This window comes from Magnolia sinica, chromosome 13 (assembly GCF_029962835.1).
Source record: "Magnolia sinica isolate HGM2019 chromosome 13, MsV1, whole genome shotgun sequence".
NCBI lineage: Eukaryota > Viridiplantae > Streptophyta > Magnoliopsida > Magnoliales > Magnoliaceae > Magnolia > Magnolia sinica.
Genome location: NC_080585.1, coordinates 15,005,746 through 15,077,834, shown reverse-complemented (window position 1 = coordinate 15,077,834; position 72,089 = coordinate 15,005,746). Strand labels below are relative to the sequence as shown.

The following is a 72,089-nucleotide window of genomic DNA, read 5'->3' as shown; positions in this document are numbered from 1 at the left end:
AATATAAAAAATAAATGAAACTTGCTTGAAGATTTTGAGATAGAAATTACATTTTTTCTGCTGTTGCAAGACAAGTTACATAAGAGTGCTGGCGGAGTGTATTGGTGCATGTCCCATTAGACAAATGATAGGAAAATATATTTTGGAGCTTTGGGGACCTCAAACTTCCTCAGCTTCCTTAGAAAGAGAGAGAGAGAGAGAGAGAGAGAGAGAGAGAGAGAGAGAGAACAACATTGACTTAATAAAATTGTTCACAAAAAAAAAAAAAAAACAACAACAACTAGATAAATCAAACCATTTTATTTGGAAAGACACACATGATTGAGGTGAATTCAGGTGTCAACTATTAAAGTCTAAGGCAGACGTTAATCTTTCAACGTAGCTATTCACTAGCTAGTGATATGGATTTTTTTTCCACAATATGCAAACCATTATTCTGTGTGAAGATGCCAAGTTAACATTTATGAATTATTAAGACTTTGAAGATGCCTATCAAAGAGATGATGAGACCATTGAAAAAGATAATGACAATAACATAAGTTGCATTAGTAATTACTACATCAAAGTTTACTCATACAACAAATAGATTTAACAATGCAAGACAAACGGATCAACAAATAGGTTCCACCAATGGACCCCACACGCTGGCCAATTAAGGCCTGTGGCAAAAATCCCATCCAATTGGACCATGGGGTCCACAATCCAATCAACAGTCCATCAAATAGCATAATTGCTTGTGGGACAAACAGAGCCAACTGGATGGATGAAACAACGGAGCAATTGGACTTAGGGGGCAACAAGTCCAATTAGCTGGGTATTTTTAGAGTTAATACAAACAATATATGCAAAAGTAGGGCTTTTGTACAACCATAGAGCCCTAAAGAGAGCCATACAGTTGTGGATAAACAGTTTTGAGAGTGTTTGGATCTTTGGATGGGATATTTAATAACATTTTAACTTTACTAATTGATTTGTAGTAGTTAAGGTATTTTAGGAATGTTTTGTTGAAGGACCAATAGGCTTTTAGCCTTGGCTTCAGTGAATTTTGATTGGGACTTGTGTCATTGGCTATATAACCAAAATCCAAGTAGTTAGCCTTGTTCTAATGTGTGGGGTTCAAACGTACCTCCTAGGGTGGAAGCTCTCTATGTTGGAATAGTTTGTTGGAATCTATGATAAAGATTAAAACAGAAATGTATCGAAAGATAATAGTTTGTTCAAATTATTTTAATGTACTAAAAAGGGATGTTGGCATAGTTCACATAATAGAAATACAAACCTGTGAAAAAATTCCATCAACAATCCTATATGTGAGAGCATGGTTACCATATCTAATAAGATTCTCTTTATCAATCAAGAAATCATGATCCATATCCAGCTCCCAAAATTTGCAGTATATCGCATAGAAATGTTCATAGGAGAAGTACCTATAAAAAAAATTATAAAAAAAAAGAGGGAAAAATAAAACAGGAATTTGACAGATGAAGTTAACTCTTTTGCCATGAATCTTACAGCAGGAAGCGTTTCAATGGACAGATGCATTAGGTAGTGTCACCTTTAATCCAGAGTTGCTGCATTAATATATAAGAATCAATTCTCTTGTGCTTAACCATGATAAGAAATCATTCCTTAAGCCATTTTCCACATCTTCTGAATATATTAAACATACAAAACCATGATAAGAAACCACATTTTAGAAGCACAATTTGGGCCAGTTGCAATTCCACTCAGTGCAAAAATAGGTAACTTCCACGCTGTTTGTAACCAAATAATAGGTCGATCCAGTGATGAAGATTAAAGCTTACATATTCACTTTCTAAGGCTTCTCGGTTTCTGTGTATGAATTCTTCAGGGGAGCCCTGTGTCATTGATTTCAAATTCGGTTGACTTTTTGAAGGGCACTAGCTATCAGAAAAGTTTCAGTCAGGTCTCTCAAAAGAAACAATTCACTGATTAGAAGGTTATGTTCAATTTGATATAAGATGATGTTTCAAGCAAGAAAATATTACTGATGCATTGAAATGGGAACTGCTCACATCATCTCAACTCAGTAGCTGAAAGCTTGATACATATAGGAACCTAACAACTAGTTAGATGGTTTCTGAAATGTCTTTGACTGACTTATATATAGTTTGAATCTATGAGTTTTGGTCATATCTCTTTTTTTTGGACAAATTGTGGGCCCCACAATCAGATTACCTGTAATATCCCGTTACAACTTAAGAATTTAATAGGCATCTGAGTGACTTCTTGAGGTTTTTCATGGTCATGGCCTAAATATCAAAGAACTCTAACAGCTCAGGCTACATGCAAACCAAACTCAAACTACTTCAGGAGTGACGAAGCCCATTTACTATCAACCGGTGAAGAAAAAGGGACACCAACTAGACAATCTTAACTGTTGGAACCACCTAACCATACCATCGTGTCCTATAGATCCAATGGCTCACATTGTTTAGGTCCATTTATGTGTTGGAGAGCCATCTTAGACCTATGCATGATACAAAAGAAAGAATCAAAGTTACATTACCTCCTTCAATAGCCATGACAGATTAGAGCAAGAACACAGAACAAATGCAAGTTGTGCGATTGAGGGACGGATTTCGTGAAAATAAAAAAGTTTGTTCACTGGCAAGGTTTTCCCCTCTTCTTTTTTTTTATTTTTTCTTTTTTTTTTTTTTTTTTTTTTTGCATCAACTAAGGTGATGGCAGCAACCCTTTTTTTTTTTCAAGAGGGCCATGCCCATAATCTTTGATAAAAGAAACGAAGATGTACAAGCTACACTTTCGGGTGGGCTCCACAAAAAACATCGGGCCTCACCTATCATATCGGAAAATAGAAGACTGGAAAGGGGAATGAAAAAAATCAGAGCATGCCAAGCAGCCACTCAAAATGCAGAAAACTTCAGCTTCTACACCTCCTTGCCAACCAATAGCAAGGAGACAATTCCTACTCACCCTCCGCCAGCTACTACCCGTCACCCTGCATTATCCAGATACTCTAAACAAACAAACAAAAAATCTGCAGCCTAAGTCTCTGCAACAGATAGACTGGATCTGCCCCACCCTCCCATACAAAGTCTTTGAACGTAGCCCAATCTGCTACTGAGAAAATCATTTCCTTTGGCGATTGCATCTAATAACTGAGCAACAATGCAAACAACTAGCAAAATTTGGAGTATTTTACCATAACTCGCAAAAACATATCATGGTAATTCTTATGCAGACAACTAATATAGCTGAAAGACATTGAAAATGCTTCAGATTTAAAGAAACGATTTCCTCACATTTGAAGCACTTGAAGCGAGAAAAAAAAAACATTAAAATTAACAACTTGCTTGGGAGCAGGAAATAGCAATACCTGTAATATTACAATGATGACTTCCCAAAGTTTTAGTTATCGTCTATAAGCCTTGTAGTCACATGAGAACAAGTTTGACAAAACATAAGATAAACTTAGCTTGAGCTCTTTTTGGAATTGATGTAATTGTGGATACCATCAAACATTATTCATACTACTGACCTCTACCCTGAAAGAAACAAGTCTAATGAAAGATGGATTCTTCATCATCATCTACATGGGCAGGGGATACAGAGTTGTTGAACCTGAACAGAACATAATAAAGTATAAATGAAAATCAGTAAAAGAACAAATGCATGCAATGCCAAGCATCTACACTGTAAGCAACTATGGCACTCCTTATCCAGTAAATAAAATAACAACATGAAACATTCCTTGTTGAGCCATTTCATCAAACAGTTAGCATGCATGAAATATAGGAGGAATTTTTTATTTTTATTTTTTTCCTTACAAGAAGAAAAAGAAAAGGAAAGAGGAACAATCCACCACAACCCAATCTACCCATACCCTACTCATCTTCGAGCCTGCTGAGATTCAATAGCAAATCACCATCACCACATCTTCAACTAGCTGCCACAACTCTGCGGCACACTGACGAGCCCATCAAAACCTCTGCTTCCACCCTCTCCATTTGGCATCACCATCACCATCACCACAACTCCACCGGCTGCCATTATAGATCCATTAAAAAACCCATCAAATCCTATAAAACAAAAAAGGAGAAGAAGAAAAAGCATACTGTCTATGTAGGATTAGGGCATCGAACTAGGTGCTCACTTGGCAACCATCCACGTTGAAATCCTCGTATTTGATCCACTCATTGAACTCAGAGGGTTAGAGCTACTCACTGATGCTGTTTAGGACATGCAGAAAAATAGAGAGAGAGAGAGAGGTTGGGAAACAGAGAGGGGAATGGGGCCAAGAGACAGAGATCGAGAGAGGGCGAGGGAAAGGGATAGGCTGAGTGCAAGAGAGAGAGGGTGAGGGAGCGTGGGAGATGAAGAGAGGGCGGGGGAAAGGGAGAGGCTGAGTGCGAGAAAGAGAGAGGGTTTGGGTTTTGGGAGATGGGCGCGTGGGATTTCTTTAGGAGAAAGGGCGCGCGCGGGAGGATTAGCGCGGACGGTTTGGGTTTTGGGGGTGACGGACGACACCTTCAGTGCTTACTTTTAGCACTCGTGAGGCCCACCGTAATGTATGTTAGTTATCCACTCTGTCCATTCATTTTAACAGATCATTTTAACAATTGATTCAAAAAAGGATGCATGTCGAAGCTATAAACGTACCACATAACATATTAATGATAAATATTTATTTTTAATTATTTCTTATGGTGTGGTCCACTTAGACCTTCAATCTACCTAGTTTTTAGGCTCATCCACTGAAATTATATATAAGAATTGATGGGTAGCTTAGATAAAACACATACATTCCAACGGGCCTCATGGAGCGCCTTAAGCACCATCCATCTCTAATAAGATCCTGGTGGGGATGTGGTTTTAGCTACAGATTAAGCAGGCTTTAGTTACGGATTAAATCTGTAGCATATTAGCTACGGTTTATATCCGTAGCCAAAAGCTTTCAAAGTCCGCAGCCTTTACTCGATTTTTTGGTAGTGGATTTTCCCAAAATAACTTACGAGATCCAGGATTACCGACTCGATCCAGGCCTGAGCGGGGATTCCGAACAGCCTAATCCAGACTCCATCCCCACCCAACACCTCCTCCGGCGTCCACTTCTCAACCGATTGGAGACCCATTTTCATATGCAGATCAGTATTCCGTCTAAAAGCCTCCAGATCCCCTTGCGATTTGAACGTTAGGAGAAACTTTATTGTAGAGATTTGGACAATCTCCACTGCCGTTGAACTCAAAGACGAAGCCCTCAATGTGTCTGCAAGCCTTACAATCCAGACAATTCTATCTACTGCAGTACCCACCCTGGCAAGAGACAACAAACGCATCCGGTTCTTCACAGCCTTAGGGTCTGCCATAGTTGATTCCATAGGCCAGCCTTCTCTTGAGCAATCGTTGCGCTGCGTCGTCCCTGCTAACACCTCCACAGATCTGGTCGAAGCCGCTGCCACTCCCACAGATCTGGGACCTAGGGCATCCTTATTCCCCTGTTTATTCATTTGATGTGTCGTCCGTACATCTTCCTTCATACCTGACTGTCGTTTTGCCCAGGCTATGTGAACCACCTGACCATCTATCCTTCTTTCATTCAAACATTGGATGGCGTTAAATGAGTCCTGTTCATAACAGAAACGAATGAAAGCAAAACCATGGGATTGATTCAAGTTTTGATCCCAGGGAACGAAAACATCTGATAGTTTTCCATACCGACCGAAAATTCGATGCAAATCTTCAACTGAGGTGTCGAACGTTCGATTCGCTGCAAAAAGAGCAAACTTCGACGGGGGGTTTTTAGGTCGACGAGGAGGAACCCTCTCCCAGGGTCCATCCCGCTCCCGTTCCTCCATCACCTCTGTGTGGTGTTGGGGTAATTCCACCTGTTTCCTTTTTATAAAAATTAAAGAGAGAGAGAGAGAGAGAGAGAGAGAGAGAGAGAGAGAGAGAGAGAGAGATATGAGGGAAAATTGGTCAAGGAAATGCCTACCATTGAAACCTCCCTTGGGTGCACTATAAAGTTTATATGCCATTTGCACCTTTCGTGGGGCATTCCTACTGGGATGAATTGAAAACACAAAAATATTTGCCTAATCCAAAAGTTACGTAGTCTGTGAATGATTCAATGGTGGACGTTCAACTCTCACTGTTTTCTATCGTGCGGCCCACTTGACTTTTGAATGTGCACAGATGGAAAGGGTGGATTTATCACAAACGGTTAATATAGCTAAATGGCGGCCGGTGCTTGCTAGCGTGACTGCCAGTGGATATTCTAGCAGAAGGTGCAAACCATTGCGCAGTGTAGCATAGAACCGACATGGTATCGTCTTATGCTGGAAAACCTCTGTAAATCCTACGATGATGTATCTATTTTATCTACCCTGACCATATATTTTGGATCATTATTTTAGTATATGGGCCCTAAAGTAAGGCTGATCCAATTCTTAAGTGGACCGCGTCACAAGAAAAGAATGGTGATTGAACGAGAAAACACAAATATCAGCTTGATACAAAACTTTTGTGGCTCCTACAAAGTTTTAAATGGTGAGTGTTTAATCACTATCGTTTCCTATGGTGTGGACTACTTGAGATTTTATTCTGCCTCATTTTTTTAGCCCATGTCTTAAAATAAGCTGAAAAAATGGATGGGTGTGGATAAAACACGTGTGGAATGGCGGGACCAACAAAGGTTTTTCAGTGGCATCAGTTAGAGATGTCAGTGTTACGTGCCACACTTTCAAATGCTAGGGCTGAAAGTTGAGCGGGTTCAACCGGACCGACCCGTGACCAACCCAACATTGGGTTGGGCTCGGGCAGGATATATCGGGTCTGATCTCAAGCTTGGGCTATACAAACACTAACCCAATAAAACTTGGGTTGGGCTCGGGTTACATGACCCACCTCAAACCCGATCAATATATAAGTTACTTATAAATTATAATTGAGTGTAGATCATTTGTGTCGAAGGCACACTAGTGATGTTGGGTCTCATTTGTCCACGTCATTTCCAAGGACTCAAGCTAACAAGATATGCCGGATTTCTCTCTTCCAAATAGATTGCGTACTATGCTACATGACTTTTAAATGAGCAGTTGTCCTATATTTTAACTTTTTTAAAAAAATAAAAAAATGAAGTTCTTTATGATGAATAATCACATATATAATTAATCAAATCATAGATACAAAAAATAAGTCTTATATTGAAATATAATAAACTAATGAGATAACAAAAATATTTAGCACGTATACACCCAACCAACCGATCAACCCGACTGAGCCCGCTTGAGTTGGGCTTGGGTTGAGAATTCCCAACCCGAGATTGGGTTGGGTTGGATTAGGGTTGAGGTATGAGAACCTTGGGTTGGGTTAGGGTTGAGCACCAACCTGACCCAACCGGCCCAACTTTCAGCCCTATCCAATGCGAGTTCCGCGTAAAAAGACTGGAAAAGCATTTTGAACGCGTCAAGAGGTTTAGTAAAGTCCACGGATTCAGTCAGGTTACTACCGTGGGACCCACCTGGACAAATTTGTTATGTATCCATGCCGTCTATCTATTTTTCCATCTCATTTCAGAACGTAGCCCTAAACTAAGCAGATCCAAATCTCAGGCAGACTTCACCGTAGAAAACAGTGGTGATTGAACGCCTGCCATTAAAAGTTTCCTTGGGCTTGACTTAATGTTTATTTTTATCCAACATATTTATAATGTAAACCATACCTAAATGAAGGGAAAATACAAATATCAGCTTTTAATGATCAATTACCACTATTTCTCGTGGCCTGGTCAACTTAAGATTTGAATCTTTTTAGTTTTGAGCACGTATCCTTAAATGAGCTGGTAAAATGGTGTGGATATACAAATCATACAGCAACGTAGGCCCCACCGTCATGACGTGACAAATCGGCCTTCCAGAATTTAAGATTTCCAGTCGTTGATTTGATGAGATTATCTCGATTAGTCTTGAGGCAATAACTTAATCTTTACGAAGGAATGCAGTTGAAGTTTTCAGAGTTCGGAAAGGACAGTACGTCCTTTTCTAGCCGTTAGTATTAACGATTTTAGTCAGTTTACAAAGCTGGCTGCATGCTAAGTCTTCATGGGTTGGTAAGTTTACGAAGATCGCTGCATGCTGGGTCTTCATGGGTTGGTAGAAACTGGACACGGATTTCCTGCAAAAGCCTTTCCAGAAGTTCCTGCGTGTAAACTAGGGTGGGCCTTACCGTGATTTTTTGAGAAATCCACCCCGTCCATCTGTTTTGCGAGCTCATTTTAGGACTGGAGACGAAAATGAAGCACGATCCAAGACTCAAGTGGGCCACCCTAAAGGAAAAGGTGGGTTGGAAAATTCCTACCATTGAAACCTCCCTGGGGTCGATGGTGATGTTTTCATGCCATCCATACCGTTCATAACGTCATTCCTACTGGGATGAACTGAAAACACAAATATTAGCCTGATTCAAAACTTTTTTGGCCCCACGAATATTTCAACTGTGGACGTTCAGTACTAACATTTTCGGCCTACTTGAGTATTGAATTCGGCTCATTTTTTGCCACATGTCCTAAAATAAGCTTTAAAAAAGGATGGACGGGGTAGATTTCTCACAAACATTGCTGTGGGCCTCAACTAAGTTCCAGCACAGTGACTTCCTGCCAAAGGCTCTGGCGGAAAATCGGCGTCCGTAGAAACTCTGGAAGCGGACACCAGCTGTATAGCTGCTTTATAGACGTCAGCAAGATCTGTGGGTCTGATCATGAAGTGTGTGTTATATCCAAACCGTCCATCCATTTGGCGAGCTCGTCTTAAGGCTTGAGACAAAAACTAAGACAGATCTAACTATTAAGTGGACCACACTGTAAAAAAATTGTGGAGGATTGAACGTCTACCATTGAAACCCTTTTAGGGGTCACGGAAGTTTTGGATAAATATAACAAAAGAAATTTCTTCTTCATTCAAGTCTTTGTGACCTAGTGAACAGATTGGATGGAAAATAAACATTATGGTGGGCCCTACGAAGTTTTCAACGGTGAAAATCATTATCTCCGCTGATAAATATAAAATTTGTTTTTCCTCTTCATTCAGGTCCAGATGATCTTTGGATATGATTATTTTTGGGATAATGCTCTAAAAATAAATGAACGCTGTAGATATAATAAATACATCACTGTGGGCCCATATAATTTTGATCTCCTTTGAACCGTTCGTACAACTCGAGCTCGAGAAGCGTCAGTGCTCGTCTCCGCACGACAAGTACCTACAGCAGCTATATAGCTGTGTGGTACACCAGCCAATCCGCTTCCAGAAACTCTGCAAAAGTCGGCTAATCATCCCATTGGGGAAGCGGATTGCGTACTGAGTAAAACCTGTAAGGCCCACCGTGATTTATGTATTTTATCCAATCCTTCCCTTCATTTTAACAGATAATTTTATTCATGAGCTTAAAAATAAAGTATATAAAAAGTTAAAGTGGATTTGACCTTTGCAGGAAGTTTTGGCGCTGGGATCTTAGGTGGGGCTCACTAAGATGTTTGTGAGAAATCTATCTGTCCATCAGTTTTGTGAGCACATTTTAAGGTATGCTATCAAAAATGACGCGGATCGAAAGCTCTAGGGTGCCACAATGGAGGAAACAGTAGAGATTCATTGACCACCGCCCAAATATTCATATGGCTACAAATGTTTTATATTAGGCTAAAATTTTTGTGTTTTCACTTCATCCCAACGGAAATGACTTTATAAACTGTTTGGATGGAATATAAACATCAAGGTGGAGCCCAGTAAGGTTTCTACGGTAGACATATCTTTCCCTAATTTTCCCTCTTGTGTGGCCTACTTTAGGCTGGGATCCACCTCATTTTAGGTTGCATACCCTAAAATGAGTTCATAAAACGAATGTATAGGGTAGATTTCTCACGGTGGCCCCACCTAGCATCCCAGCGCTGGAACTTCTCAGGAAAAGGCTTCCACATGAAATCAGCGTACCCAACGGTAGGGTTGTACATTGAGCCAAGTCAAGTCAAGGTGGGCCAAGCTCGGCTTGACTCATCTCATCCATGCTGTACTCGATTTTGACCTCGAGCTCAACATTGAAGCTTGTCTTGTTTGCCAAAGCTTTCGAGCCGCACTAGTAGTTCGAGTCGAGTTGAGTTTACCTCGGGCACGGATCAGGGAGAGAGAGAGAGAGAGAGAGAGAGAGAGAGAGAGAGAGAGAGATTGGTGTGTGTGTGTGTGTGGGGGGGGGGGGTGCAGTTTATATATATATATATACTTGAGCCGAGTGTGTGTGTGTGTGGGGGGGGTTCAAGTATGGGAGTTTATATATATATATATATACTTGAGCCGAGTCGAGCTCAAGGTCGAGCTTCGAGTCAAGTTGATCTGCACCATGCTTGAACTCGGCTCGATTTCAACTTGAGTTTTAAAAAGTGAGCTTGACTCACCCCGAGTTGGCCCTTCAAGCCGAGTCAATCCGAGCTGAAACGAGCTGAGTCGAGTGAGCTTTTCGAGCTAACTCAACTCGTGTATAGCCGTACCCATTAGTTGGGTGGTTCATTGGTTGATTTGTTGTAATAGTGTGATTGGTTGGGTGGAAGTTCCTTAATTCCCTTAATTTCTTTTATCACATAAGCTATTTTTAAAAAATAAATAAATAAATTCCTGTGCAAGGTAATTTAGTCAGCAGCTTGGTTGGCTTAGTGGGTCAGGGCTAGCATATGGTTAGATGGGTTGGCTTTTGTCTTTTGTTTTTGGTTGGTTTGATGTCTTATTCCTTTGTATGGTTCACCAGTTTTGCTTTTTTTTTTATTTTTAAACTGAAGTTTCATTTCACATAGGAAAAAGGCTATACAAGGCTCTCGACATTCAGTACAGACCCCACAGAACAAAAAAAGATGAAAGATCCGAACGAAATAGGGAAGGCGACCACATATCTACAAGAAGTGCCAAAGGAAACAAAACAGAGCGATGGAGCTAATCATTCGATCTAAGCGCACCTAAGCCGACCCTATCCAAAAAGATCATACCACGGACAATAGGAGGAAGGCACCTAGAATGAAGATAGATCGAAGACTGTTGAAGAAGACTCCCTTCCCGAGTCAAGCCATCCGCCAGCCCATTGCCTTCTCTGAGAATGTGAGTGAAAATAAAGTTACCCAGACGGCGTAAGCGGTTGATACGAGACAACCAACAATTCCACTTCTAAGAGGTCTTGATTTGATTTGTGAGACTATGGATAGCCAATTTTGAATCAGACTCAACCATAACTCTGTCCAAGCCTTTATCCAAGCAGAGCATCATCCCGTCGTGAATAGCGCGGAGTTCCGCCATATTATTAGAACTAACCCCGTAACCCATGGAGAAACCGAACACAAACATCCCATTTTCATTCCTGCATATGCCACCCCCACCCGAACAACCCGGATTACCTATCGTCGATCCATCAACATTTAATTTGACCCCTCCTGGGGATGGCTACCTCCATTTCACCAGAGTAAAATCATTTCGATTATGGCCAGTAGTCGATTTCATAGATCTGAAGTCGTGATTCCAGGTAACAGCTTCCATTAATTCTGCACCTAGGAGTAATTTTTCCCACCATCTGACACGGGCTACTGATGTACAGAAGGACATAGGGGTATTGTCGTAGACTGCATCGTTTCTGGCTCGCCAGATTTTCCAAAGAATAAGAATGGGCAGCAGAAATCTGATCGATTGATGCGCTGCTCCAGGAGCCGAGGCATTCCTCCAATGGCACAATTTACCTGCAATCGAGCTGTGGAGCAATGGAGGGATACCACACATCGAGCCAAATAACATCCAAAGGGCCTGCGCATGATGACCCACCCGAATGGCACAATTTCTGGTTCACCAGTTTTGCTTGAGACTATTTGATAAGTGTAGCCTAGTTCTTTTTTGTTGGACCCACCCGAATGGATATAAAGCCTCTTCTATATATAAAATTACATTTCAGATCGATGGTGTATGTGCTCCCACCTTTAAAAAAAATGGGTAAAAAAAAAACACGCTGATGCGCCGTGTATTTTGTACACACCTGTTTTAATTGCCTGCTACAGAGAATGATGTTGGTGGGCCACCCATCAAATTAGTGTGTTATTAGAGACGTTTGATCTCCAGACTGAGTCAGCTGTGAGGATGCATGAACAGCTGTTACGTACCTGTGGATTAGACCTAATGCCAAACTTAGTATATACCATCTAATCTACCCATCTACCCATCTGGTGCGCCCCAGCTAGATGAGGGGACGCACAACTATTTCAAAACTCATGTGGGCCAAACCTCGTGCATATAAATATCTTAAGCATCTGGTGTCTCGCCTGAGTTTTGAATGTTTTATAATAGCTAGGATGCATGGAGAACACAAGGAACATAAAAGAATCATGTTTTGGATTCCACATACAAATCATAGGTGGATCCCATAGCTCAGACACGCACGGTACGTAATTACAAAAGAGATTTGGCTCGGGCTCGGATAGGTCCATCCCGGCTGGAGACTATCAGGTGCAAGACCTGAGCGTGGACCGAGCCCAGGATGCGTCTATTAGTATAGGCTCACCTGAGAATAATTGGTTGGACCAACCCAGCCTGAAAATTCTTCCAACCCTGTTTCTGAAGATAAATGTTCCTAATCCATCTCTTGATCAGGTGGCCCAAACAATTGCTAATTTTTCTAAAAATTAAGTTAATTTAGCTTTAATATTTCAACCCACTAATGAGGAGAAACTGACCTGTCTGCCTTTTTTTTTTCTCAATGAAGAGGGAATCGTAATTACAACATCACTGCACACAATCACACGTGCTAATATGCCATGTGAGAGATGATCCTAGCCATGGATTAGCACAAATTCATTATTTACCTGACTCGTGTGAAAAGATCAGGCCCTTCCAATCACTAGTGCCACAAAACCCCATGTAATATAAATCTGGAATGTGATCGAGGGTGGGACCTACTTATCTTGGAAGGCCCCACTAACTACAATGTCAACTGGTACATCAAAGTAGTTAACTCCTTGTGATCTTCTTTGAAAATAGGGTGTTCAAAACGAGTTTTAAATAGGGATTTTGACTATACTTACCTTGAAGTTTGGCCAAATTACCTAACGAGATTCAACCTTCAAATATCCCAAAAGTGGCCTTCAGACAAGCTTTGGATATTGTTTCGGACGAAAATGCCCCTATCCTTGGTTCAGAAGTCGTACAGTCCTGTAGTGATTGATTAGTTACTCTCCCGAGAAAGTAACGGATTGGCTACTCCCCTCTGCCACCAGCCAATGGCTGGTGCTCGGTGCTCTGTGAGCCCCACCATGATGTATGTGTTTCATTCATGCCGTCCATAATCCATACCGCCCATCCTTTTTGCTATATCATTTTAGGGGTAAGGCATTCATGCCATCCATAATTCATGTTGTGTCATTTTAGGGGTAAGGCATATATGCCGTCCATAATCCATACTACCCATCTGTGTCATTTTAGGGGTAAGGCTCAAATATCAGCCAACAAGGTGGATAGAAGTGGATATTGCCCAAGTCAGGACTTTTTGGGCCCATAGCGAGCTACCTGACAAGGTGGATGAATCGGATCACCCCATTGTGGGCCTTAAGTTATGGTACCAATGGTTTAGTAGAAAAGGAAGTGAACACGTTGAAAACTACAACCACGATCTAGGCAACATGACAACCACGACCCATATAACATGGCAACTACTACTCATGCAAACCACGACTTATATGGGACCCATATGGCAACTACGACACATATAACATGACAACCATGACCCATATAACATGACAACCACGACTCATATAACATGACAACTACGACCCTTACCTCAGGGCAACCACGACCCATATAGCCTGTATTTCCTTCTCCGACAGTCTATCAATAGTCATCTCATATTCAAAAAACATTAGGCTAGCTTTGGTACGGATAGGCACGTTACTTTTCTAACTTTAATGGATGATAAGGATCTTATGTGCAAATCACACCATAGTCGTACGCATGTATGGGTACGTCACCAAGTTAGTGCAATGCGGTAAGGATCGTGGTTATAATGTGATAAGAGTCGTGGTTGTCATGAAGTGAGGGTCGTAGTTATCATGCAATATGGGTCGTAGTCTTCATTTTATAAGCCTTGGCCCTAAAATGAGAACCACGACCCATATAACATGACAACCACGACCCATATAACATGATAACTACGATCCATGACAATTACGACCCATTACAACCGTGACCCATATAACGTGACAACCATGACCCATATAACATGATAACTGCGATCCATGATAACCACGACCCATATAACATGACAACCACGACCCTTACCTCATGACAACCATAACCCTTACTACATTACAACCACCTGATATGACCTATGCTATTATACAGATATCGTTTGCACAGCTAAGGCGTAACTTGCACTAACTTGGTGACTACATGAGATAAACATACATAAGATCATTACCGTCCATCAGATAAAACTCCATGGGCTGTGGTTGTCACGTTACTTTTCTAACTTTGACGGACGATAAGGATCTTATGTGCAAGTCATGCCATCGTCATGCGTATGTATGGGCACATCACCAAATTAGTGCAAGTCACGCCATAGTCATGCAAACGATATCTGTATAATAGCATAGGTCGCATCAGGTGGTTGTAATCCGATAAGGGTCGTGGTTGTAATGTGGTAAGGGTCGTAGTTGTAATGTGGTAAGGGTCGTAGTTATCACGGGTCATAATTGTCATGGGTCGTGGTTGTCATGTTATATGAGTCATGGTTTTCATGGGTCATAGTTATCATGTTATATGGATCATGGTTGTCCTGTTATATGGGTCGTAGTTTTCCATGGAGTACCCATATAGGTCGTAATTGCCACATGGGACCCAGATGGGACGTGGTTTGCACAGGTCGCGGTTGTCATGTTACATGGGTTATAGTTGTCATGGATCATAGTTATCATGTTATATGGGTCGTGGTTGTCCATGAAGTAGCCATATGGGTCGTAGTTGACATATGAGTCCCATATAGGTTGTGGTCGTGGTTTGCATGTTATATGGGTTGTAGTTGTCATGGATCGTAGTTACCATGTTATATGGGTCATGGTCGTCATGTTATATGGGTCGCAGTTGTTACATATTCACTTCCTTTACTACCAAATGAAAGGATAGTCATTAGTACAATAGCCGAAGGCCCACAATGGGGTGATTCGTTCCATCCACCTTGTCTTTCAGCTCGCCATGGGCCCAAAAAGGATAGGTGGCATGGATTATACACATACATCAATGTGGCCCCACCATTATTTTCTATTTTCTGGCCCACACAAGCGCTGGATCAAGCTAATATTTGGGCTTTACCCCTAAAATGACACAACCTAAGGCCAACAATGGGTGATCCGTTCTGTCCACCTTGTCGGCCTGCTCATTGTGGGCCCAAAAAGTCCTGACTTGGGCAGTGTTCACTTCTAATAAGCATCACAGTGAGCATGGAAAGTTTCAATAGTGGGTTCCATTATCACCATTATATTCTATTATGTGGCCCCACACGAGCTCTGGCTAAGGCTAATATTTGGGCCCTAGCCTTAAAATGACATGACAAAAAGGATGGGCAGCATGGATTATACACAAACATCAATGTGGGCCCCACTAGTTTGGTCCTTACCACGCGTAAAAAAAGAGTTCCGTACACATCACTTTCTTGGCATTAAATACGACGTAACTTCTTATTCCCTAAAAAATCATATAACTATTGAAACAAGGACAATGGCATTTTAGTCCAAGTAATTTACAGAAGCTTGCCAGAGGGCCACTCTTGGGATATTTAAAAGAATATCGTTAGGTCATTTGACCAAACTTAAAAGTCAATACGGTCAAAATCCCTTTTAAATATACTGAAATTTGTTAAATGGCTTGAGTCGTGGATTGATCGTTTGCGTATTATAGTGAGAAACAACTTCTAGATCATTTTGATAGGTCAAACCTTAGAAATCAGAGGAGAGTAAAACCCAAAAAATACAAACCCTAAAATTGCGTTAACGATCGTCATGACCTACATATGCATGCGTCAGTAAATACAATAGAAATGTCAAGAGCCTGGGGCAGGTAGGGATTGAAGGGGTGTATATCAGCACTCGTGCCAACTTTGCACACGTGTATGAGGTCAGGGACATGTACCATGTGGACCTCAACGTGACCATGCCCAACCCTAAAAACGAGGCTGTTCCACTCATCCTGCGACACACATGCATACGTTGAAGTCATGTGGCCTAGAACTGGACGAGCAGATTGGCCTGATCTATAGGCTGGGCCACGTTGGTGGTCGCTCGTACACGTGTTTCACTTTGGCACGTGTGCCAACTTCATTTCTTCAATCTTTCCAGATAAATTATGGCTAGCCGTGCAAGGAAGTACTTGACCGAATCAAAAGAACTTAAAATGTGATCCAAAGTCCGAATTTTAATTTTAGTGAGATTTTAATTTAATTACTTTTAGGCTGTATTAAGATGTCTTATTAAAATGATTTTGTGATTTTATTTTATTTTATTATTAATTTTTATTTTTATTTTTTGTAGCTTTCTATTGCAGCACATGTCATTTTATTGTTTCTATTGTTAAAGGAAGGGGCCAGGACTGTCAATCTCTTTACAATCATTTTGATCGAACCATCCTGATCATCTGATCAATGTTCAATGAAATAGATGGACCAAATTGGTTATCGATGTCAATTAACGGGATGGATCAAGTCTACTTATAGAGGAATCATGGAATCCACTATCCCAAAGTGGGACCCACAGTTCACTGATCCAGACTGTTGATATGATGATACCATTTGGAGAGGAAACGGACTGGCTACAGCCCTGGCTGGTGGTCGGTGCTGCGTGGTCCCCGTCATGATATATGTGTTTCATCCATTCTTTTCATCCATTTTTACAGATTATTTTAGGGTTAACGCCAAAAATTAGAGGGATATAAAGCTCAGGTGGACCACAGCACGGGAAAACAATAGTGATTGGATATCCACCACTAAAATCCTCCTAATGCCCACTGTACTGTTTATTTGATATCCAATCTGTTGATTAGGTCATACAGACACAGATGAAGGGAAAAAACAAAGATTAGCTTGATCCAAAACTTTTATGGCCCCCAAAAAGTTTTTAATGGTCGACGTCCATTCAACATTGTTTCATATAATGTGGTCCACTTGAGATTGGGATATATCTCATTTTTGGTCTCATATCCTATAATGATCTATAAAGATAGATGGACGGAATGGATGAAACACATACATCATGGTGGGGCACATAGAGCACCGACCATCAGCCATTGGCTGCTGGCAGGGGTTGTAGCCAATCCGTTTCCATTTGGAGATGGGAAACTCTGCTGGTTTAGAAGATCCTACCATCCAAACCTTTGGCATTTACGTTGACAGTTTATTCTTCTCTAGAAAAGCTTTACGAACTGTAACCTTGGAATCTTTTGTGCGTTTCCCTGTCCAAGGTAAGGCCCACCAGATCAAAAGTCTGGATGACCAAGTCATAGTGCTCATTTGTATAGACTGGTGTCCCGGGACACTGTCCACGCTTTGAGGCATCTGGACCGTATAATTACTCCAATGTAAAGATAGAAATGCAGTCATGTGTATGTCGGACAAAAGATAAGAATTTCTTTTTTCTTTTTTCTTTTTTTTAAGCAAGCAAAAGATAAAAGGATAAGAAGATTAAGATTGTTCTTGCCATTAGTTTCTTGGAAAAGTAGTGGATTGATACTGTCAAAATTAATATAATAAGTAGATTGATACTGTCAAAGGACAACCTTTTTAGGAATGACCTACTTCTATAAATACATGGATAGCCTTTTCATGTTGGAAACAAAAAAGAACAATCTTCTTCTTTGGATCTCTCTCTCTCTCTCTCTCTCTCTCTCTCTCTCTCTCTCTCTCTCTCTCTCTCCCTCCTTTAGCATTGCATGACCTCTTTCACATTCCTCTTCTTACATGGAAAGCCAAACAACCCTACTCTTCCTTCTCTTACTAGGCTCCCTGCTATCGTACGCCCATGGTGAAGACCTTTTCTCATGCCTATCAGATGGGGGTGTAACTAACATCACCACCTCTTACACCCCAGACTACTTGCATCTCCTTGTTGCCTCTAACCAAAACCTCAGATTCACAAAGCCAAATGTCAATAAACCCATTGCTGTTGTATTACCTGAAAATAAAAATCAGGTGGGGACGGCAATCCAATGCTCGAGGAAGTGGTCGTGTGAGATCAGGTTAAGAAGTGGGGGCCACAGCTATGAGGGCTTATCGTCCATCGCTGATGGCCCATTTGTGATCATAGACCTTATGAACCTGAACCAGGTATCGGTGCACTTGGAGTCCGAGACCGCTTGGGTCGAAGGTGGTGCAACATTAGGGGAAGTGTACCATGCAATTGCAATGTCAAGCAAGCATCATGGCTTCTCAGCTGGCTTGTGTTCTACTGTTGGTAGTGGGGGCCACTTCAGCGGAGGTGGCTATGGTGCATTAGTTCGCAAGTATGGGCTAGCAGCTGACAATGTGGTTGATGTGATCTTGGTCGACTCGAACGGGGATTTGTTGGATCGTGAGTCGATGGGTGAGGAAGTTTTCTGGGCCATCAGAGGCGGCGGAGGCGGTAATTGGGGTGCAGTTGTCGGATGGAAAATCAGACTACTTCGTGTACCCGGAACTGTCACGGTGTTCTTAATCAGAAAATCCGTTACAACCAGTCAAGGTGCCCGATTGTGGCACAAATGGCAGCTGGTTGCACCTGAATTAGACGACGATTTCTTCTTACAAGTAGTCATCAACCCACAAACATCCAACAGGACCAACACAATATCATTCACTTTCATGGGCTCCTACCTTGGGCCCACAGCTTCAGCTCTTGCTACCATAAATAAGGCATTTCCTGAGCTGGGTGTGACCATGCAAGACTGCAAAGAAATGTCCTGGGTGGAAGGCATCATTTACGTAAGGGCTGACCCTAACGTGAACACGGTGGCAGACTTAAAGAGAAGGTTTTCGTACCAAAAGGCATTCTCTAAGTCAAAAGCTGACTATGTGAGGTCCCCAATACCAGTGGCTGGATTGGAAGGAGCTTTGGATATGTTGGCAAAACAGTCCAAGGCATCTCTGATTTTAGACCCATATGGTGGAATCAATAATAGGATAAGGAGTGATGCAATAGCTTTCCCACATAGGGTAGGAAACCTCTATGCTATTGAGTATTTCGTGGATTGGGAAGAGGAGGATGGGAGGAGTAGTGAGTATTTGGATGGGATCAGAAAGCTTTACGAGTACATGGGCCCGTTTGTTTCCGTTGGTCCCAGGGCTTTGTACGTTAACAACGTTGATCTTGATCTTGGTGTGATCGACTGGTCGGATTGCAACATGCATGGGTTTAAAGCTGTGGAGGTTGCAAGGGCTTGGGGTGAGAAATATTTCTTGGGAAACTATGATCGGCTGGTGCGAGCAAAGACGTCGATTGATCCAAACAACGTTTTCAGGCATCCACAGAGTATTCCTCCCTTGGCTTATAGAGAAGGACGTGTGTATTGTCCGTAGATGAGATGCATGTGTGTGATTTTTTTATTTTTTATTTTCTTATGCTTTGTTATTTGAATTTGTTTGTGTAGCCATTGTTGCTTGATTTGTTGTTTGAATTTGTTTGTAATAGTTGGTAATTTTATTTTGGGGAGTTATTTGATACTCTGGCTGGGTGTGAAGGTTGATATGCAGATATTTAGAAATTGTACACATGGAATATATTAACCCATATTTAACCTCCAAATTGTGGGAATCACTGAAAATAAACATCATCACAAAATTAAATTAATTGAACAATCCTAGTCTTTGTTCATGAAATTAGTTTGATGAGGGGCATGTGGGCCCTAGTTATCTCAAGGGCGAAGATCTGGCCAAGGTCCATGTAATGGCCTACCGTAACTTACGGTAGACATCCAATCAAAGAGAAGCATGTAGGTTTAATTAAAAACAATTTTAAAAAATTACCAAATGTTTTCTTAAGCGTTCCACTTTGGACTTGAGCTGCCATCTTCCTATGTGACCCTGCTACAGTAATTTATTTCATTTCACGGTTAAAATGAAAAAGAAAAAGAAAAAAGAAAGAAAATCCAATGGCCATATTTCAGTAAATATGTGTCCTCAAATCAAAAGTTAGGAGTGCTCAACCAATCTGATTTTGGGACATGACATGCATAAAGCGTGTTCCACAATTCAGGCAGTTTAATTTAGAAATTTTTACAAATCATTATCTAATTATTACAAAATTATTTATCAGCACCATTTTTTTTAAAAGCAAATTTTATTAACCTACCTCATTAATGTGGTTAATTATCACTAAGATACTTTTCCTTAGGTTTCTCTAATGGAAGTTAGAATAGATTCGACGGGTTATTTTTTTATAAATTGCAAAACAACTCTTTTGTTGAGAACGCCCCTTTAATGAATAAGTGTTCACAAATCAGATGATAGGTTTGTTCATTTGATTTCATTTTGGGACCGTGACATGGGGACATTAGATTCCACAACTTAGTCGGTTTTAATTTGAGTTAACACATGCCACATGTGCTTGCATCTGCATCAATCATCATACTCTACCACAGTATTAAATTGGACTTGGAAAAAGCTTAAGATCGGGTTAATTGGAAATTCCTCTCTCAAGTTCTGTCAAAATTTGGTTTCAATGATTCATCTATCCGACTGATGGAAGCTTGTTGGAAAAATTGTTGGTTCTCTGTTCTTATTAACAGCGAGGCGTCGAGTTTCTTCCAATCTTCCAGAGGCATCCGCTAAGGAGATCCGTTGTTCCCCGCCTGTTTCTTATTGCGTCTGAGGCTTTCTCTCGGAGCTTCAACATCTTTGTGGCCAGAGCCTAGGTCCCTCCATTTAAGCTCCACCGTGGTAGCTCACTGTTAACTCATTTGCTATTCGCGAATGACACCTTGCTTTTCATCAACGGCAGCCATGCATCCCTCACTTCAATCAAGCGTTTCCTACACGTCTTCCAGTCTGCTTCGGGGCAAAAAATTAACCTGAGCAAGAGTTGTTTCCTTTGCAATGATAAGCTGTCGATAGGGAGGGTTAGAGCTATCCAACGTCACCTGGGTATCTCAAAGGCCTCCTCTGGGACTTCATACCTAGGAGTTCCGCTGTCTAAAGGCAGGTTGAAGCAGGCGGATTTAAGACCGCTCCTTAATAAGGTAGAAGGCCGCATCAGCGGGTGGAGGGGCAAAATCTTATCGCAAGCAGGTAGGTTGACTTTGATCAAAAATGTCCTCCGTAGCATTCCAATGCATACGTTAGCAGTTGTGCATGTTCCAGCCCGGGTTATCGCAGACTTAGAACAAAAGTTCGTCAGATTCTTCTGGGGTTGGGCTGAGGGGAAAAAGAAATTATCGTGGATTGCATGGAAGAAAATTACATCCCCAATAGAAGAAGGAGGGTTGGGAGTCAGGAAATTGAAGGAAGTTATGACTGCTCTGCACCTCAAGTTGGCCTGGGCAGCAAAACACGGCCACTTGATCGGGCCCTGGGTCCAATTTACGCGCAGCAGGTATGCCAATGACCTTCTCCCATCTGATGCAAGTGGATGCTGCAAAAATGTCTCTCCTCTTTGGAAGAAGATCAGAACCCATTTCCCATTCATCGACGAGAACTCGCAGTGGGAAGTTGGGGATGGTGAGTAGAATCTTTGGGAGGTTAATTGGACAGGTATAGGGCCTCTCCACCGACTAGCCTCCGATCCCATTCCAACTAATCTACGCATGCTAAAAATCAGAGATTTCTTAGGCCCGGCTGGCCCTCTTCCACCGTCTGCTGTTTGTTTGTTTCTGTCATAACAGATTTTTGAGCAGATAGTCCATAGAGGCTTTGCCACTTCTTCAGGTACTGCTTTAAGGTTTTCGCCTCACAACCCCTCTGGGTCCTCTGTCTAGTCAGCCTGGTCTATTTCCAGGTTCCGGGGTCCTACAGCTTGCTGGTTATCTTGGATGTGGCACAAGTTAATGCCTCCCAGGATGTCCTTATTCGTTTGGAGGCTGTTACAGGGTGCTCTCCCAATGAACGCAAGAATCCAAAGCAAAGGGATTCAGCTGGCTTCCTGCTACAACTGTTGTGCCCCGAGATCCTTCGAGCATCTGGCTTAAGAATCAATCTGCCACCTATTACTTGAGGGGCGGCAGGCTACGATGGCATGGCATTTCTTCAGCTCTTACTGCGGTATCCCCTTCCTCAACTAACAGTCCTTAGAGGGAAGGCTTCTCCAATGGCATAGGGCCCACGCTTCGGGTTCTGCCCCGGCTCTCATCCGTAACCTCCTCCCCATCACCATCCTCTGGGTAGTTTGGAAAGCGAGAAATGCGGCCTGATTTGACAACATCCCGATGAAGGAACTCTTCATCCGGTACTGTATAAAAATTTTATTGGAAAAGCTTATTGGGTTCCCCTGGAGGGCACACTGCTGAGTTTCCCTCCTCATCGTGTTTTGGAGATCCCTCATTATCCCGCCCACTCTGGTATTATCAGATGGTCCAGGCCTCCAATGGGGTGGATCAAGGTGAATGTGGATGGGTCTTCGAGAGGAAATCCGAGCCCCTCGGGTGGTGGAGGAGTGGGGAGAGACTCCGCTGGTAACCTCATCTTCGCCTTCTATCATGGATTTGGGGTGGGTTCCAACATCGGAGCTGAACTCCGTGCGATTCACGACAACATCCATCTTTGTCTGAAGATGGGGCTAACCAAGGCCATTGTAGAATCAGATTCTAAGGTGGTCATTGACGGTATATCTGCTAACACTCTTTTATCGAGGAGATGGAAAACTTAGATCAATCGGATTGCTAACTTGACAAGACAGGGCGTCTTTTCCTATTCGTACATTGCAAGGGAAGGGAATGGCCCGGCTGATGGTCTGGCTAGAGAAGGTAGTAACCACCAAGTTGAAAAGGATTTTCACCATGTCCGGGATCTCCCCCCCAGGTCCGAGGGCTTCTATTTCTTGATAAGGTGGGTTTGGGTTATCTCGGGCCTATCCGTGACCTCCCTCGCTAAGCTCTTCTGGATGGTTCTGGGGGGTGGTAACTCTGCCGTTCTTGTTCGCACGCACGCACGCACCACTTGTTCTTCGCCTGTTTTGCAGCTCCCCTTCGTTTCGGGTCTTAGGGGATTATTTATTCTTGTATAGACACGATAGGCGGGTTGTTTAGCTTTTTGGTGCCTTTCTACCACCCGAATCCCTTCTAGGTTGTATCTTTCTCTTTTTTCAATGATATGGCGAACCCGTGGATCTCGGGTTTCTCCTTTTTGGAAAAAAAAAAACTTCAAAATAAACTACCCTTTTCTTTCTCACGTGCACTAAGAAATCAGACGCTAATTTATAACAAATTCGTTACATGGAGTTTGGGTAATGATGATAATGATGTCTATGTCACATCCATTTCCTCCATTCATTGCACCAGCTCATTCTAGGACCTAAGCCCAAAATCCAGGTGGACTCTGGGCTCAATAACATAGGAAACAGTGGGGATGAGTATGTCCACCGTTGAACCTTGTTTGTGTCGATTGATGTTTGATATTTGTGTTTCTAATGTATCCTCTCCTTATGTATGCATTGGATTAGTGGGTTTCAGTAGAACTACCCGTATATAATCATATCATATTTTTAAAACCAATCTAAGCAAGGAATAGTTTAAATCGTACTTATTGTGAAAGGTTGTAATTAATGTAAATGATTTTGATTTGATGTTGCTCCTCCAACCTAAGAGGTCACTCAATTTATCCCAATACCAAGAGTTGAGAAAGCCCTCGTCAGATCTTATGATAGATGCCAAGGTCAATGCACACCGTCCACAAATGTACAAGGAGAAGGAAGGAGGTGAGACAAGAATGATCTCACAGTACCTCTCTCTCTCTCTCTCTCTCTCTCTCTCTCTCTCTCTCTCTCTCATTCCACTGAAGCTCATGAAGGATGTCTAAAGCTTTCTATAATATGTGCTCTCTTTTGATGCTAAAGGATGTGAAGCATGTTAGAGACATTGACTAATATAGCATGTTCTCGTGATTGAATTGAATTCTATTGTCAAACATTAATTAGTCATTTCAAGGATGAGATATTGATTTGATAGGAAAGTTTTATTTTCCATCATCTAAGGGGCACAGTTTTATTATTGTGATGATAGATTACTTCACCAAATAGGTAAAAGCAAAGTCCATGTTAAGAACAAAACATTAAGAAATTATTAATTTCATTGAGACTCATATAATTCATCGATTTGAAATTTTTGAATCCTCGATTTAAAACATATTTTCTTATACATCTTTGATAAACAATTCTATATGGAAAGTTGGAGCAGAAGAAGAAAGCAATGCAGCCATGATAATTGAGAGGAAAAAGTTGGAAAAAAAAAAAGATTTTCGATGCAAGAGAAAGAAGCAAAGGTAAAGGAAGAGAAGCACACCAACTTAGAGTCATGCTTATGTATTTATCGTGATATGGGCGCATTAATGAAGAATAATCATAACTCCTCATACGATACAATTTTGTGTAACATGTCATATGGACAGCTTAAAAGGGTGAGGTAAAGGATATCTTTTGGTACAATGTCGGTTAAGTAGAATCAATGATGAGACAGTGTTTGGAATAATGGCCTATTGCATTTATTGCATTAGGCAACAAATCAATATTGCTTTCACCTTTTTCCCTAAAAGCGAAGCGATGTGAGGGGCAATTTCGTACCCTATTTCTGGCCATTCTAGAAAAATCCAATAGGATGGAGACATGTGGCATTGTATGAGAAATATGAGGTAGATGAAAAGATCTTCAATATATTTGGAGCACTTTTTATGGAATCATAGCTGGTGTAAATTCAATTTTATATGTCAATGGATGGTCGACAGAGTAATGTAGTCGATTTACTAAAATGTCTAATGAGCGAAGAAAGAAATGTGGTTGAGCAATTCTAAATACAAAAGACAATCGAGAGAAATAAAGCTTGGGTGACAGAAGATGAACAATCAAAAAAGAAAACGTAAGAAAAAGAATTATTTAGATAAAAGCTTTTCAGCTATGTAACTGTTACAATAATGGAAGAAGTATCTAGAAGAACAAGCTACAATAAAACTCTATAAATAGTAGAGGAATCTAATGAAGCAAAAACAATCTAAACAACCAATTAATTTACCAATCAAACCAAAGAAATCTATCAATCTATCTTTTATTTTAGCTTATCGTAAGTGTAGCAATAATTAAGTAGCATTAATTATTAACTATAATATTTATTTGTAATCCAAATCTATGCTCATACGCTAGATTTGTTTTCTAACCAATATCATACAGTTCTTTCAAGAGATGCATTCTTTTAGTTGCGCCTAGTGATTAATTGTAAGTTTTTCCTCTTGTTTAATTACACTAGTATTCTGAAAGTCATTTTTTGTGAAAGGCATAAGGCAACCCATCCTTGGAGGAAGAATCATACCATCTGATTATCATCCGATCATTAGAAAATTTTACAAGTGACTGAATAAGCGACCGATCTTCTCAGAATCTAGTCATATACATTCAAATTGGACGTATCCACTTCTTTTAGCGCTTGGAGTCAAAGTTGATTAGTTTGGATTGAGCCACTTTATCACTTCTGGCACACCCACGCATACTACACGTGACCGAAAACAAATGAAGTGCCAACACGGTGTACCATAGAGAAAAGTTGAGGTTGGTTGGAACGTCGATAATTAGTTATGTAGGGCAGGGCCATCTAACCCATTCATTGATGTGTTTCGGTTGGATGAAAGTACTACACTCAAAAATAATAGTGCTCCATAACTCATATGAGTCATACCATATGAATTTAGAGGTTCTTGGTATAATGTTTTTGGTGCCCCACCTAGGTGTTGAATTAGCCTTATCTTAACGTTCCATGAAAAAAAAAAAAAAAAAACTGGTGGTGTACCTCATGATAGATGTGGCTTTCATGCATGTTAAGTCGTTTCCCCCAACTAAGAGAAAGTAACCCTGAGAACCCCTAGCCCGAGTTATGCAATCATATTTTACCAATATTAGGAGGCAGTCAATTTTGAGTACTTACTAATGAAATTAGACCTTGCGATGAGCTATTAGCTCTTATTATAGATTAATCTGAATCATCAACCTGATGGAGTAATTAATCCACATTGTTTCTTGTGGGGTGTGCTACTTGAGTTTAGAATTTGTATCATTTTCGCATGTCCTAATATGAGCTTCTGAAACTAATGGATGGATTGGATTTCTCTTAGACATTACAATGGACCTCACAGAGCTTCCACACTTTTGTTGGTGGGGGCACAAGCAATTCACATCCATTTAGGAGATCACAACTTCCACATATCTTTTTTAAAATATCATAAGAAGAATATAGTGGGATTTTAAAATTTATGGATTTCATAAAACCCTGCCCTAAATTTGTCACCCCACTATTGGAGTTATGACATGAAAACCCAATGTACGTCGTGATCCATTAGCATTGGTGTTGCCTTAAATTTAATTAAATGATATATATGGATTGTGTGAGGAGTTATTGATTGTGTGAGGAGTTATCCTTCTAGTTCTTAAGAACTTGAAATTAGACATAGTAGTCATTGATTGAGGAAAGTTTTGTTTCTTGGATCTTAGTACCTTGATCGGCCATAGCAACACAAATTATTGAAACACATCTATGGACATTATGCTTAAGACTTACTATCATTCTATGTGAATGGACTAACTTGGGTAAGGATGGGATGTCTCCACCATTAGGAGCCAACTTAATATTGGTTGTGCCTTTCTCCCTATCCCACATGGAATCCTGATATTAGATCTTTAGACATTTGTACGAATTCAGTTGAACTCAATAGTTTCATGGCCCATTAGCTTGAACTATGATCATATGATCAAGGACTTGATGGTAAGCGAAAGATTATCAATCTTTAGACTTAAGCACATGTATAGATTTGGATCTTGGATCTTGATTGGATGGTTTTGGCTCGCTTTATGAGTTTTTCTAGAAGTCATTGAAAGTGAGTGATGCTAGATATGTCCATCAAAGTTCATTTATTTTTACATTCTTACACAAGCCAACATAAAATCTATTAGATTTACCTTAGAGCTTATTTAGAGACAGATTTAATTAAATTAGGAACGTGTCAAGTGATTTTACTGCTAGGCCTAGCACTTAAAAAGATTCTAATTGGCTTCACAAAAGTTTTAACTGTTAAAGTTTTGTTTTAATTATTAACACTTATTTTATTGCACTTGATAATCATCTAACTGTCTAATGCTTGATTAGCACAAGGTTTTTGAATTTATAAAAAATTGGCCTAGAAAGTAAAAGGAGTAGATGATGAGTGTTGCATACATGAGACTAATTAATGAACTTTCTTCACAATGAAGTACAACTATATTTGTAGGATGGTGAAGCACCATACTTGAGTATTCTCTTAAAATCTGAACTGCTCCTTATTAACATCAGAAGGAGAGTACTATAGCATCTTATTGTAGAGAGGGAGAGTAACCTCAGGAGAGAGAGGCTAGACGTCTCCTTTAAGTGTCTCTCCATTTAGGAGACCCGTATGCTAGACCGCACGTGTCCAGGTAAGTACGTGGTGGAACGGCATCGGGTGCAAGCAACCCATGTAGTCTAACTACTGTCGCCCGCACGCACTCACCCAAATCCATGGGTTTAGCCTCAAGGCGGTCCTACCCACGAGGCCACCTTTGCTCTTCTCATGTTCCTGACCAACCCAAGGATGTGATGGTGATCCATATCAAGCCAACTATCTAGGTTATCAACTAGCATAGCAATATCATGTTTTCATACATCTCAATCATACGAATCAAACCCTCCTATCAAGCAAGCTATCATTGACATGTAACAAAGTGCATGTGAGTTGTGTGGGTTTGTGAGGAAGTTAAGCACTTCCTACATCTCAAGGAATCGAATACACAAGAGTAATAAATCATACACACTGTGAAACCACATATGAGGGAAAAGAATCAAACAAACATGAGCATACAATCATCCATACACTAGATCATGTGAGAGGCAAGTTCAACACTAATTTGAGAACTAAACATGCAAATCTATGTAATTTCAACAAGCATACAATTCCTAGGTTCTCTCTAGATTCTCCAATACAACATCGCAAACAAACAAAATCATTAAACTCTTACTATAATTGGTGCTAGACCACCTAAGGATAATAGTCTGCACCTTAAGAGGAGATTTCCATTCTTTGAGACCTTAGGGGGATTTGGGTAAAACCACTATTTCCTAAATCAAAATTAAGAAAGACAACATTAATGTCTAGAAATCTACACTAAGTTGCTCTATTAAAGGAAAATATATCATTCTTACCTTCGCTTCTTGGCATGGCTAGGTTTGGTGGAGGTTTCCTCGGAGAATAGGTAGAGAGTTGTAAGGTTGAGCTTCCATGGGCCCCACTTCCTACCACATACTCCTTTCCTTTCTTCTTCCTCTCTCTTTCTCTTCCTTTCTCCTCTTTCTCTTCTCCCTTTTTTTCTCTTCTCTCCTCTCTACTCTAGGGCAAATTCGTATGAGGAGAGGGGTGCCCCAAATGAGACCCTTTTATAATGCCAGATTTGGTGCAAATAGCTCCAAGTGTTAGGTTTTTACTATACTAACCATATGGGAGGGTTTTTCTAGCCTTTAGGGCCCACTATAGGGTGTAGGAGTCGACACCCACCGTTGGATGGTTAGCCCTAGTGATGATCTACGCACAGATACAATCGGCCCGCCATTTAGACGTGTCGATCGACGGATATGATTAGAAGTCTGTTCAATGGTCACCGATGGTCGATCGGGGCCGCTGCTATACGGATATGAGTAAGAAAATATCCTTAATCCATTTGTGAAGTTTGGTCGCAAACAAACGGTCCCAAATCCTCAACTTTGCATAAGAGTAGACGACTCAATTCACTTAAGTTTCAGCTCCTTTCTTTAGGGTATTTGTGCTTCTCATGCACTCATCCTTTGGCTCAAGTTGAGCGGTTCTGGACAGTACCTAGGTTCGATTCCCACGATGGACGTCAAGCCCAGTGAGACGGGCATTATTCTATAGTTTTGGAACTAGTGGCCCACCAATGAGCGGTAGATCTCATTTGAAAAATCGAGGCATTTTTGGTGGTCCTCTGACCATGAAACTTATAAGATAGGTGCTCCATGGCTCGTTGAAGGGCCATGTAAAATTTGGGGACGATCAGATATGAGGTTTGGTCGCACAGTTCTGATTTGCGATCAACAGTCACTATGGCACGATCGGGGCCCAGACTTTGTGGGCGGGCCCAGGCAATCACATTAGACCTCTACCGTAAATTTAGAAGGAATCCGACGGCTGATACACCCGGAATCCCCACTCCATTGACAAGTGCCAGATTTCCATAATGGCCTTGGGTGAGTTGCATTTGGCAAGTGCCGCGAGAACAGCTTGGATAATTCAACTCTGGGTGTCCACTAGGTTCGTGGCCCGCGTTAGACCACAAGCCCAGCGAGATGTATGCTTTCTTAAATTTTTAGATTTTTCTAACCTTCCTCAGCTGCTACACGGCCTACACAAGTTGTCGCCAAGTACAAACCGATCATCTAACTTGATGGCCTGCACCCGGTCTGATCGTGACCAGACTGAACCACTCATGTATAAGCTAACGTTGAGTACTAACGGTTAGTAAGTGATAATATAAGTTAATTTTTTAAAAAAAAATTTAAGGATTTTTGAAAATCCAAAATAGTGAAAATCCAGGATGTTACAATTTGCGTGCGCAGTGAAGTGCATGTATGATTTAGATTGTTCTTATGATTTAATGCTTTATAGAAATTATAAAAATAAAAAAAAATCATCGTGCGCACATGAGGATTCTCAAAGAGTCATCGGATTAGGTCTTCGAAAAGTTTACTTTTTGCTAAGTATATATATCGCTCTAAAATTTGCCAAACACAAGTTACAGTGACTTTCATAGACACATATTGGGCGTGACATGCATTATGATGAAGGAAACAAATTCATATGTATCAATCCACTATCCATCAAGTGCACAACTCTATGTTTGGGTTGGCGAGGTCTACTTTGGTGTAAATAAACAAAGACATTCCATTCCAATCATGTAGTCCACTTGACTTTTATATCTCCCTGATTTTTGGGATCCATTGTCAAAATAAAAGCCACCTGTTAGACATTATATGTGCATTAAATCCACAGGGCATTCAGGTGGCGCAAGCCACACTCAAAATGTGTGACTCCCAATTATGAAGGGCCTGAAACTGCCTCCAGCTGAATTTTCGAAACAGAGTTGTTTTCAACGTATGAATCGAGGCATGCAATAGCAACATCCATTTGGCCACCATGATGTGTGTGACATCTACTCTATCTGCTAGTTATGGGACGTTAACCAAAAAATACAAAAACAAGGCCCATTAAACTAATGAAAGGCTAAATATTTTGTAGCTAGGTGTTGCGCAACACGCCAACAATGCAGTGAACCGAGATCCAATCTCCAATCTCACCCACAAACGATAAACAAGAAAAAATATAAACTAGAAACAGATCAAAGCAATCCAACAAACCACAAGACAAGATATACATGGAAAAACTCCAAACTAGGGTAAAAAAACCATGGATGCAAACTTTCACTATGAAGAAAAATGAAGATTAGAAGGCAAAATACTAACCTCTCCCTTTCAAGTACATAGAAAACCCTTTGCCAACACCTTAGAATTATTTTCCAATAGTTTTCAATACACTAGAAAAGCCCTAAGGACACCTATATACAGTTTAGACAACTTCCCTTTCGCACCCTTACAAAAGGGGACACAAAAATCTGCAATCTGCATCAAATTCGAAAATGAATCTGCATAATTACGACCGATCGAGCAGACACCATGACTGGTCGAGTATAGGCCATGACCAGTCGAGCACCTTGGAACCAAAAAAATTGATGCTCGTTGGACTTTGAGTCGAGCCAGTCTACGACCAGTCGAGCAAGGCCCACGACTGGTCGTGTGGCCTCCAAATGTGGCTCCACATCTCAACAATCTTTCACTTGGAGACATATTCTCATAAACCTTCGTCTTCTACATACAAAATACAACACATCCCTGTCTTCAAGCCTGAAGACCAATCAAAGCTGAACAGAGCTTCAGCATCTCTCGTGTGACCGCCTTGGTCAACATATCCACAGGATTTTTACTTGTATGAATCTTCTCCAGAGTAATCGATCCATCTTCCAGTAACGAACGTATGAAGTAATATCTGATGGCAATATGCTTGGTCCTTGAATGAAAGGTTGAATTCTTATCCAAGTGTATTGCACTCTGACTATTACTGTACAGCTTGCAATCTGCTTACTTTTTACCCAACTATTCCATGAAACCTTGCATCCATACCATCTCCTTACATGCTTCTGTAGCCGCAACATATTTTATTTCCATCGTACTAATAGATATTATCTTCTGTAACTAAGAGACCCAACTGACTGCAGCACTACCCAGAATAAAGACATAATTAACCTGTAGTGCTTCTTCTGTTGTCGATATCTCCTGTCAAATCTGAATCTATGTAGCCTTGTAGCTTAATTTTCGATCCTCCAAAACATAACCCCACAATACCTACCATGTATCTGAGGATCATAGCTTCCTGATGTTCCTTTCAGGGGTTGTTCATGAACCTGCAACAACTCCCGCTGCTTGAGCAATGTCTGGCCTCGTACTCACCATAGCATACATGAGACTCCCAATAGCTGACGCATATGGGACTTTAGCCATGTAGTCCCGTTCCTCCTACGTTTCTATACTTTGCTCCTTAGATGGCTTGAAGTGGTTGGTTAATGGAGTATTAACCGGCTTAGCACCTCCCATATTAAATCGATCAAGTACCTTAACTATGTACTCTGCATGTGATAAAATTAGTTTCTTATTTTTCCTATCACACTTTATCCTTATGCCTAGGATTTATTTTGGAGCTTCTAAATCCTTCATGGCAAATTCTCTAAACAGTTGTCTTTTGAGATCTAAGATGTCCTTCATGCTTGAACCAGCCACAAACATGTCATTAACATACAGAAGAAGAATGATGTATGACGTATTAAACCTCTTCAAATAGCAACAGTGGTCAGTATGGCATCTCTTGTAACCGTTTCCCGACATAAAACTGTCGAACTTCTTGTACCACTGCCTCGAGGCCTGCTTCAGGCCATATAGACTCTTCTTCAATCTACACACATTGTTCTCCTTTTCTGGTGCCACGTATCCTGTCGGTTGATACATATATATCTCTTCTTCAAGGTCCCTATGAAGAAAGGCTATCTTAACATCTAACTGCTCTAAATGTAAGTCCTCTGTAGCCACTATACTCAAAACCATACGAATCGTAGACATTTTCACCACAGGTGAAAATATTTCAGTGAAATCAATACCTGCCTTTTGTTAAAACCCTTTCACAACCAATCTGGCCTTGTACCATTTTGAACCATCGTGCTCCTTCTTTAGTCTGTAAACTCACTTGTTATGAAGAGTTTTCTTACCCTTGGGTAGAGTGATTAGCTCCCATGTACGATTAGACTCAAGAGAGTCCATCTCATCATCCATGTCCTGCTCCCACTTAACCCGTGTATCTGACTGAATGCCTCTTCAAAACACTCTAGTTCACCATTATCTGTCAGTAGTAGATAATGTAAGAAGGGTGAGTATTGGATCGTGGGTCTCCTCTCCTGAGTAGACCTCCTCACAACCGGTGTCTGTGGCTCTGCCTCATTATGCTACTGTGCATGATCATCCTATAGCGTTGTAACACCCGTGTCCGGTAACTCTTCTTGCTCTACGAATTCTTTCTCATCGGCCTTATTTTCTTGCATACTGTCCTTATACATCACTTTTTCATTGAAGACTACGTCCTTGCTTCTGATAATTTTTCTATTTTCTGTATCCCAAAACCTGTAGCCAAAATCATGCTGCCTGTAGCCTATAAACGTGCACCTCCTGAACTTCGCATCCAGCTTTTTTCTATGCTCTGCATCAATGTGAACATATGAAGTGCAACTAAACACTCTGAGATGTGAAAGGTTCACTTCTTTCTCAGTTCATGTTTCTTCTAGTAGCCCACCATCCAATAGTGTTGAGGGACTTCTATTGATGAGATATGCGGCCGTATTCACAGCATCTGCCCAAAAGGTCTTGGGCAATCCTACATGTAACCTCGTGCTCCTGGCGCTCTTAAGGATGGTCTTGTTAATGCACTCAGTTATACCATTCTACTGTCGTGTCCCTTGAATCTTTTTTTATGTTTGATTCCATTTGCTGCATAATAATCCTCAAATTTCTTATCACAGTACTCTCCCCCATTATCAGATCTGAGACATTTTACTGTTTTACCTGTCTCGTTTTCTACCATAACTTTCCACTTCTTAAATACATCAAATACATCAGATTTATGTTTTAAGAAATATACCCACAGTTTTCTACTAGCATCATCAATAAAAGAAACAAAATAACGTGAGCCACCAAGAGATGATACCTGTGCCAGTCCCTACACATTAGTGTGTACAAGCTCCAACAGATGCATCTTTAGAGCGCGTCCTATCTTCTTGAAGCTTACCCTCTTCTGCTTTCCATACACGAAGTCCTCGCAGAATTCTAAGTCAATAGACTTCAGCCCTGGTAGCTTCCCTTTTGACAATAGCACTTTCATTCCTTTCTCACTCATATCTCCCAACCTCTGATGCCATAACTGCCCATTCACTCCAGTTGATGCGACTGCGAGTGAACTATACAATCCTAAAGTCACGTACAAAGTATCTTCCTTCTTGCCTCAAGATATCACCAAGGCACCTTTTGTGATCTTTCAGGAATTACTGGTGAATGTCGTCACATAACCGGTATCGGCCAACTGCCCTACTGAGATCAGATTCCTTCTCAAACTCGGTACATGTTTGACATCCTTCAGTTTCAAAGTCGTTCCATCTTTCTGACTTATATGAACGTCTCCCTTTCCAACGATACTGCATGGCTCATCATCACCTAGGTAGACTCTCTCGAAGTCACCTGATACATAATTACACAGAACTTCCTTACATGAAGTGGTATGAAACGAAGCACCCGAGTCTATAACCAAAGACTCATTCCTCGCATCAAAAGACAAGAGCAACGCCTCTGTATCACTCTTCTCAGATAGATTCACTAAATCCTTCCCGCCTTAAGAGCTTCCATCTTGTTTCTTGAGTGCCCTGCAATCATGTTTCATGTGCCCCTTCTTGCCGCAATGTCAGCACCCGTCTTTGTCTTTCGGTCCCTTGAACTTCTTCCTCGACTTAAACTGCCCGTGTTTATTACCTCCTTTGTTCAGCGATCTTCCTCTTCCTTCAACGTTTAGAGCATTCACTGAATCCCCTAAAACTCCTAATGCCTTTCTTCTATATTCTTCGCTGAGAATTAAACTGGCCACATCATCAAATTTCAGCTTTGTTGACCTTGAGGAATTGCTCACAGCAATCACCAAACCATCTTAACTGTCTGGCAAACTGGACAAAATCAATAATGCCCTGACCTCATCCTCAAAAATAATGTCAACGGATTCCAACTAGCTCATGACTGTATTAAACTCGTTTAGATGTTCAGCCACGCTCCTACCATCTGACATCTTCATGCTGAATAGTTGTTTCATAAGATGAACCTTGTTAGACGCTGAGGATTTTTCATACATGGTGGCTAGGGCTTCTATTAATTCTTTTGTGGTTTTCATCTTGGACATATTGAAGACGATGCTCTTGGACAAAGAGAGTCGGATGGTTCCTAAAGCCTTTCGATCCAATGAAAATCATTCATCATCTGTCATCTTTTCTGGTTTCTTCTCTTTTCCTCCTAGAGGAATATAGAGGTCCTTCTGATACAAATAATCTTCCACGTGCATCTTCTAGAAGGCAAAGTTTGAACCATCAAACTTCTCAATTCTAGTCTTCCCTTTTTCTGTCATCACACCCAATAAAACTAAACAAATAGCTCTGATACCAGTTGTTGCGCAACACGCCAACAACGCAGTAATCCGAGATTCAATCTCCAGTTTTACCCACAAATGATAAACAAAAAGAAATATAAACTAGAAACAGATCAAAGCAATCCAAACAAACCACAATATAAGATATACATGGAAAAACTCCAAACTAGGGTAAAAAACTACGGATGCAAACTTCCATTATGAAGAAAAACGAAGATTACAATGCAAAATACTAACCTCTCCCTTTCAAGTATATAGAAAACCCTTTGTCAACACATTAGAATTATTTTTCAATAATTTTCAATACACTAGAAAAGCCCTAGGGACACCTATATATAGTTTAGGCAACTTCCCTTTCGCACCCTTGCGAAAGGCAACACAAAAATCCGTAATCCGCATCAAATTCAAAAACGAATCTGCGTAACCACGACCGGTCGAGCAGACTGCACGACCGGTCGAGCGGACCCCACGACCGCCACGACCGGTCAAGCACCTTAGAACCAAAAAAAAACTGATACTCACAGGACTTTGAGTCGAGCCAGTCTACGACTGGTCGAGCAGGGCCCACGACCGGTCGTGCGACCCCCAGATGTGGCTCCAAATCTCAACACTAGGATCATCCTTGGTGAATGGCCCATTCATGATGGGTCCCATCATATAAACATTTGGATCATTGTATCATTTTCCCCCACTTGTACAAACTTAAATTCAACTTCTCCACCAACCATTAAACTGTATGGTACCTCATTTTTGTAAAAATTTAACACCATCTTTACAATTTTTTATTTGCTTCTTTTTTTCCTTTTTTTCCTTTTTGAAAAATGATTTTCTTCATTTGATTTCCATAAGATGGTCACTAATTGGACAGTTATGATCAGTCATGTATTTTCCAGGCTGTGCTCATCCACGCTCCACATGCTTCCCCCATTTTAAGAACCCACGTGAGGATTGGGAGCTCACGTGATTTGATACGTGGGATGGCCTTGCATCACGTGGGAGGATTTTAAGAGGACTCACCCCCCGTTTTAGTTAAATATAAAGCCATCAATGTTGACTGTGCACGAGAATGATATGGTGTTATGCCCATGACCACCCCCATTGTACTGTACATATGGCATGTACCTCAAACATTAACCGGACAAATAGTGGGACCCACCGTAGATAGATTGTAATCTAAAAGTTAAAATGAAAATGTAATTTTAACTGGCTGATTGGAGGACATGTAATGAACTGGGGCTAGGACCTCTGGAGTGGCCCTACAGTACCAAAATCTCGGTACTGGTCAGTTCCGTAGGCCACACCATGATTTATCTGTTTTATCCATACCATCCATCCATTTTTTTCAGATCATTTTAGTGAATGAAGAAAAAAATGAGACAAATCCAAATCTCAAGTGAACCACACCACAGGAAACAGTGTTGATTGAATTCCCACCATTAAAAATTTCTTAACCATCGTAATGTTTATCTTCCATCTAACCTGTTGATTAGGTCAGACAGACTTGGATGAAGGGGAAACAAAAATATCAGCTTGATCCAAAACTTTTGTGGCCCCTAATTGTAGGCGTTCAATCAACACTGTTTCCTATGGTGTGGTCCAAATGAGATTTATATCTGCCACATTTATTGGTATGGTGTCCTAAAATGAGTTTCAAAATGGATGAACGGTATGGATAAAACACATACATATGGGAGTCCGAATATGCTACAACCCTTCCTGCAGCGAGACCGTGCAACAAAAAACTCTGTGCGGCCCACCGAGATGTCCGTAGATCCAACGCCCTTCTCTGGCCCGAAGAAGTTTTGGATCAGGTTTAGTTTCGTACTGTCCCTTCATCCTGATAGGACTCACCTTATGAACCACTTGGATGGCATATAAACATCACGTGGGCCCAGGAAGGTTCGGCCATCTCATCCGGTCAACTCACTGTTTCCCCTCGTGTAGCTAATTTGAGTACTGGATATGCCTAATTTTTGGGCTCACGAACTAGAATCACCTGCGGCAACTGTTGGACGGACTGGATGTGACACAGGTACGATGGTGGGCCACACGGAGCTTTTTGTTGCACGGGCTCCCAACAACGGGTTATAGGGAATTCACGCACCCTGCGCGCGGATATCTTGACTTATGGGGACGCACATAGATATGGCACTCGTGTTAAGAAATCCTGGCCACTCATCAATTGGGGCCTGCTTCAAACATGCTGTAGACTGGAAATATCAGATGGGCAAACGTGAACCGTTGATCATCTTCTCCGACCGTTGAACTTTTGGGGCCTCCATGCTGACTGGACAGGAAACTTTAATTAGTGCACGTGTGAGTGTGTACATGCACTGCAAATTCTCTCGTCGCGTCAAAAGAAACGCTTGGGAATGTCACGCGGACATTTTCATAATGACTAAAATATACCTGTAATTGACCATATTACCCCAACTCGTTTAAAGAAAAAATTCAAAACCAGCGCATTTTATAAACGAGGCCTGGGCGTTTTAGTCATCCTACGAGGGCATTTTGGACACTTTAAAAGAAAATGAAACAGTTATTTAAGCGCGGTTGTCGCCGCCGCCAACGCCCTAGCGTTCTCTCTCCTAGAAAATATTCAGTACTCTAGCAGACCGTGATGGTGTATGCTCAGGCACTTAGAATTGTAAAAAGGTAAAACACGTATAACGCAATCAAAACCGTCCAAATAGTGGGGGCAATGTTATTTTGGCCATAAACAATAAATTGTATAGAGATAATATACTAATGACGGGTAATCACGCATCTTCTAATGTATGGTCCATATTCAACAAAACAATGTCCATGAATCGATGATCAAGATGGCCGAATCAATCTAATATCAGGCTTATATCTTAACTAAAACGGATCCCCCAATTTCAGATAGTATTTTTATTTACATATGTTACACGTGGACAATTTACGAGTGCAAGTGTGGCCAGTGTATCAAGCCACTACGCTTCTTCTTACTCGGACACTACTCGGGCATCTATATAAGTATGGACTCAATCTCATGAAAACGTGCAGTAGGCCAGAACAAAATGAGTTCCCAAAATACCCTTGCAGTCTTGATTTTCTGTTTCCTGCTTTTATCAAAAGAAGGAATCCTTTGCAGTGCTCTCAACAGAAATTCATTCCCAAATGAATTCCAATTTGGTTTCAGTACATCTGCATTTCAGGTATACTTCACATTCCAAAAAAAAAAAAAACTCAGCCGTTGTTGTTGTTTCCTTTTATAAAATGTTAATTTTTTCTTTTTTATTTAAATTTCAGGTGGAAGGAGCAGCTCTTGAAGATGGGAGGGGTGTAAGCATCTGGGATACTTTCTGTTCCCTTCCTGGTAAATACCCAAAATGCCTTTTTCTTTCTCTCTTTTTTATGGCTATTTTACTGTTTCTTCCCTTGGGCGTTTCTGTAATTATTGCAATGACTGGTGTTGGATTTTTTAAATGTTTGTAGGGAAGATATTGGGTGGAGGAAATGGAGACGTAGCAGCTGATGTGTATCATCGATACAAGGTATTTGCATTTTATTTGAATTTGAGGGGACGCGAATTTCCTATTTGGTGCCCACTGTGACGTCTATGTGGCATCCACTCCGTCCATCAGTTGCGCGAGCTCGTGTTAGATCATGGACCCAAAAATCAGGCATATCCGAAATTCATGTGCGCCACACCATAGGAAATAGTGAGAATGGGACACCACCATCGAAACCTTCTCGGACCCACTAAAGCTTTTTGGATAAGGCTGGTAGTTGGGTCTTTCATGCTGATGGGACTCACATTATGAATGGGTGGGATGGCATGTAAACATCACGGGCAGACCCAGGAAGGCTTCGGTGTTAGGTGTGTCCATTCCCACTATTTCCTATGGCCCCGGTCTAGGCAGCGTCGGGCCTAATTTTTGCATTACGGGCTGGGCTTAGACAGACGTCGGCCCATTTCAAGCCTAGCCAGCTGACAGCCCTAATTCCAACTAGTTGTATGGGAGTTTACAATACAGCTAGTTTCATCAGATATAGGGAAGAGTTCCCTCATTGATATGGTGTGTCCATTCATTCAACCCTACTCTTAGCAGGTCATGAAGCAAAACTCACACAGATCAAATGATCTTAACCATCCAATCAATAGCACTCAAAATGTGACGGTCAAGATCGTTTGAAAAAAAGATAGGTCCAGTGATCAAATTCAATCAGATTCCGGTGTGCCCCACCCTGGATATCTTACAATCCAAGAGAATCACTTTGGTCAGATGATGCTAACCATCACAACTATGGTTTGAAAAACAAACCGCTATGAAAGATGACCAACAATCAAATGGTGACAATCATGTGGGTCAGTCTGATTTTTGCATGGTGATCTGGTTCAAGTGGGATGCAAGGAATGCACGGTCCTGATCAGCCGATTATGCAAATGTAACTAGTTATATTCTTTTATTTTTGGGATTTTAATGTGAATGAAGCTTATTTCCAGGAAGATGTTCAAATTCTCAAGAACTTGGGGACAGATCTATACAGGTTTTCAATATCTTGGCCAAGGATATTTCCAGGTATGCTGTACATTTGTGTTTGCACGTGCATGTTTGTGTGGTTTTGATCTCACACGTGGGATCCACTTGCAGGAGGATCTACGAGGCATGGAGCTGTGAACCTGAAAGGCGTACAATACTACAATAATCTCATAAATGAGTTGATAAAAAATGGTAATTATTTATTTAACAAGGATGATAGATAGTGCATTCAATCTCAATTTCCATACATGCGGTCCATATGTGTTAGATCCGTACCTTTCATCTATTGGGTCCTACCATGGATGGAGGTGAACTGTTCGGATTATCCTAGCCAATGATTGAAGGAGTCTTGAGGATTAGGTGGCTAGGAAAAGGTCCAATCAACGATGAACATTCAACGGGTGGAAAATCCGACAATCAAATCGCTAAAATCACACCAATGAATTGATTTTATGCATGCAATGGTCAATCCATGGTGGGGAACAATACATGAACGGTCTAGATCTCAATTCAGATGATCTTCACGGGTTGTCTTAAAACTACGGATTATTCTATGAATGTCTTGTTGTTGTGTGTGTAGGGATTGAACCATGTGCAACTATTTTCCACTGGGATGTACCACAAGTTCTTGAAGATGAATATGGAGGATTCAGAAGCAAGAGAATTCTGTACGGACAATAACATACTCAGATGATTTTATTTTTATTTTTTAAATGAGGTTTGAAAGTAAAAAATCTCTAATTAAAATTTTCAAAATTATAGAAATTAAAAAGAAAACTCTCATGGATGACTCGTCCGAGTCAACTAGGATTCAGTTGATTTGGTCGAGTCCAATCCAGTTTGGCACCATGAGTCATAACTGAAAATATTCAGAACTGGATGAGTCACCCAACTCGGGACCAATCGTGTCGTTAAAGTCACTGAGTCTTCTATCCATGCATCTCAAAGGGATTTAGCTTAAGAGCATCAACCATTCCATGAAGAATGTGATAATTGTAGACATTTTAGTTTTTCTTCTTCTTCTTCTTTCCTCACAATATACGCTTAGTTGCAATAATGGCCCAGTTGGGCTGTTGCCCAGCTTGTGTGGATTGGACTTGGATTTAACTTTTAGGCCTGTGGGCTCGTCTTGGGCATGATTCTCCAGCCTGAAAAATAAACAGGCTGGACCAGGGCCTAGACTTATCGACATTTCTACGAAGCCTGGCCGAGCCCGAATCTAAGGCCATTATGGCCTAAAACATGAATGTGCTGGTTAGACCTGGCCAATGGTTATTGCTGTTTATTGCGGGCTAAATCAGACACTTAGGCTCCTCCGATAGGGAGGATCGTGGGGTTATCTCTATCTCCATCCACCATGGGGGCCCTTTGTGTAAATAATTTGCATCACCCAAAAGGCGGCCCCCACTCGTGTAGTTTGTTGAGCTGCTAAGAGCTTGATCGAACACTTTCGATCCTTCATTCCTGACATATTGAGAATTGTTGGTTCCAGGGACGACTACAGTGAATTTGCCGAGTTCTGTTTTAAGGCGTTTGGTGACAGGGTGAAAATGTGGGTGACTATAAATGAACCTTCAATCTTCTCTACTCATGGCTATGAAAATGGGATCAATGCGCCGGGCAGATGCTCGCCTCCATCCTGTCCCGCTGGTGACTCTTCCAGGGAGCCATACATTGTCGCTCACAATCTCCTACTTGCGCACTCCCGTGCGGTCAAGATTTACCGATCCAAATATCAAGTAAAGCATTTTTACCTTCTCATTTTTTACTCATTATATGATTCTTGATTTAGAGAAACACCACACTTTGGATCCACCCTTAAACAACATAGGTAGTGGATCTGGTGGTCCCTATTATATGATGAGCCAAATAGACAATTAAAACAATAAGACCCGCCTCTGAACAGTTTGGATCACCATATGGTGTGGACCCAACATTACAGTTTGTTGGTCTGAACAAAAGCCCAGTGTGGCCAGAACAGATAAGAACTTGATGGACAAATGCATGATATTTATAAATAAATCTAATTAAAAGGGGGAAAAAAAAAAAAAAAAAAACTAATCTTATTTAGTTGAATTTTCATTTACAGAAAAACCAAAAGGGGAGAATTGGCATCTCAGTACACTCAGATTGGTATATGCCACTTTCTTCTTCAAAAGCAGACGTCGACGCAACTCAACGGGTTTTGGACAATACATTAGGCCTGTGCGTAAATCATGCTTTCATATTCTTTCATTTTATATAATTAATTAAAGGGGTTATCTATTCTAAGCACGTTCTGTCAGGCTGCTTAGCATGTCCCCCAAAAAATTTAAACAAATGGAACAGTCTTCAGGCAATCCAGACCATCTGTGAATGGGCCACAATCCAAAATAACACAAGTCTTGCATTGCACACAAGCATAGGAATAAGCACACATTAAATGCCTGTCATTGTAGCCATTTGAAGGAACTTGTTTGGATGTTGTAGATATTTAGACCCAGTCGTCTTCGGTGACTACCCATCGTCGGTGAAAAAATTGGTCGGAAATCGGTTACCTATTTTTACAGAACAAGAATCCAATGATATTAAGGGCTCTTCCGACTTCATTGGAATGAATCATTACATAACAATGTATGTGATGGATAATTCCACTGCGGTTCCTGCCCCGCCAATGGACGGTCCCACCCAAGATGAGCCCGACAGCCCAGAAGTTCAAGATACCTTTGCTATTACCACAAGTAATTTTCTTTCACATTTTCCATCATGTTTATGTTAACTAATCTAATCCGCTGTGTTCATTAATGACAATGTTCATCTTCATGTGCAGGTGAGAAAGATGGTGTTGCCATTGGACCCAGTGTATGTTTGAGTTTTCAGAATTAAAATCAGATAACTCATTCTTAAATGGTATTAACCTTTAATGCTTGTGCAGGAAGGAGGAGTAAGCTACTGGAGATCTTATCCATTTGGAATTAAGCTTCTATTGGATTATATCAAAGTTAAATACGAAAATCCGCCCGTTTATATTACTGAGATAGGTAAATAAGATTTACCAATTATGATTTATTTTTTAGTGTTACTGCCATTCATTTTATGTATTAGGATTTGTTACATAAGAGTTCTCCATACGATAGTTCATATATCTATCTTTCCATGTGATGCCTCAAACAGGAGAAGATAGACATGCAAGGGATTGTTTGGCTCCTTGGAATCTTAAAAGATGGAGTGAATCTGTTTCTGTGGAAACAGATTTCTTGAGAAGGAGATGGTCTATGCTGCTTGGGTACTGGGAAAGCCATCCTCATGAAGTTAAAAATAGTGGTTGAGTACTGGAAAACGGATTATTAGAGAGGAATCAAATCCCCGGTGATTGGATCCTTACTTTTGCTCAGGTGGTGGACTCTATCAAAATGGATCTCCTCAAGAATCCATTTCAACCGTTTTGCAGCACTGAAATGAAAGTGAAGGTCCTTACTAATGGATTCTGTTTCCATCAGGGCTACTTTGTTAGGAGCCAAACCCAGTTATAGGAGACATGTCTGCCAAATAGCCAAATTCGACGCATGATTTGAGGTGATTTTGGTTGATCTATGGGGAATTTTTCAAAATTATACAGAGTGGTCCCAATTAGCCTAAGACCCAATTCCCAGCTGCACAATTTCTGTATGACATCCAAACAGGCCAGACCTAAAATTATCTCATTTACGTATTGAAATACCTTGCTTATGATAGAGAAATGTAAACAAATTCAACACCATAGAGAAAGAAAATGTGGATCTTCGATCCATTGAATTACTGTATTAGATCACAAAGTCCCATTTTATGAGAGCACGAATATTAGATGACCCATTTTAAGCTTACATCGACACTTGGCATATGTTGGTCCCACATGATGTATTTTCACCATCAAAGTCCCATTTTATGCTAGCATGAATATTAGAGGACCCATTTTAAGCTTACGTTGATACTTGGCAGATGTGTGGCAGATGTGGGTCCGACATGATGTACTTTCACCATCAATATGTTCCCTGTTCTGGGCCATCTGAATTTTCAATCAGTCTGATTTTTAAGATCTAGAGGTTTTCTGAGGTTACCCATCTTACGGATGGATTGGATTCTATGAACACATCACTGGACCCCACATCTACCTGGTACCACCGTAAGCTTCTGGTGGCAAGATAACAACTGGAGCATGCCCCTTTTATAATAAGAAGCAATATCTTGCATTGGATAGCAAAAAAAGAACACTATATAACTGAGAAAGGATTTTCCTCTTGATTGTGGAAACCTTAGTTTCTATTACATTATAGTTAAAGCTGATTTAAGCTTCTTTAAGTTCGAAGAAATCTGAAGATAGTAATTGGGATATTTCCAGGTTATGTAAATCTAGATGACGGCCAGCCATTGGAAGAAATCCTTCAAGACACCGACAGGATCCAATTCATCAAAGATACACTAAATTACACACTGCAAGCAATGAGGTAATTATCATTAAATAAAACCATTCCCATGGAAATTACAAAACTACATCCGAAATGGCTAAATGCTGTTCAATGGACCATTTATCGACCTCATCAACATCCATCTATCTGTTTATCAGTCTCTCATGTACCATCAATGCCCCATACAGAACAAAAGATTGTTACTAACAATTTTTTTTTTTTAATTGTGATTCAGCGAGGGAGCGGACATTAGAGGCTATCTTTTGTGGTCTTACATTGACAATTTCGAGTGGGACAATGGCTATTCGTTTCGCCTTGGCCTTTACTATGTCAATTACACTAATAATGATCAGCGACGGATCCCAAAAGCATCTGCAACTTGGTTTAGAGAAGCAATGAATACAGATTTGATGAGTGGGGCCCGCCGATTTGGGAAATCAGCGTATTGAAGTAGGTCTTCTTCAACAACATTCATCTGATGGGCCATTTTTGATACAGAAGCACTTGTATGTATGCTCTGATACAACTTTTGTGTAATGGTGATTGATTATGATGATATAATGATAATGTCTCCGTAGAAAGCATGGATATAAAATCACTTGAATAGGCAATGACAATGACATGCAAGCATTGCTAGATAGCCCATATCTAGCACCTTCAATGTACACATGGCAATCATCTCAGCTGATCAGAACCGTTGATCTGGTAGCCAATGTGTATAGGCCAAAACCCAAATGGCAGTTCATCAATTACTGTAGTCCTTGTATCGATTGTGAGTGATGGAATGCTTATGGAAATCTGGAGGAGAAAAATGAGCAATGTAATTGATGGGTGAGCGTCTTAACAATCAGACATTAGGATTTTATCCAATCCTTGCAATCTTTGGGCGATGGCCTTCCATTGGGTGGCCCACCAGATCACTTCTTCCAATAACCTTACATGAGTACAATGGTGATGCTAGAGATGGACAAGGCCGGGCTGATCTAGCGACCTTTTCAGGATTTCAAGGGCAATTTTCTCATAGATCATGCATGATGGGCAGGACTCGGGCCCAGCTTGACAGAGAGAGAGGCCTGGACCACTGAACCATGGGCCCCACTTCAAGAAACCTAAAGCCGGAGTATATTGTGCATATTCTCGGGTCCAGGGTCCTGTAAATACTCTAAAATGAGAAAGGCATGCTTTGTGTGTATCACCTACCTGCTCATCTCCCAGGCAACCAAGCATGTGTGCCTCAATATCTTACCAACCTCCCAAAATTAAACAGTACTCGTGCAAGTGAGGTGGGGGAAGAGTCCTCTTTTCCCGCGTGCCATTACGGCACATGCGTGGAGGATCTGGACCATTCGTCAGGTGGGGAGCACTGTGAAATGATGTCCTGGCTCAAAAAGCAGACAGGTGGTGGCGTACGCTTGTAGGAGGAAAAGGGACAGCTAGCAAAAACAATGACCCACCCGAAGAGTGCACAAACATAGTCTTGTATCAGCTCATGTTCTTGGTGGGTCCCACCTGACGAGTGACCAGGAACTCTCACGCGATGCAACTTGGGCCTGTGTGCAGCAAGGCCGCCTCCCCGTTGGATGGCATATAAACATCACGGTGGGCCCCATGAAGGTTTCAATGGTGGGTGCTTCATTCCCAGTGTTTCTTGTGGTGTGGCCCAATTGAGTTTCAGATCTCCCTCATGTTTGGCCTCATGTCTTAAAATGAGCTGGAGAAGTCGATGGACGGAGTAGATATAATACAAACACCACGGTCGGCCCCAGGAAGGTTTCATCACTGGGCGTTTCCATTCCCACCCTTTCCTGTGGTGTGGCCAATTGAGCTTTGGATCTTCCCATGTTTGGGCTCATGTTCTAAAATGAATTGGCGAAACGGATGAACGGAGTGGATATAACACAAACATCACGGTGAGCCCCACAGAGGTAAGTCGCGTTTTTCACTCCACCCGAAAATCGACAGTGCCCTACAGCTCGAGAGAAATTACATATTTACATGTCCTGTTGGCCTGCAAGATTCCTTAGCTGCGGGGCCCATGGTTAGGTGATTCAGACTGTCGTTTTAGTGGTTCTCACCGCCGTTTGTAACTCAAAAGGACATGTTTGTCGAATGGGCAGTTGCATCATGCGCTATTTTCAAGGCAACGGGTGAGATGTCTGGCGTCCGCTGTATGAACGCTGTAAGGCCATCAGACTAAAATGATATCATGAAGCGGGGCTCACATGCGTGTTATTCTACACCTCTTTGGGTGAACCGCGAGTGCCGCGAGTCACCTTAGCAGGACTCAGGTTCGCTGCAATACATTCCGGAATTGCTATTTAGGTTCATGTTGCACTGATCTAGACCGTCTGTATGGTGGACCTCACGTCGATTGGGATACCCAAAAAATCATGAAATTTCTTGATTAACAAATATAATTCGGTGCAATTTTTTGTGATATTTCATGATATATGGTACAACCAAACGCACCCTTTGAATAGAAACAAGGATAAAATACAACTCTTTGTTATACCATGGATGTTTTGGGTTGATGATGCAATTGTCTTTGTGGACCCAATCCAAACGAACGGGTCCGTCCTTTCACTTATCTAGATTCTTGAACTGATGGAACCCACCATATAAGTAAAACTCTGTGGACCCGATGTCATGTATGCATCTTATCCATGCTTTTCATCCATTTTACCAAATCATTTTATAACATGGCCCAAAATCGAAGCATATGCAAAACTCAAGGGACCACAGTCCAAAAAACCGTGTGAATTGAACGCCTACAATTGAAAACTTCTTGAGGGCCATGGAAGTTTTGTATCAAATTGATATTTGTGTTTTCCCTTCATCTAATTTTGAGTAACCCTGTGAACAGGTTCGACGACAAACAAACATCACTATGGGCCCTAGGAAGTTTTCAATGGTGGACATCATTATCCAGCTGTTTCTTGTGGTGTGGTCCACTTAGATCTATGGATATGATTTAATTTTGGGTTCAAATGAGCTGGTAAAGCGGACAGACGGCATGAATAAGACACGCATTACAGTGGGCCCTACAGAGTTTACTGTATTCAATCCGCTTCCTGTTAAGGGGGAGCTCAAAATATCTTTGTGATTAGAAGATCCGAGACGTCCAAACTTTGGCCTTTTCTTTGGACCATGGTTTTATCTTATATTTGGTCATTTCTTTTAGGCCGCCACTAGGCTCATGTCCACATATGGCCTGCAATGTCAAAATTATTAGGGACGCCATGCAACAAAGGGCCTATGTGGCATCCACTTCATGTATTTGTTGTGATGACTCATGTTCGGAGAATCAAGTAAGCCATGGGACAAGAAATAGCTAGTGGGCTGCCCGCCTGCCATTCACACCATTTAGCAATGTTCTCTCTTTCATTCTTAGCATGTAGGCCACAGTTTTTCCTTCGGATCTCTTTTAAGTTTTTTGTATGACAACTATTCAATGTTCCAAATTCATCTTCACGTGCAATTGTCCATTCAACAAATGAATTTTAAGATGCTTTTTTTTTTCTTCTTCTTTACACACACTTGCACACCCACACACACCAAAATGGATGCTAGAACCCATGACGTAAGTGTTGAAACTCTTATGAGTCGAGCCATGAGTAGGGACCCGATTGTTAGGATGACTTCTGTAATATAAAATCCAGTATATGAGTGGTTCAAAAAACCCACTCCCATCCCCCTCTCTGCAGCATTTTCACATGATGTTGTCAAATAGCCTCATCCTTCGTTCCATGAATGTGCAACCACCCTTACCAAATCTCCTACATCTTTAATTAACATACCATCAAAATGAGATCTTGGATCAGAATCTATGGTCACAGGAGCTTATGTTTTTCATAGTGTGTACAATGGATGATACACGGTCACTTCGGCATTGCTTGAAATTGCATATGTGACATACATGTAATCCAAATTAAATTGTACAATTTATGAAACTTTCTTTAAATGTACCATGAACCAAAAAGTATAATTATTTGATTATTTAACCATCCCATCCGTAGACATTTATTGGAGGTTATAAATGAAGAAAATTTGATACTCCTGCTACAACAAATTAATTAGTGTCCATGAATCACAATTTAGTCGGTTTACTTTGAGTTAACATATGCTATTCATCAAGTTTCTGAGTTCGTGCATATCAAGTGTTGTATGGTGCCAGAGTATCAAATTACTCCCCAATCTGCATAGCAAGCAATCACAGCTAGTGACAGGTAGGAGTGTCCACACACCGTTATCATTCATAATTTCATACTTGCATAAGTGGGCCATTGATCAGTTAATTAATAAGACCAGTAGACTTTTGGGATAAGGACTCCACCTAATAAATGAACCAGCCTAACTTCTATCGCAGAGCGTTCACTGGGGCCCCCTACTTGATGAATGGCCCAAAACACACGCCACGCTGCAGAAATAAACTCTTTGATCTGCCCCATGCATGCAATAATTGCTCGAAGCCTCAAAGGCCTCTCCTTTGGGTAATTAACCAAGCACCGACAATATTGAGTGGTGTTGCATTAGAAGAGAGAAGCCGGATATCTTTGGCAAAGCAACTCGCATCTAATGGAAGGATCTGATGACCTGAACGGTCAATCAAGTGGGTCCTACTATGACAGCACCAAACAAATGATTACTTAATGCAGCATGCTTTTGGATCTTGTTGAAAACAAAATAAAACAATTAAAATGCGTTTTTCATGCCTCATGCTTGTCCATTCCAGGGTCCGTTGAGTGAAGCAAAAGCGCTTCCCATTATCGTATGTATACGATTGCTTCGCAATGATGATCAGGTTGAGTGAATCATATTGAATTCTTGATGGCACAGGTAACTAAGGACTTAGCTGAATTGGTGCAGACCTGGGCTGGACTCTTTTCTTCCTCTCTCACTTCTCCTTGGTGAAGGGGTGGAAGAGGCCAAGGAAAATCTTAAGGGTTTTTTGGGTTTCTAGGCTTGTTGGGTGTCAAGGGATTATTGAAAATGAGAAAAGGAAGGTGTAGAGAATTCCAATAAATCAGTTCTTGATTTACGGAATCCTCCTTGATTATAGGAGACATAATTTAGATTATACGGTTTCCATTTGTTTATTATACGGTTTCCATTTGTAGTTATCTTTCCTATTTTATCTCTGTATTCAAACTCTACTCTGCTCTGTATACGTCTATATAAATGGAAAACTCAACCCCATAAAGGTATGGTTGTTTTACAAACATTGTTATGGTATCAGAGCCTTCTTTGGATTAACCTCCTCGATCCCCTCATGGCCGATTCTTCTTTCTCCTTCAACATCATGATCCACATGGTTACTATTAAACTCTCCTCCACAAATTATCTTCTCTGGCGAAATCAACGGCAGTGGCAAAAGGTAAACGAGAAGGTGGTCTGTATGTGCTGGAGCGTGGCAACTCTGCATTTGTTTCTGTCCTTAGAAATAAGAATTTACATGCTTCCTTTGAATTATGGCATACTCGCCTTGGTCATGTAAATCACTCTATTTTATCTCTTTTGAATAAAAAAGGACAATTATTTCTTACTTCTCTGTTGCCTAATCCATCTCTTTGCTCTACTTGTCAACTCGCTAAGAGCCATCGCTTGCCTTATTCTCTGAATACTACTCGATCTAATGTTATTTTAGGTCTCATCCATTGCGATATTTGGGATCCCGCTCCCGTCAAATCTAATTTGGGATTTAGCTATTATGTGTTATTTATCGATGATTACTCTCGATTTACTTGGCTCTATCCAATGAAATTAAAATCCGATTTCTTTGATATTTTTCTCCAATTTCAAAAATTGGTTGAAAACCAATACTCCACCAAATCAAGCTTTTTCAAAGCGATGATGGCGCCGAATTTACAAGCAATCGTTTTCAATCTCATCTTCGACAAGTTGGCATCCACCACCAAATGTCTTGCCCATATACTCCTTCCCAAAATGGTAGAGTTGAGCGCAAACATCGTCATGTGACAGAAACTAGCCTTGCTCTCCTGTTTCACTCCCACGTTCCTCCTTGGCATTGGGTTGACGCTTTCAGCACAGCAACCTACATTATCAACCGACTGCCTATGCCTGTTCTTGATGGTCTTTCACCTTTTGAAGTTTTATTTGGTAAGCCTCCTAATTATGAGAATTTTTATCCCTTTGGCTATAGAGTTTACCCATGCTTACGTGATTATGCACCTCACAAATTTTCTCCCCGTAGCTTACTGTGTATTTTTCTTGGTTATAGTTCCTCACTTGGGCGAGACTAATTTCTTCCTACTCTCACTTTTCATTGGTAGAGACGGGTGGAAGAGGCCAAGGAAAATCTTAAGGGATTTTTGGGTTTCTAGGCTTGTTGAGTTTTAAGGGATAACTGAAATTAGAAAGGGAGAGGTCTATTTATAGCTCACAAACTTGATTTTTTTTGTAACTCTTGGCAAGTTGAGGGTTAAAAGGGTTTGGATAGCCTAAATTTGAGATTGTCAATTGACAAGATCTTTATGATTGGATTATATGTCATGGATCATAATTTTGGTCCAAAGGAAGGGCACTAGAGTCTTTTTAGTTCTCCACATGATTATCCATTCGAAAATAGAGACTCTATATGCGTTGCACCTCCCCCTGCCAAGGCATGGGACCTTACATATGGCAAGCGACACCTAAGGAGCCGCCCTAGCCACAAGGTGTTACGCCCCAAAATTCGGGTACAGGGTGTACACCCTCAAACCCAAGTTTCAATTCGTAACTCATACACAAAGTGTATTAACTTAATTCTTTGATCAGTTTAATCAAAGGTGATAATTAGATTTAGTCTAAGTTTCACCCTAATTCTAATCACACATACATAATACTTAGCATCAATTAATCAGGCATATATAAATCTTGACGACTATTAAAATAATATAAATCTTAAAAATTATTTGTTTATTATATTATCATATTATAAAAATGTTTATTTCAAACTAATATTATTTCAATGAGATAAATCTAAACAATTTCTTAAGATCTCATAATGAATACCAATATGCATTATACGCTAATCAAATTATTCTAACAAATAAATCACATAATCAAAAATGTTCTAATGCCATCACTTCATCTTCAGACAAGTATGGCCACGTTTCATATGGGTCATGTTCAGGTGCGATAGATCCTTCCGGTTCATGCACCATATCATCAGCTAATGGCTCATCTGTATGGTTTTTTATCTATAAAATATTAAGCTAGTCAGGCTTAGTGAAATAACTCAGCATGATTCATAATCATAGCACTTGAAATTATAAAAAGTATTAAATGTAAAAATGTATGCACAATGATATGGATGCAAATGGTGTATGAATACATCAGATGGGATGATCGTCCATCTGTTTGGGTTAGAAGTTATCAACCCACATCCACTCATTAGGTAAGCTTGGACATAACCCTCATCTGGTAACGCTCTACCAGAATCGACATTTCTTCGAAGGAGGGCCCCTATGATCGACAATGCAAATGCAATGAATGATAGATAATGTATGAATATATCATTTTCATAACTGCCATAGATATTTGTCTTGATAAGAACATTGACATGTGAATTTAATGTACAATTATCATGGTCATGTAATTTGGCATAAATTAACAAGTGATTTACCGTAACATACAATATTGCAATAAAACACTCAAATCAGTATATCAATCAATCAAACAATCGTAAATAATTTATTTTAATTTCAATGAATCATGAGACACGTTGGGTTACTCACCTGAGTTTGGAAGTATAGACGCCACACTCTTGCACAGGTGGTAGACTCTTAGGAATTCCAACACCCGGTCAAGGGTTCGAGTATCCATAGGTGGTGAAATACCACTATGGCATGAGTGTGTGGAAATCGGATTGCATACTGAGTTACTCAGTACGCTCTTATCGTACTGAGTAAACTCAGTTGAGCCCACCGTGAATGAATGTAGTCTTTCCACACCGTCCATTTATTTTTCCAAATAATTTAAGGGGTTGAACCCAAAATTGAAGCATATCCAAAGATCAAGCCGATCATACCACAGGAAACAGTGGGAATAATGATTTCCACCCTTGAAATCTAGCTAGGTCCCACAGTGATGTTTATCTGTCATCCAACCTGTTCATAAGATCATACAGACATGGATGAATGGAAAACATAAAAATAAGCTTGATTCAAAACTTACTTAGTCCTCGAGAATTTTTCAACGGTAGATGTTCAATTTACATTGTTTCTTGTTGTATGGTTCATTTTAGCGTTGGATATGCTTCATTTTTGGGCTCTAGCCCTGAAATTATCCAATAAAATGAATGGACGGAATAATTAAAATTTCTATTTAGATTTTTTTCTTTTATTTTCTTTTTAAGATTATAAAATTGAATGGAAATTGCTTGATCGGAGTGGTCCGTTGGATTATTAGATCATTCAAATTCTTGAGGTCTTGTCATGCTTTGCCTCTACACATTAAATGAATGGTGTGGATCTAACCACACATATACCGATGGCCCATCTTAACCTTCTACCCCAAGTGATAACAACACTTGCACAGAAATCCAAGTTTTTCTTATTAACCATTTCTAGATCTGACTAATGTGACCCATCTGATGGTCAAATTGATCTGGAAATTAGGGCCATTATATATTTTGGCCTTAGGAATCGTATGATCCGTATAGATCTAATCTGATATGATTAAGTACATACCAATCACAATTAGAAATTTCACATAAAATTTTAGACTTTCATTGCATTTACATCGTATCTACCCATAATCAAATACGATAAATGTGTGGCTGATCCACACCGTTCATTGCATAGATTGAGTTAAATTAAATGCATAAAAATACTAAAAGAAAGACGATAGACATACCTGATCTAAGCTATCTAAAATATCATGTCTTCCTTTCTCAGTTGTCGCAGGGTGCCTTTTTTAAGGATACAAGGAAGTTTATGGATATTTATAAGGGAGAGATAAGATAGAAATAAGATAGGGATAAGATTTTAAAATAATAATGATAATAATAATCTTTTATTCATGTATTATTAATATTATTATCATTAAATTTTTAAGGGCGTTACAAAAGGGGCTCCTTGCTTTGACAGGTGAGCACCCACACGTGTTACCTTTGTTTTTTTTTTTTTTTTTTGTTAGGTTGTTTAAACTCTAGAAATTGATGGCCTTTAGGTATGGGTTGGTTTTGAGTTGGTTTTGGGTTTGACTTGACAAGGTGAGTCGACTGGGTATGTTGACCGAGTGAGTTGACTTCGTAGGTTAACTTGGTGAGTCGACTCGGTGAGTTGATTGGGTTTAACTAGGTTTAACCATGTTTGGTCGACTGGGTTTTATTGGGTTTGATTAGGTTGAGTTAGGTTAGGTTGATTGGATTAAGACTGGGTGAGTTTAGCTAGATTTAGGTTTGATTGGGTTTTAAGATTAGGCCAGTTAAGAGTTTGGATTTATGTTTAGGATTTGGCATTGTTGACTCGGTCCATCTTGAATAGCTTGTCTACCTGGGGTGGGGTGCCTACAACAAATCTAATCTATCAGGCATTTATTTTGGCCCCACATATGATGCCCTTGCACTCAAGCGAGTGTAACTAACCTCTCATATTGGGCAATAATGAACAATTTAAAAATGTGGTTGCTCATTCCCTATGGACACGACTTCCTTGCAGGACCCCCCCATCCCCCCCCCCCCCCCCCCCAAATACTAAGGTCTATGAGACGCTAACACAAGAAAGAGTGATGAGGAAGACTACCATCTAAAGTCTGCAAAACCTTAAATTCACAAGGAAAAAAGAAGAAGGAAAATTCAAGAATTTTATTTATCAATAATCATCATCAACCTTCTAATTACATCACTTATAAAGAAAAACAAACACTAATTAGGAGTCCTAATACAACTAAATTGAAACTTACTCGAAATAATAAAATTTACTAAAAATAGAAAGTCCTAATTTAATTTTGTCGGATGATTCCTGGCACGACAAGAAGCGAATCTTAAGAAGACTGTATATACTAAAATTCTAAGACGAATGACATACATCCAAACCTAAAACTTATTAAAAATAGTAAGTTTTTTCCTTTAAAACTATGATTTTGAATTAAAAGGAAGCATTTTCTCATGAAATAGAACAACAAGACTCACTTAGAGGGGTCGATTGGTCCTAAGTAGCCTATTCCAATCAAAATTCATAAGTTGTGTGTCCCGTGATGATATTTGGATCAAAAGTTATGCCCATTTTATGGTTTGCACTTCGAACGTCCATTTCTCCCTATCTGAAATGAATTTCTTTGATGTCAATGTCCCTGGGGCGTCAATTATGACATACCCTATATAGAATTGAGCCCAAATATGACAAAACTAAGTTTGATTATGTTAAAACTTCTTCCGGTCCATTTTTGCGATGAACGAGCCTGCAGTCCTCTTTACATCAAACACTTCGTGATGTATGTGCTATATCCACTCAATCCATCTATCGGTCCTCTCCTTTTAAATATAAGATAAACAATGAGGCAGATCTAGAACTCAAGTGTGTGTGTGTGTGTGGACAAAAATGCCCTTGAAATCTTCTTGTGGCCCGTTGTGATGTTTATTTGCCATCCAACTCATTCATAAGATGAATCCTGCCAGAACGAAGCGAAAATACAGATATAAGTCTGATCCAAAACTTATGTAGCCTAGGAAGGTCTAAACGGTGGGTGCCCAATCCCCACTGTTTCTTATATGTGGTCCACTTAAATCTTAAATCTGTCTTATTTTTTAGATCACATTAAACCTAATGTACGATGGTGTAACAGATGGATTGAGTCGGCCCCAAAGACCTTAGGGTCAGAGGGCATCCCAGTAATGTTGGAAGCAGGGGCTGTGTGTGGCCCACCATGATGTATCCATACGGTTTATACATTTTCACATATCATTTTAAGATATGATCCCAGGTATGAGACAGATCCCAGGCTCAAGTGGACTATACAATGGGGATTGAACGCCCACCATTAAAACTTTCTTGGGACCACGGAACTTTTGGATCTAAGTTATTTTCCCTTCATCGTGATTTGTACAACCTTATGATCAGATTAGATGGCAAATAAATATCACAATGAGCCATAAAAATGTTTTAACAGTGGGTATCATTATCGTTTCTTGTTCTATGGTTCACTTAAGTTTTGGATAATTTAGAAAAATGGATAAACAATACGGATAAAACTTATATATTACTGTGGGCCCTATGAATCCCCTGTCTAGACCGATTTCCGTCCCGGCGGGGGCAGGACGCAATCCGCTTCCGGTGACGTTGCAGGCGTATGTAGAACGGCGTCAATTTACACATAGATAACGACGTGGCAAAAGTGATCACGTGAGCATTGAAAACGCGGCGTGTTGCCCACGATGCGTTCTTAGACGGAAAAGATATTCTAGAACGATGACCAAGCGGGTCAATGGTCTGGATCTCCAAACCACTTAACCAAATTTAGATTTTGTACGTTGCAAGCTTTTGCATTGCTTTAAAATATCCTGACCTTTGATTCCTTGACGCTAATTTATATGAAACTCATCATAAGTAATTTTTAAGTGAGTACGTATCATATTACATCCTCTCGCAGAGTAAAAGTTTTCCACTTTAAATTATTAAGTGACACGTGTATCCATCTCTTAGACTTGTGCCTTGTCGACCCGATCAAATTTGACCTTTGGTACTTACCTAATTCTAAAATTGGACCACGGCACACAGACAGGTGGTCAAGATTTTTACAACCGCCCATTCCTACCATGCAACTTTTCCACGCCTTCTACGGGAATAAATGGTGGTAAGTAGAGGGAATTCGGAGTAAGTGGAAGTAAATGATTTATTTATTTATTTTTTTCAAACCCACACGCACGCACGCCCATACACTCTTGCCCTAGTAGAATTTCACCACCTATGGGTACTCAAACCCATGACCGGGTGTTGAAACTCTGAGAGTCTACCACCTGAGCAGGAGTAGGACCCGAAGTAATTGATTTTTGATGTGTGTTTGGACGGGAGTAAGTGCATGTAAATAATCAGTAAGTAAAATATAAATGAAATCTTCTTGTGCGAGATGATTTGGAACTATACGAAATGAAATGCCCTTTAAACTCCCTTGAAAAGCTGCTTAAGCAAAGAAAACTGCCACTATATACATGTCCACCATCCATGTAGCATGCTGATGATTCTCTATAACAATCCAATCAATGATTACATTACTAAAATCACACTAGTAGAATGATCCAAACCATTCACAAATTAGTTATTTAAATTGACTGTTAAAAATGACTGGAAAGTTATTTATTTGTAATTCTTCTGTTTGTAGCCTACCTAAGATTTGAAATTTCCTCACTTTTAACTAAAGTATATATTTCAATAAATTTATTACCATCATTCAATGAAATATTACACATGTATACTAATTTAAGATATTAAAGCTGTTTTGAAATATTATATATATTTCTATGAATATATTAAAAAATTCGAGCGTATTCTAATTCATCTGCTCTACTCTCTTCCAAATATAATATTTAGATATAAAATGCATTTCATTTACTTCAACTCAAATATAATTAAGCAAGTCATTTACGCCCAATTCATCTACTCTTGACTAATTCTATTTCTCATGTGCCTTCATTTACAAGCTCCCAAACGCAAGCCATCACCGCATCTAGGAAAAATCTTGTCTATCAACTTCACCCGCTCACTTTTAAACAATGAGGTAAAAAATAAAGTAGATCTAAAACTCAAGTTTATATAATTGTATAAACATTGCGGCAGCCCAATAAGGTTTGAACGTGGGTGTTTTGGACGAATGGACCGTTGTAAAAAACTTGACCACGTCCAATTTCAGAATTAGGTAAGTTCCATGGTTCAACTTCCCCGGATAGCTCCCACATACAGGGTTTTTGTGTGTTTCCGTAGCCAGGGCCACAGGCAAGGGACCTGTTGCCATTGGCTACTGATTGGTGTTGTGTGGGCCCAACATGATGTATGTATTTCATCCACGCCGGCTATCCATTTTTGCATAAAAATTTATCACATGAGCCCAAAAATGAGATACATTCAAATCTCAAGTAGGCCACATCACAAGAATAGTATTGATTGAATGCCCGCCATTAAAAATCTCTTGGTGCCGCCAAAGATTTTGATCAGGCTGATATTTGTGTTTTCCCTTCTTCCAGGTTTGTATGATGCAATCTAACAGGTTGAATGTCAAATAAATATTACAGTGGGCGCTAAGAGAATTTTAATGGTGGACATTCAATCAATACTCTTTTTTGGTTTTATGGTCCATCTGAGAATTAGACCTGCCTCAGTTTTTGGAATCAAGCCCTGAAATGATCTGAAAAATGAAATACATACATCATGATGGGGCTCACAGAGCACCGATCAGTAGCAAGTGGCTACTGGCAGCGTCAGTAGCCAATCCACATCCACCGGCAAGACTGAGTCCCTTTTCTCCCAAATCCATCGGCTTTTCTGACTGGTTTGATTTTTAGACCAGGTTGCATCTTTGGTGGGAGCCACCTGATGAACTGGTTTGATTTTTGGACCAGATCGCATCTTTGGTGAGAGCCACCTGGTGAACTGCTTGGATCTAGTTCATGTGCGCACTTCACACGTGCGCTGAGCACGTAAGAATACCATCCCTGCTAAACTAGTATTTACGAGAGGTCTCAAGTCCAACATGCCGGACAATAAGTTACTGTCCACCTAGCAAACAAATTCCCATGTGTGTGAGGCATCCAATCCGTCCAATAGGTCAGCCTTATCATGATAATCATCTTAGACTAAAATAAACCATATCCACTTATCAAGTAGAACACAATTGGATTTTTCTATTTATCAATGGCTAGATTTTTTTCTCTGGTGTGTCCCACCTGATGAGTAGAGAGGGCTGATTCGTGCATCAGATGATCTAAGGGTGGAGCCAACGTACTGGGTTGGATGTAAGATAGCCACTGGGTGGGGTCCAACCGATTTGACTCGAGACATTTTCTATTTAGGACCGGTCCTAGTCACCTAGCCACACGCAAGTAGTCTCTGTGTTTGTGATGGTGAAACCCTATATATGATTTGAGCCCCAGATCATGACCGTTGCAAATTCCATCTATTTCTGACGCACTAAAAATGTCCAAAGAGACCCTTTCTCACCAACCCTTCATGGGCTAGACTCTCACGTTAGCTTGCACCGTTTTAAAATGGTGGTGACTCTTCCAATGTTCCCGTGGCATGGTTTTACAGCAATCCAGACCCTTCAATTCATCCATTTTTAAAGCTCATTTTAAGGTATGGTTCAATAAATGAAGAAAATATACCATACCCAAGGAAACAACAGTGCTTGACCATTAAAAACCTCATTATGGGCTGCAAAGATTTTCGATCAAAAGCTAATATTACGTGGTGTCTTCATGCAGGGCTTCGTGACCTAATCAACAGGTTGGATGGCTAATAAACATTCTGGTAGCTCCAAAAAGTTTTAATGGTGAGTAATCACCACTATTTCCTGTGGGATGGTCCACCTGATATTTTTATCTTCTACGTTTACTTGACCATAATTTAAAATGAGCTTTAAAAACGGATGAACGGCGCGGATGTAATGCACATATAACAAGGTGGGCCCCACAGGGATCCACAGGAACTGCCTTCAACCTTACGAAACATTCCTCCGTTATCGCAAGGAAAGAAGGTTGGTCAGGCACCTAACACCGTACACGTGGCGTGAAACAGTAGATGGGGAACAGTTTAACGTGTCTTACCAGGACAGCCTCTTTTCCCACGGAATGGGACGCGGGTTCGGTACTGGCGTGGGTAGCTGAATTTTACCGGCTTGGCTCAACGAAACAAGCCGAAAAGAAGCCGCGCATGCAGATGCGACCAACACAAGCGCCTAGCACATGCCTAGGTAGCACACGAGTGAGAGATCCCGGACGTTCAGCACGAGGGTGAGCGGACTAGATTTGATATATTCGGCAGAGGAGGTAGGCAGGGGCGGGCCTCTCACAGGAAGTTCCTGGGCTCGGTGGGGCCTACCGTGATGTTTATGATAATTCACTCCGTTCATCTGTCTTTACTGCTCATTTTAAGATAGTAGACTAACATTAAGGCAGATTCAAAAATCAACTGGGCTACACAAATAGAAAACGGTGAAGATTAAGACACCTTTGAAACAATCTTATAACTACAGAAGTTTAAAATTGGGTAATTTTTTTAGTTAATCCAAGTAGAAACATACTTTTATAATTCGAAGGTGTAAAAGCATATAATGTAGGGACATATTTACACTCACGTAGAGTGGGGCAGCCAGTTGGATGTATGGGCACACTCACTCGAGGTAGGCGGCTTGTGCGAGACGGGCCTTACCCGTGTGGAGCAGGTGGCTCGTGTGAGACATTACCCATATGATATAGAGTGGGGCGGCCAGTCGGATGTATGGGCACACTCACTCGAGGTAGGCGGCTCGTGTGAGACGGGCCTTACCTGTGTGGAGCAGGTGGCTCGTGTGAGACATTACCCATATGATGTCGAGCCCATGATGGGAGTCCAACGGACGCCCTAACGGATATAGAGATGGGCAATGAGATAAATGAATGAACTCGTCATACTTATATTAATAAGTGATTAGTTGTTTTGCATCAAACCCGTAAGTTTTATTCCACTTTTTCAGCACACATTTTTTTTTTAATTCTTTTTTCACACACCCGCACACTCACTATAGTGGCATTTCACCACCTATGTTGAAACCCTTTTTACGTTACCACCGGGGGCAAGAGTAAAGATCCTGCGCTCTGGAGTGCCTAATTATTATTTACATTGTAAAATATACTCCCACATACACCACATGCTGCACGCTAGATCGAGGCCGTTCATTAAATAGGGTGGGCGACTAGGCTTTTTTGCGAGAGAAACTGTCCAACAGTCCAAATTGGATGTGAGCATGTGGCCCACCTGATGGTCTTATCAACCTGAATTTTAGGTTGATGAACGGTTTTGATGTCACACGCACGTGCCTATTCTTTGCATCTGATGTGAGGCGAGGGCACTCGGCATTCACCTACCGTTATGAATATGCGCCATACATCTTAACTATCTATCTTTCTCATCGTGGCCGTTTTGATTCGTAGATGCCAGGGTATCCTCTGCTGTATGGCTAATATCTCCACACGTGTTCAATATAATCACGTGTGCGGCGAAGCGGTCCGTCCTTCTCCAACGCACAAGATATACCTGCGGATAAACGCGAGAAATCCACTACGCCATACATTCTCCGTTCCCAATCTTTCTCGATCAAAAGGTCAGATACGCTGGCGGTGTGCGATTGTCATAAGCATGCGCCAAGAAATCTGGCAGCCAGATTCTCAATCTACACCGTGCATGCGGTGGGACCGCTGATAGATGGGCCATAAAATTCCACAGAAAAAAAATTATACTGTCCGATTGATGTAAAATGCTGAACGGCTAACATCAATATCAACGTTCCAAATTTTATAGACAAACGTACATTAATCAGAGATTTAAATTATTCAATCGGCCCTGCGTCCCATAATGTTGACGGCCCAGTTTGAGTGGTATATAAATTCAACGCTTATAATTCACGTGACTGCATGCGTATAATCATCGCTTCTTTCCGGTGTATCAACAAGTCCACTCTATTTTGTTCTGGTACGCGAATTAGGTACTACCCTGCCTGTACCATGCTCGGAACATGCTGGGGCTCTGAGGGGCCCACCGTAATGTATGGGTTTATCTACACCTTCTATCAATTTTTCCAATATTATATAGGATATAAGAATAAAAATGAATTAGATCCCAGGCTCAAGTGGACCACAGAGTAGGGATTGAATGCTTACCATTAAAAACTTTTTAACAGCTACATAAGCTTTCAATTAAGCTGATATTTTTGTTTTCCCTCAGGCCAAGTCACCCAAATCTATATGACCTTGTGAATAAGTTGATAGAAAATAAAAATCATACTCGGCCATCGAAAGGTTTCAACAGCGTGCGTCATTATTACTTACTGCTTCCTATAATATGGTCTACTTGAGCCTCGGATCTACTTCATTTTTTAGCTTCCACATGAACGGTGTACACAGACCCATACATCATGGCGACCATCAATTCCCTATTTTGGATTATCACTCAAAATAGTTTAGATAAGAAAATCTTAACCATTTCCCTATTGCTTATGTGCAGATAGACGGTCAAAAATAAATACGACAACGGTCCAAATTCAAGTAAATAAGGTACTATTTATAATCTCTCAGATATTTAAAGCTATGATATTTCATGAAAATTATAATCCACTGTAAGATTAAATAGATCAATGGTTTAGATTCCCCAAAACATGGTCCCACTTATCAGAATCGAAAACTCGTGCATACTATTCAAATATAAGGTGCCATGTACTGTATAATTCCTTGTTTTTTCCCAGACATTCCTCGCTTCGCCGTTTACTCCCTCCATGAGAGGGTTGGTACCCAACAGACTCCCTCCCGCGAGCGCGCCCGCGCCGGGTAAGGGCAAAACCGGAATACTCTCTCTCTCGTTATATCTTCCCGCCATGATGTCCTTGAATAGAAGGAGCTTCCTGGTAATAAATCGTAAAAATATAAAAGAAAAAGCTTCTTTTGTTCGCTTTAATTGCGGTTATAACCTTGAAATCGTTTTCTCATCTGACAGTGAGAATCGTCGTGTTTGACATTGAAAAACAGAAAATCAAAGCTTTTCAAGAAAATGACTTTTTCAGTATAAAACCCATTGCTTGGGCTTCTTCGCTTTTCTCAATTGAAGCAAAGAAAGAACGTGAGCCGTTCATCAGCTGCTGTCTTTTCTTTGTGTTTTTAGAGGAAGGCTGTGGTTGTTTGGAGAGGAGGAGAGAGAAAAATCAGGGAGTTGATGGAGAGCACGATGAAAAAGGTCGAAGACGGGGCTTCCGTCTTGGATATGGATGCGAAATCCACCGTTGGAGGCGGTGTCGCTGATGCGTACGGTGAATATAATGCCGCGGAGGATCAGCTCGTCACGCCATGGACTTACAGTGTTGCAAGGTGAGAATGTATAAGAGACGGATGAGGATCCGTCGCCTGTGGTCCTCACATTTTCTTTATTTATTTATAAAGATTTTGGTATTTTTTTGGATTTTTTTTAAAAAATATTTTGTAATTGATGTCTTAATCGATGCAGACAAAATTTCTTCTCTGCATTTTTCTTTTTTATTTTTTTATTTTTTCCTCTAAATTCTATGTCAGGATTTTTTTTAGTCTTTATTTATTACAATTTTCTTTTCTTTTTCTCTTGAATTTTTAGATTTTTTAGGATCCAGTAATTTTTTATTTTGATACTTTTTTCTTATCTGAGAAGAAAGAACGAGATTCTGTTGTTTGATTCCTTATTTGTGTATTTATTTATTCATCGTAATCATCTTCATCGTTGACGGCAGTGTCGTCGTCATCATCATCATCATAGATTACCGTGGAAATCCATATCTCTTCTTTAAAAGTTCTCTTGAATTTCACAAAAAAAAAAATTTCTTTTTGAATTCTTGAATTTCACGAATTTGGTTCTTTTTTCCTCTTTTCAGAAATTTGAATTTCAGAAATATAGTTCTGTTTACCTCTTTTTAAAATCTTGAATTTCGGAAATGTGGTTGTCTTTTTTCTTCGATTTGCTGATTTTTTATTTTTTATTTTTTGCAAAATCTGGTCAACTTGTAATTCTAGAGGAATTCTGGAGTGCTGGATGAAGTGATTTGCTTGCTACAGAAAACTCGACATGCAGGGCCTACCTTTTGGTGTTCCGAACCGTTCATCCGGTGGGACCTGTGTGGATGAGAGATGCCGAAGAATTACTCTGTAACCAGATTGTCCTAACTGTCCAAGCGGTGTTGTTTTCTCCATCCATCACTACCAATGGGACAGCTAGGATGATCTGATAGGGGGGATATTGGGGCCTGGTCCATCTCATGATGGAGACTAACAGATGAATAATTTCGATTATGGGAAGGTGGGCTGGAGCTGTACCATTGTTGGGTGCCGGTTCTTTTGATCAAGCATCGTGTAATGCCTTGTCAATCCATATCCGGGTTTTATAGGCTCTAATTCAGTTGAATTCATAAAAGAAGAACGATTGGGGGTGAAAACTATATGCCATTATTCGGCGTATGGTGGATCAGCCACCATTCATTACCAAACAAACATCAAGATTAAGACCCTTCCCCTAATATCTGCCTCAAGAAGATGGACCACCATCAAGAGATCATTTGGCAATGGATGAAGGCTGATGGCGTATTCACCCCATAATGCTGTATAGTTTTGAACAACTGATTCACAGTACTTTGAAAAGCAGTGTTTTATTCATATACTGCTGGTTCCTGATTTGTAACTGCCGTTATGATTAGGACTTGTTCTGTAGGTTGCTTTTATGTTTTCCACATTTTCTGATGGAATCCAAGATAACTTCTGCAAATGAACAACAGTTTTGGTCTATGGCTTGAGAGCATTGTAATTAGCTATTGAGACTACACGTTTTCCTGATGGATCTTGTTATATGAGTTTCCAATTCATCCTGATTCATCTTAAATACTTTTGCATTGTAGTGGGTATACATTGCTGAGGGACCCGCACCACAACAAAGGGCTTGCCTTCTCTGAGAAAGAGAGAGATGCCCACTACTTGCGAGGCCTTCTACCTCCAGTGTGTCTGACGCAAGAGCTTCAGGTGCATTAATGTCTTTGCATTAGAAACATTCATCTGGCCTATATCCAAGTGTAAAGGTGTTTCAGCTATCTGTTTTGTGGCTGTCCACATCAGGAAAAGAAACTAATGCTCAATCTACGCCAATACGAAGTTCCGTTGCAAAGGTACATGGCGCTGGTGGAGCTTCAGGTATTGGGTCTTATTTTTTTATTTATTATTATTTTTTTAATTTCATTTATTTATATTTGTAGATTTGAATCTTTATATATGACTTGTATTTTATTATCAACTGAGTAAACTAAATTACAGTAATTGGTCTGATAAAGTGGTAATGACCAAGTTGTAGTTTCCTTAGCTTTCGTTCAAATCACAATCAGGTGACTTTTGAGTTTTGAGTTGGGTTTGAAAGGGGTGCAACTCCCATTTGGGGGCTACTTCCATACGAACATAGGAAACATCACAGTTTTCTCATTGTCTCAATCATAGCGAATGTCCACAATGCAATTCACGTGCACATCCAAACACAACCTTAATATTGCTTATTTCCTTTTTTCATACAGGAAAGGAACGAAAGGCTATACTACAAGCTTCTCATTGATAATGTTGAGGAATTGCTTCCAGTCGTATACACACCGACCGTAGGTGAGGCTTGCCAAAAATACGGGAGCATTTTCAGGCGTCCGCAGGGTCTTTACATTAGTTTGAAAGAGAAGTATGTATGCCTATTCAACCATGTCCCTCTTTCTGTTTCATATGTTACTGAGATCTTGATTTGTGTCTATATTAGTCATGTGTCCTGAGAATTAGTTGTGTTTCATAGGGGGAAGATTCTTGAGGTACTGAAAAACTGGCCTGAAAAGAATATCCAAGTTATTGTTGTCACTGATGGTGAGCGTATTTTGGGGCTTGGAGATCTTGGAGCCCAGGTAAATAAAATCAATAACGTAATGTTCATCTCCGAGTGTAAAATAAGATCAATGAGTTTTGTCCCGTTCAGTTCTTGCAATTCTGAGCTGACTTTCCCTATGCATGTTGTTCATGTTCTTAGGGCATGGGAATACCTGTAGGAAAGCTTTCTCTGTATACAGCTCTTGGTGGGCTTCGTCCTTCGGCTGTAAGCATTTCATCAACTGATGCTGCTCTGTCCAATACACTGATCATAGGCTATTCTTATCATCTGGTGTTCTCATCACAACACAAAAGAAAAACTAAGATAGAAAAGAAATAAGGAATGAAGAATATCTTTGACAAGCTGATGTGATGCAGGACAATTAACCACTTGCTCTAAAAGCTCGAACTGTTAGAGTATGGTGAATTAATCCCTTTATCTCATAGCCCAGGCACCACGTCATGGGTTAGGACCTCGGCCGATCCCCTCTCGTGGGCTCGTGGGCCCCAAATCACATGGACCGCCCACTCCGAGTGTGTTGCCACATCCCATGGGCTACCCCACTCGAGCCTGGTGTGAAATGCCCCTGCATTATGATGTAGATGTCATCATTTCCATTTCCATTTTCATTTAGAATTTGAAGAATTCCACTACCATTTGCAGTGCTTGCCTATAACAATTGATGTGGGGACAAACAACAAGAAGTTGTTGAATGACGAATTCTACATTGGGCTTAGGCATAAGAGGGCAACTGGCCAGGTAAGAAAATCCCAGCACATTTAACTCCACGATAACAGAATTTGTATATCTAAACTATTCTTCATAGTACTAAAGGGTGGATTTATTTTTGCCTGCTCTTAGGAGTATGCTGATCTTCTACATGAATTCATGAACGCTGTTAAGCAGAATTATGGGGAGAAAGTCCTCATACAGGTGACTGATTAACCTTACAAATATTGAAAGATTGTTTTTTGCTTTCCTATGTAATTAAATTGTCATCTTGATTCTTTGCAGTTTGAAGATTTTGCAAACCACAATGCCTTTGATTTGCTTGGAAAATACCGCACAACTCATCTTGTATTCAATGATGACATACAGGTATCATGATGAAAGCTAATCAGATTTAAGAAATGACAAAAAATGGAAAAAGGCTGCTTTTGTTTTTATTATATTAAAGTTTTGCGCCAATTGGATATATGAATGTTTCATTGCAGGGGATGTTTGTTTTGATATGGAAATCATTTCTCTTATCAATGGATTATTCTGTCATTGTAGGGGACGGCTTCAGTGGTCCTTGCAGGGATAGTTGCAGCACTGAAACTAGCCGGCAGAAACCTGGCCGAGCACACATTCTTATTTCTTGGTGCAGGCGAGGTGCTCTCATGTTTCCATTTTTCCTTTCAATCATTTTCTATTGTCATGCCAGTCCATTATATGGGAAAAGGAGAACGAACTACCAATAATGGGCGATAGGCAACAACCAAAAAAAAAAAATTTGAAGAATTTTGTGATTGCAGGCTGGGACTGGTATAGCCGAACTCATTGCTCTTGAGATGTCAAAACAGGTATAAGCCTAATACGACCTGTTATGTGTTTTTCCTTTGTGTTGGTTGCATGGCACTAGTGCACAAATAAATCTGATTCTTGCTACAGACTAAAGCTCCAGTTGAAGAGATGCGCAAGAAGATTTGGCTTGTGGACTCTAAGGTCTGAGCTGTTACCCCTCACATCTTGAAGCTGAAAAATCCTCTTCATTCATTTTCTCCTTCCCGTTTCTATATTGGTTCAGTTCCTCTCTGATTCCTCTTTAATAGGGATTGATTGTCAGCTCCCGCATGGAGTCGCTCCAACACTTCAAGAAACCATGGGCTCATGACCATGAACCCATTAAGACACTCCTAGATGCAGTCAAGGTATGAACTATTAAAGCTCTCTCAAATGCCTGTGAATGTGTCAGGATATGAATCAAAATATATGCAACTCTCCCACTATATTCAAGATGCTGTTAACCCATCAAACAACCGATCTGAACCCTCCATTTCAACCTTAAAAGTTCTTCTATGAAGTGACACAATTGCAGTTTATTTACTTTTTTATAGTGATGATTGCATCCCCATCCGTACCTCATCTAGCTACTTTCATGTGATACTGATCGAAGTATCAGAATTTTGATCTTTTTTGTGTCACATGTATATCAGTTTCTTATGTGCACACGAGCATGGTATTATTTGGTTTTTACGAAGGAACTTTCAGGAAAATGTGGTTTCTTACTTAATTGATTTAATTTCTTAGGCAATCAAACCTACAGTTTTGATCGGATCATCTGGAGTTGGAAAAACTTTCACACATGATGTGGTTGAGGCCATGGCCTCCTTGAACGAGGTATACTGGTGCTTGTTTCTTCCTTTTGGCACTCCTCTCACTCCATTCTCAACTTAATCAAGGAAGCAAAGCTTAGATTGTTAGACATGATGTGCAGAAACCAGTTATTTTTGCTCTCTCAAATCCTACCTCACAATCTGAGTGTACAGCTAAAGAAGCTTACATGTGGACTAAGGTGAACTCTCTCTCTCTCTCTCTCTCTCTCTCTCTCTCTCTCTCTCTCTCTCTCTCTCTCATGCCAGAATGAGAAAACAAGGAATTTTTTTGGGATGCAATAAATGTATGTATAAAATTCTCTCTCATGCAGCTGATTTGCTAGCATGAGAAAGCGAGAGGGGTTTTAGAATGCAATAAATGTATTCAAAAAATCCTTTTCTTCCCTTTTATCATTTACAGGGTCGCGCAATTTTTGCTAGTGGGAGCCCATTTGATCCTGTGGAATATGATGGGAAGATTTTCATCCCAGGCCAGGTTTAGCTTTAATCATTATCATAGCTTTCTCCAACTATTTGTGGAGGTTTAGATTTATTTATTGGTCATTTTGTATGCATTAAAATGCAAATGAGCAGAGATTTGTGTTGTCAAATACCAATATTTTAAACAAAATTTTCTTGATTTAACTCAGGCAAACAATGCATACATTTTCCCCGGATTTGGTCTGGGTATGGTGATGTCTGGTGCAATTCGTGTTCATGACGACATGCTTCTGGCAGCCTGTAAGTATATGATCAGCACAAATGGAAATCAATTTGCGCATCAGGTGCTAACTGTTTACACGATCCAACAGCCATTGATTTTTTGTGGTTTGGCATTCTGTGGTTTTTCTAACTTGCTTTACAAAAATAATAATAATAATAATAATAATACAAGCACAAATGCAAACCTACATAAGCACCCTTTTCTATAAGGCAATGCCAGATATTTTACAATTTGGGACATTGCTAGAGCTTATAGCACTATATAGTGCGAGTTAGAAGCACCCATCACTTGGGGAAATTCAGGTTGCATTTTATTATTGCTTTGAGTCTCTTGCGCACCAATACAAGTTGGAAGCTAGGGCTGTCAATTGGCAAGGTCTTATGAGTTGGGAAACCACATACTTTTCCCTTATATGTGCAAATCAATGGGATTAACAATATAAGAGATTTAGTGGATGATAATCACTTCCACCACAAGCAAGCAAATCATCAAGCATGTAAAGTGCAAGAGATAGAGATTTTTTTTATGTGGGAAACCATCTAATGTGAAGGGAAAAACCACAGGACCTAGTCTAGCACAAATCCACTATAATAGAAATAATGGAAATACAATCATCAACAAACCAACTTCTCTTAGATATCCAAATACGTCACCTACAAGTAGATTTCAAGCAACAACAAAAGAAAGGAATTTTCTCACCTACTAGGGATTGTAGAAAACTCCCAACACAACCCTTAGAGAAGACAATCGAAGAAACCGGCGTTGTGGATGGACACTCACGAATCCGGATGCAAAGATTTAAGTGGTAGAAGGCTCTTGTTTTACCTTTTCTACAAAACCCCATTCTCCATTCTTTCACCTCTTTTTCCCTAAGAAATAAAAACCCCAAATGTTTCCAGAACACTCTCTATGAAAAAACACAGAAAAAAAAAAAAAAAGCCCTTTTCTCTCATTTTAGTTTGTTTGGCAAAAGACCAAAATACCCCCACACATGTGGCAAAATTGATTACTTAACCCCCACACACGTGGGTCCCACCTCCACATGAGGATTGACCCCCAACATTATTGTGCCCATACACGAGCTAACCAGGTTCGGGTCCTTTCTGGTCCAAGTATAGTTTTTGAAGAGCCGGACCCAGAGCCAATCATGTTTAGGTACCCATCAGGTCTTTGGATTTAGCTTCCAAATTGGGTTCGGGACAAATAAGGACATGCATATGGTTGGGCCACCTGATGGATGGATTAGATCATACACACATGTTGCTTTGACACATGCATGGTGTGTACGCAGGCTCTCTTACATGTCTATGACTTGGGAAACCTCATTTGTTGCTAGAATCATCAATCGATATTAAATATATGTAGTTATATTGTTAAAAATAACTGGACCCAACCTGGACCTGACCCAATCCAACTTTAATTGGTGCATCACATTGACCTGTCCCAAACACGAATAAATCTTTAACCAGGTCTAAAAGGCAAGACACGAATCTGAACCGATTTCTCAACGGGTCCAAATGATGGGGCCCAAAGCCTTCAAAATTGGACCAAGTCCACGGGTACCTGTGAGTCCAGGTACCCAATGACAGCCCTATTAGAAGCTTCCATTGTTGGAGCCTCCCTCAGAAGAATGATGAATCTGGTCAGAAAGTTCAGAAAGTTACATATGCGCCTCATTGTACTTCTTACACTTGCTCGATTTTAGGGTTAGTTTTGGACATTCTTTCTGGTGGGAGTAGAGTGGGGAGAATTTCATGATTCGCCAAATAAATTAACAAATTCCCCATTGTTCTAGGCAAAGCCACTCACCAAGACCTTTAATTCCCAAGGTCAATAAAGCAATCTTAGTAGGCCACACAGGCATGAATCATAATTTGAAGAGTCCTCCTACCTTAAGGGTGTTTCTTTTGCTTAGACCAGCTGTTTTGATCAAGCTATTGAAACAGGGGCGGTTTCTTCTTTTTGTTCTTAGTTAAAGCCATAAAGTAATGAAAAGCCACATGTAAAGCACTTTATAGAAAACGTACAAGATTGCAATTTTTTATGTAGTGTGGACTTCTCAGATTTTGATTGTTAGTTACAGTTTGTAATTTGGATGATAAGTAGTTAAAAATGAAGTTTATTAAGTGAAAGAGTAATCAAACTGAAGCTTCGCTTGTATACTTAACAAATATGCACTCATTCATCTTCTCTCTCTTTTCCTTTCCAAAACAGCGGAAGCTTTGGCTAAACAGGTGACAAAAGAGAACTTTGATAAAGGTTTGATCTATCCACCATTCTCGAATATCAGAAAGATTTCAGCTAATATAGCTGCTAATGTAGCTGCGAAAGCATATGAGCTTGGTGAGTGCTCTCTCCATGGGTTTTCGGTTCATTTCAATTCTTAATAAATTGGAGTGAAATGATGTATGCCCCCAACAATCTTTTATGCACAGAGCCTTTTTTCCATTTTTCGTAATACACCTTGTTAATCACATATAAGAGCCAACTCCAAATAACCAGCAAAAGGCCACTATGACAATGATGATTGAAGTTCTGTTAACGCAATCTTTCCATAAATTGGTTTAGCATCTATTAATCTATGTGTGTTTTATTGTATAGGTTTGGCAACGCATCTCCCTCGACCGGAGAATCTGGTAAAGTATGCGGAGAGCTGCATGTACAGCCCAGTCTACCGGTACTACCGATAGTTGGCAGAAATCTCCTGCAGTTTTGTACCTCTTACAGCTTCCTGCTAATATTGCTTTTCATCTGGGACTGGCAGTTTGTTTCCTTAACATCATTATAAGTGTTTTTAACCCTTTTTTCTTTCTTGGGCAAGCTTAGTTTAATAAATCAGCTTTTTTGGTGTAGGTTAGGAAAATGCGTTAGACTTTGTTGTTGAAGTGATGTATCAATAAGTGTAGGCTCCTCATCTTCAAGTGGTATATGTCAGTAAATGTAGTCTCCTTAAGATCTATGTAATAAGTTTCACTGTTTGTTTCATGACCCACGTTGCAGCCGTAAGCTGCATTCTCTTCTCTTTGTTCAAGTGTGAGGTGTGTGAGGTATACATGCATACATGTCACAAATTTTTGATAGATGGAGCTATAAATCACAGTCAGGCAATCACTGGCTGTCCCAAGAGGTGGCCATCAAATGGACAGTTAAATAAGAAATGGTCAATGGTTCAAATTCGATGAAACTACGTCTGGCCACTCTGATTACCTGATAAGCCTTATTATTTTGGGGCAATCCACAGGATGTCCTTGGATGGCCTTAACTAGCATACATGTAGGGGTGAAATGGGCGGGTTGAGGGGAGTTCCTTGTACCCAGCCCATTTAATAAAAGGGTCTGTATTTTGGCCCCTGACCCAACCTGTTAAGGTTTGGGTTAGGCCTCAGTATGTCCAAATCAAGATAAGCCCATCCATTTATTTTATGGGCTGGGTGAAGGCATTCCCACAGTGATCTGTACGTGATGAATCTTCAAGACTTTCAAGTGTGCATGGGTTGCGTGTCTTGGGAAATCTACGTTCATGCGAGCAACTAAACCTAGTAATAGCATTCCACGGGACAGTCTTCTTTACTTTTTCCTTTTGCCCATTCAATAAATAAATGAGAAATAATCACAAGCACCCATTGTATGTGAACTTTCACATCCATGTATGTGAACTTTCACATCCATCCACTAAAACTTTTCGTATCTGAGAAGTCCTACCAAATTTCACATCCATCCACCAGTTAATTACTTATAATTTCTCAATTTCAACTTTTCCTAGCTAGACGTAGGGAGCGTTTGGATTGTAAGTTACTTAAGCTACTTATGCGTCAAGTCACTTATCTTGGTTTCTACTTATTAAGCTGAAGTGATTAAGTAAAAAAGTTATTTAAAATTGATCTTAAACCAAAGTTACTTTTCTCAAATAAGTTACTTATCTACTGCTGTAAGTAGAAAAAACTAACTTATTTGGTGGTATCCAAATAGGCCCCATGTGTTTCACTTTTGAACCCCAGTCTGCTCCAATGTGTCAAAATTCTGAACCCGAACCCGAACCCATTTAACTTGAGGTCGGGTCTAATGATCCATCCGGTTGACCCAACCCATTTGCACCACTCTGATGTACATGTATGCCATGGGTAAATTGCATTGTTTGCCACAGTTCAATAAGCAGTACCGATGTGTACCATCTACATGTAGGACACATGATTTCTGTGGGCCCGTTGCCCTCTCCGCACTCTCGTTGCCTTTAGGAAAAGCTAGCTAAGAGTTAATTTTCAGCTACTTCCAATTTCACAGAAAATCTATCAAAATAGGAATGCTGTCGCCATGTTGTAAATATGGCCCGAAAAAAAGCCTAGTTTTCAGAAACCACACACGCATACACACTGGATAGTATTATGGAGGGAATGTATTGAACTAAATTTATGTGTAGGGAACGTATCTCAATATATTCATCCCACGATC

At 40.4% G+C, this 72,089-nt stretch overlaps 3 protein-coding genes and 1 long non-coding RNA gene across 4 annotated transcripts; 3 read left to right on the top strand and 1 right to left on the bottom strand.

The window, feature by feature from the left end:
* Positions 1-990: 990 nt before the first annotated feature.
* On the bottom strand, positions 991-3,994 carry LOC131222946 (uncharacterized). The gene is made up of 4 exons (XR_009160241.1): positions 3,869-3,994; positions 2,822-3,606; positions 1,280-1,427; positions 991-1,170 (listed from the first exon to the last, which is right to left on the bottom strand). It is a non-coding gene; the product is annotated as an uncharacterized LOC131222946 (long non-coding RNA).
* Positions 3,995-17,991: 13,997 nt separating this feature from the next.
* On the top strand, positions 17,992-19,602 carry LOC131224120 (berberine bridge enzyme-like D-2). Its single transcript, XM_058219669.1, has one exon. It carries the CDS (start codon positions 17,992-17,994, stop codon positions 19,582-19,584), a length of 1,593 nt encoding a protein of 530 aa, XP_058075652.1. The 3' UTR covers positions 19,585-19,602.
* An 18,455-nt stretch (positions 19,603-38,057) lies between these two features.
* LOC131222945 (beta-glucosidase 24-like) lies at positions 38,058-44,735 on the top strand. The gene is made up of 13 exons (XM_058218204.1): positions 38,058-38,225; positions 38,320-38,386; positions 38,506-38,564; positions 39,518-39,593; positions 39,666-39,746; positions 40,135-40,222; positions 41,047-41,293; positions 41,644-41,759; positions 42,024-42,274; positions 42,364-42,395; positions 42,469-42,574; positions 43,912-44,017; positions 44,214-44,735. The coding sequence occupies exons 1-13, from the start codon at positions 38,088-38,090 to the stop codon at positions 44,425-44,427; spliced, it is 1,581 nt and encodes a 526-aa protein (XP_058074187.1). The 5' UTR covers positions 38,058-38,087; the 3' UTR covers positions 44,428-44,735.
* Positions 44,736-61,409: 16,674 nt separating this feature from the next.
* LOC131222944 (NADP-dependent malic enzyme-like) lies at positions 61,410-70,626 on the top strand. Its single transcript, XM_058218203.1, has 20 exons — positions 61,410-61,567; positions 61,822-62,024; positions 63,572-63,692; positions 63,786-63,860; positions 64,232-64,383; positions 64,492-64,597; positions 64,720-64,785; positions 65,224-65,319; positions 65,422-65,493; positions 65,575-65,658; positions 65,836-65,934; positions 66,078-66,125; positions 66,214-66,267; positions 66,375-66,473; positions 66,853-66,942; positions 67,040-67,117; positions 67,339-67,413; positions 67,568-67,658; positions 69,856-69,984; positions 70,243-70,626. The coding sequence occupies exons 1-20, from the start codon at positions 61,439-61,441 to the stop codon at positions 70,329-70,331; spliced, it is 1,956 nt and encodes a 651-aa protein (XP_058074186.1). The 5' UTR covers positions 61,410-61,438; the 3' UTR covers positions 70,332-70,626.
* Positions 70,627-72,089: the final 1,463 nt, after the last annotated feature.

Bases quoted from the DNA above. Each gene is read 5' to 3' on its own strand.
- LOC131224120 (XM_058219669.1), top strand. From the start codon at position 17,992: ATGGAAAGCCAAACAACCCTACTCTTCCTTCTCTTACTAGGCTCCCTG.
- LOC131222945 (XM_058218204.1), top strand. From the start codon at position 38,088: ATGAGTTCCCAAAATACCCTTGCAGTCTTGATTTTCTGTTTCCTGCTT. The intron at 39,747-40,134 runs GTAATTATTTAT...TTGTGTGTGTAG, and splicing joins AAATGAGTTGATAAAAAATG to GGATTGAACCATGTGCAACT. The intron at 42,275-42,363 runs GTAATTTTCTTT...CTTCATGTGCAG, and splicing joins TACCTTTGCTATTACCACAA to GTGAGAAAGATGGTGTTGCC.
- LOC131222944 (XM_058218203.1), top strand. From the start codon at position 61,439: ATGAGAGGGTTGGTACCCAACAGACTCCCTCCCGCGAGCGCGCCCGCG. The intron at 64,786-65,223 runs GTAAGCATTTCA...TACCATTTGCAG, and splicing joins GTGGGCTTCGTCCTTCGGCT to TGCTTGCCTATAACAATTGA. The intron at 67,659-69,855 runs GTAAGTATATGA...TTTCCAAAACAG, and splicing joins CGACATGCTTCTGGCAGCCT to CGGAAGCTTTGGCTAAACAG.